Source organism: Perca flavescens, chromosome 22 (genome assembly GCF_004354835.1).
Source record: "Perca flavescens isolate YP-PL-M2 chromosome 22, PFLA_1.0, whole genome shotgun sequence".
Classification (NCBI taxonomy): Eukaryota; Metazoa; Chordata; class Actinopteri; order Perciformes; family Percidae; genus Perca; species Perca flavescens.
In genome coordinates, this window is record NC_041352.1 from 23570700 (window position 1) to 23631647 (window position 60948).

Below are 60948 nucleotides of genomic sequence, written 5' to 3' on the forward strand. Positions count from 1 at the left end.
CGCAGATCTTTATTTATACATTTACACATTGCATGTTGAGACCCTCTTCACACTTCTACCCTAGTCATTAACTGCAAGACCTGGAAAATGATAGATGGCTGGCGGGAGAGAGGTAAAAGACTGTTAAGTGAGCAAGCGTATATACACCCGTTGAGCGCGATGCAAAGTAAACCAGCGAGAGAGCGCCATTAGCGCTGCTCAGTGCCTCCACACCGACAGAGAAACCATTAACACACCCAAACCAGCCCAGACTGCGTCCGTCAGGGTCAAGTAGGCCGTGATTACTCCATCGCGCCACGCTCCATGTCTCCTCGGGAGAAAAAAAAAAAAAAAAAAAAAAAAGACAGCGTGAGATTGAGAAACCGGCTCGGACCGAGGGAGGGAGAGGAGGAGGAGAAGGGGTGTAGCCTCTGCAAATGAGTTAGCATCAGATTTCTTGTCAGGCAGGTGTGAAATATGCGCTGGGAAAATTAGTTGTCTGTGAAGATCACAATGGCCTGAAGGTAGATGTGGAGAGATCAGAGAAGCGTGTGATTTGTGAGTGTGTGCACACATTCTTTGTGCGAGCCAAAAAATGCGTGCCGGTAAAAAGTGTGTGAGTGAATCTGAGTGGGAGAGTGGATGTTCTTTACAGGCCATACAGGTAGGATATATAAATGCCTGAGAACTGGTGCACCGGTGAAAGTAGAATCCACTTCCCCCGAGGCGCTCCTCTCCCACTAGAGCAAGGTGTGAGGAATGAGAACAATAGCCGTTGAAGGAAGAGTCATGTTTCAGCATAATTGCTGCCCGCTGTAATACAAGGCCGCTACAGCCTCGTCTCCCATGACAACCGAGCCCTACGCTCCAGGGACAGGTTGGTAACAGGAGACAGTTTGTCCTCTACGGTGTCAACCTGACCACAGCGACTAGTGATGTCGTGGAGGAAAAACAACAACAAGCTCCTGTTAACACAAAAAAAGCTACAACACATTAAAGTGACTTTTACTAAAGGCATTCATTTAAGCTTTTTACCTTTAGAAGACTCATGGCTTTCATTAGCCTGACATTGCTTACAATTAGATTTTGGTCGATATGGGTTTTTAAAAGGCCTAATGTTTCTGTAATGTCGATGTCAGATGCAGCTGTGTTATACCAGTATCTTTTGATCCATTTTTAAAAGCTCCCCTAATCAATATTAATGCCATTTCTACTATTTGACATTAACAATGAATCAAATGACTACATGTAATGTCACATGGGTTGCTCGCAGAGCCACGCTGTGCTATTTCATTTTGACATTATTTTCCCATTGGATATTGAAGTTCATAAATAAGGCATGATGTTTTGGCATGACTGGCTGAGTGACACTATATCCATGGTATCGAAAAGGAGGACTTACTTCTTGCATGTTTTATTTTGTTGTGCATGATCAAAAAACACCCCCCCCCTGCTTTCTTCACAAATCACACCCTTGTAATAAGTAGTAAAGTTAGTGACTGACATTAGAGCAGCCTGGTCACACAGAATTCCGTGAAATTATCACGAATCGTTAACAGCGCATTCCGTGGTGGTGGCACGGAATGTGCAAAATATCCGTGTGGCCGCCACGGAAAACAATGCCAATGTAAAGTCAATGAGAAGATGACGTAGCATTAAGAGCAACTACGGTAGCGAGTGCTATGTAAGGCCGAAATTCCACGTAAGGAGGTTGGTTTGGGTGGTGGATGGGTCTAACGCAGGACTTTCACCCAGGAGACCAGGGTTCGTGTTCCGCAGGTCAAGTTTCCTAAAGTCGCTTTCTTCTTTTCCGTCCCGTTCTTCCCGCGTGTCACGGAACCATAAGCCCACCCACGACCTTTTCCTTAACTTAAGGGGCCGTGTCGGAATTTTCGGCGATCCGTGTCCATTTCATGGAATTCTTCCGTGGGCCCATCACGGAATGTTTTGCAATTCCGTGAAACTGCCACAGATTTTGAGTTAAGGGGCCGTGTTCATTTCACGGAATTCTGTGAGATCAGTTTGGTTAGAGCGAAGAAGGTGGAACATAGCGGCTGTAGAGCCAGACATGTTTCAACTAGGTAGAGACCAAACCAGTGTTAAAAAAAATCTGGTGAACACAAACGGGACTTCAAACCGATGATAATTGCGCTCCATGTGTACTGATTTTTTAAATAGGCAACTTTTTTGCTAGCACATTGAGAAAACAAAGTTACAAGACCATAATAGGGCTGCAAGCCCACCTGCTTGTTTTGCCTTTTAATGGCCAAAAAACAATGAAAAGTAGAATGTATTCAGCGTTTCCTCCAGTATAAAACTCTTGCCGGGAGAGGGATCTTATTAAAATTAACTTCTAGTTATGGTTTGCTGCTCTAAAGCTGATGACTCACTCGGTTGGTTCAATAGCATGAATGTCTGGCGTATTGCTTTCATATGAGAACTTATTAGCAAACAAAATGTGTTATTGTACCTAATGCAGATTGATTTTATGTCACAAATAATTAAAAAGTAATATCAGCAAACTCATATATCATTCTAAACTCACTTGACGTAGATTATTTATGACCAGAAAAGTTTGTGGACTTCTTTTTGGTGCAACTGAAATATTATAAACTGCCATTTTCAATGGATTTCCTCTCTACCTGAAGATCACCGCATCGTAGCATAGCCCGCTTGCAGGACAGCACATTATAATTCCATTATAAACAAGTAATTTAGTTTGAATTGAGTCTTATAATGTTCTTTTCCTAAAATCAGGTCAAAAATATCTTGCCAGTGAGGTGATATAATGAATACAATTTGAGTTTCTAAAGCAGTTTTTCCTGTTATGAGAATTTCCAGACAGGTCACAACACACAAAAAAAACAACTGCTGTTTGTTTTAGAAACCATTAAAAAAAATTATAAGATGGATGTTTTCCAAAGACGAAATACAGTTCTTCTTTTGTTCCGTGCACCAGCATGGATTGTTGCCCATCAAGAAAGAACTAAACGGCAAGAAAGAAAGGAAGCATAATAGTTAGACAGACTCGAACAAAGAGACAAAGAGCGCGGGGAAACACAGGGAGGTTTCTGTCTCAATGTGGATAATTACATTTCTACCTTTCTCTGGCAGTTGCATAGCCTTAATGCTCGTAATTAATTTCATTATTTTGGGCCCTGGCTGTTGATTGCAGATTAGTTCTCTCTGAGTTGTGGGGATAAACACACAATAATTGCTTATTACTCTCAGAGCCCGCATTAGATTATACTAAAGCCAACGAATTAGAAAATATCCAATCACCTTTAGCTAAAATTCTAAATCTGCTGTTGTTCTAGTCGTCGCTTGTTTTCATTTGTCCAATATAAGTCTTTCACCGTGTTGGACACTCTGGGTCCACTTAGAACAATGCTCTGCCCCGTACCCTGCTGCATTAGTTCATCTCTCATGTTTTAATGTAGTAACCCTCATTTTGGTTGTATTTTTCTCAAATTAAGACAGACTTTCTAAATACATTTAAACCAATAATGTAATAGAAGTGATCCATTTTGATACTGCATACATGTTCTATGAAACTAGTATTTCCAAAACCCTATTCTTTCTCAGTACAATGAGCATTTTCCATTTCATCAAACTCACCAAAGTCCTCAAGTCTTTTTTTTTTTTTTTTTTACCTGTACTATTTTTGGGAAGGTTACCAGAGCATTGCTGGCCTTTTTTTCCCCCTCTTTCCTTTCATACTATAGCTCTTTCTCCACACTACACAGTTTTATTCCACGGGAGCTTGCCACTGCAAATACAGTCCTCTCCTGCTTATTTATCAGCAGCTTACGACTGAGAATTTACCCTGTGTACTCGAATCGGCAGCCCTCCTGCCACAACACAGGTTCTCCAACATCTATCCAATAATTAGCTGCTATGTAAAGTAGGTTTCCATGACAATTTCTTCAACACGTCCACTAATTCTTTAATAGCTCTCACATGGCAGTTTTTTTTTCTTCTCCATTATACCAATTAATTCTCTCTAAAATCTTCACATCTTAAGAGTAATGAGTTGAAAAGCTATGCTTTGTGTAATTTGATAATTTCTGTTTTCTGATTAATTTTTTATTTTTCATTCTTTTTTTTTTTTAAAGATTATTTTTGGGGCTTTTCCACCTTTAATTTGACAGGACAGCTAGGCGAGAAAGGGGAGAGAGAGAGAGGAGGAAGACATGCAGGAAATCGTCACAGGCCGGATTCAAACCCTAGACCTCTGCGTCGAGGCATAAACCTCTCAGTATATGTGCGCCTGCTCTACCCACTGAGCCAACCAGGCCACTATTTTTCATATTTTTAACAATACTAAAAAATACAACTCACAACATGAACACCCCCCCCTCTGTTATCACCACCCACCAAGACAAAAATCATGAAAAAGATGACACAGTAACTACAATATTCAGAAGCGTTCAACAGAATAGTAACAAAATAGACCAAATAAACATATGTATACACAACAACACCATAAGCCCATCATACACATCTCTCCCAAGCACAAAGCTTCTTAGGAGCCCTCCAGAAAGATCCGGTACTTTCCCCATTTTCTATTGTAGACATCCAATCTGGCAAACAGTTTATCTGACATTTTGCAAACGCAGCAACCCGAACCATCTCACAAGCCCACTCCTGGATTGATGGCACCCCTTTATTCTTCCATCCCCTTAAAATAATCTGTCTGGCTATCATTCAACTAGTCTGGACCCAGCTTCTTATGTGCTTATCCATCCCGCCTAGGACTGATTTGATCATTTCTAAAGTGACCACTAGGCCATTATAAACTATAGGGCTATCATCAATATGTTTTTAACAATAATGTACTTTAATGACACTTGTAATTGTCAGGGGGAAGTTACTGTTTGCAAATTTTGTTTGCAGTTTTGTGCTAATACGTTACCCGAGTTACAGATACCAAAGTTATCAAAAGAACTAGAAGGGCAGGAATTTTCCCAGTCGGGAACCCATTTTTCAGCATATTCCGACACCTCACGAATGCAACACAAACGCCCTAGCTCGCAACGTTGACGAAAGTGAGAAATAATTAGTGTACCTGCCTTGTGATTCGGATCCGCTCCAAATTAGAATATGTTTTTCCATGGCCCATGTTACACCCTTTCACCAAGTGTCATGAAAACAAGGCCGGTGGTTTTTCCGTTATTCTGCTGGCAGACCAACAGACAGACAAACCAAAAACATGACCTCCTCGGCCGAGGTAATAAGTTAGTGCCACTGACATAATTAGTTTTTACCCAAAGACATTATATCCAAACCATAATAATGATAACATGACCGTGTTACATTTATAAGCATTTCTATTGTCCAAACTAATGATTCAGAGCTTTGCTTTAGTCCATCTTCTTTGTGATTGTGCCAACATTTGTCAGAAAATAACAAACCTAATGACATTGCACCATATCGTCCAACCCTAAGCACTGCACGTTGGCAAGAAGCATATACAGTAACATCTTGTCTACGGAGAAAGCCGAGCGTCAGCTGCATTCAGAGGCCTTTTGACAGAGCTCACAGCTGTTACACTACATGTAAAACAGACAGTAGACTTGGAGCCTAAAAGGTTAGAGATAGCCTCAGGTTGCAGTTACAAAAGATGAAGAGCGAGCAGCTACAGGGGCGGTGTAGATAACTGTAGATGTCGGTCAAACCGCAGTTGAAATGGATGTCATGTAGACCATGTGTAAGCTGTAGTGAAGCAACTGACAGCACTAACGTTGAAGTGTAGGACCCACACTTTCGGGCATAATGTAAAGAAAAGAAATATGGACGATATACAATCTAACCAAGAGCTGGACATTAATCCATTACAACCTCCTCCTCTTTTATAAGTACCCTAACAGTGGCGCTGGCAGGATTCTATTGCCTAGAATGGACAAAAAATGCCCGCTGAAGTGGTTTACTGCGCCAGAAATCAGCTGTTCTTATAATATTGAATGTGTATAAGAGTGTGCTCCTGGCATCCTTTCATCATATCATGATTCAAACACCACGCTTTATAGCTCCATCCGTGGGTTTAGCAATACTCAACATCAGCAACCAGTTTATCTACAGATCGAGTCATAAAAATGAACATTCAGATTAATAGTGGATGGGTTGTTGGTGAAATAACGTATAATTAATGAGAAAATTAATACTGTGAACAGAGCAGTGAGCAGAACAGAACTGTCAGCTGCTACTCCTGTGCGCATTTACGCATTGTCGTCATTACATGCGTTGCAGGTCTCACAGAAAAAAAGATGTATATGCACACTGTGTACAGGATTACAGCTGCCAGCGCCACTGTACCCTTATATCTAACTTTACACTTCTATTGTGTGGTTACACTTAAGTATCTCTCCGACTCAGGTCTATATGGGGTTACTTGTGCTCAAAAGGCAGCCGCCCACTCATCTGTCACAACCAGCAGAAAATCTACCAGAGAAGCACATCGGAGTGCAGGCTGTTATGAATAGATCATAACTCCCTGTAACAAGATCTCGACACCGACAGCTCTTGTTCCATCAGGCAGGAGGAGCGTTTGAGAGGGACTTCTGACAACGCTTCTTTGTGTTTAGCCAATTTTCAATGTAGATCGGTGAAAAGGCCAAGTAACGAGATCTAGCAGAAAGGGGACAACAATGGAAAGACAAAGACAGAAAGAGAGATATCACTGTGGCAGTGGAAAAAAAAAAGATACTGCCAAGAATATAGAACATATCACCTCACATGCTCTGCATTTACCCATTTCTGCATCTTCACGCTTTGTTCGGACATTTTGTTTTAGTCGCCTGCAAGCTAGCGGACGTAGCAATCAGCCCACAGTTTGGCTGGTTCACCCAAAGTAGAAACACTTAGCTCTAATGGTAGCCACTCATGCATATACATGCTTTTTTTTTTTCTAAGTATGCCAAGGTTTTTAGATACTCAACTCTGTGATTTCTGCCACCATATCATTACTATGGAGTTGTTTCGTTTGTTGCTCATGGCACTGATGAATGCTCAGGAAATACTTTGTACTGCAGAGATGGAGTAGTTTAAAGTGTTGACTGTGTGTTGCGTGGATTATCCAGAGTAACCGGGACATTTGTTGGTGGCAAGGCTGGATTTGTTGGCCCCCAAGTGGCCAACAAAACAAACAATCAATGCATGTTTAAAGTTTAACATTAACTGGCATGATAAAGAGTTCAAAAGTGGGCCCTGTCCAGCTCTCTGATCTTGAGAGCTGGACCTGAAAGTTGGAAAGAAAGTTGTCCACACAGTAAACCTAGGAACAGCTATTGTTCCAGCCGAGAAAAGCATACACTTTGCCCCTAAGCAGCCTAGCAGGTAAATCCAAAAATCGTTTCTAGATACAATGCTCCCGATTTTCCTTAAATGTCATTTTTTTATCATTCCACCCCATTGTATTGGAATGGTACCAGAAATGTCCGAGTAGAATCTACGTAGAATTGTCTGCATGGCTACTTACAACTAGAGGAAAGTAATCGGTTTCTTTTGTTACATTGGGCAAACCAACCATGTAAATTATGTGGTTTTTTTTCAATATCATCTTAGATTTACTTGTAGTCAATCTGCACCTTCTACATCAATCACGCCTTCCCCCTGGAAAATTCTGTTCCTGGACATTTTGTTCTCATCATTAAGTTAACAAACGTAGCTCCTTTGACAACTAAAATTGGCGGCTGAGGTGCCCAGGGACAACACACATCAGCTTATTAGCGTAAGCCTGACTCACATCACAGATCAAAACCCATACTGTCAATTTCTGGCTGTCAAGTCCACATGTACGTACGGATGCGTGCAGAGTGCAGCGTGCGTCCGCAGAAATTTCTCCTGAAGAACCGGAGGAGCTCCCCTGGGACGCAGCAGCCTGGCCCTGCCACTAAAGTTAATATGGTCAGACAGCTGCATATTAGCCGTGGATCATCTCCTTTGACACATCTGTTGATCTCACTGCCAACAGCAGGGCAAAGCCCCTACCTTTACCTGCCTGGAATATCTGTGCACACTTCAGTTGGGGGTGGGGGGAGGGGGGGGGGGTTAAAGCAGTGGGCAGTGAGTGGAGCGCCTTTTCCCTCCCTCGCTTCCCAGGTACAGTTTACGCCTCACGAACTCTCTCCGTGCCGCTCTTGCCTTCCAAGACATCCTCGCTCGCTGCTTGCGAAGGACAGCAGGTTTGTTTCTTGCACACCCTTATCGTAGGCTACACTCGCTCTAATATTCATATCTCCTCTCCAGCCGGGCAGGTTGTTGGAGAAGAAGAAATCGTTGGTAGATGGGAGGTCGGGCCGTTCATTTCACAGAAACGGGGACAGATCAGACGGAGAGAGCTGCATCTCCCCAAGGCCCCTCATTTGAACGAGACAAACACAGGGTCGGTAATTAAAGATGTAACAAACGCTATGTCCATTCTTCTTGTTGTTTCCGCCGGCGTGTCACCTTGCATTACGGCACAAAGTTTACTCTGGCGTGCTCCACACACACACAAGGCTGCTAGCTCAGGTTTAAACGTCCTCATATCCACTCGGCTAAAAACTCCTTTTCCTCTCGGAGAGACAAAAACAGCCCTGCGGCTTCGCCGTTCTTTTGTTTTAAAAGGAACACGCCGACTTATTGGGAATTTAGCTTATTCACCGTAACCCCCAGAGTTAGACAAGTCCATACATATCCTTCTCATCTCCGTGCGTGCTGTAACGCTGTCTGACGGCTCCAGCGGCATCAGGCCAGCACAGAACATGCAGGTGACTGGTTCCAGTAATCCTACTGCTCCCAATAAGTGACAAAATAACTCCAACATGTTCCTATTTACATGTTGTGATTTATAGAGTCACAGCGTGTACAAAAAACGTAACATGAGACACAGCCGTCTTCTAACTGTAAACAAACCGGGAACTATATTCTCCGGTGGAAGAATATAGTACTTTGGCGGAGTGATATGCTCGCAGCAAGCCGGTCTGAGAATATAGTTCCCGGTTTGTTTACTGTTAGAAGATGGCTGTGTCTCATGTTACGTTGTTTTTTGTACACGCTGTGACTATACAAATCACAACATGTAAATAGGAACATGTTGGAGTTATTTTGTCACTTATTGGGAGCAGTAGGCTAGTTGGAACCAGTTACCTGCAGGATCTGTGCTAGGCTAAGCTAATGCTGGAACCGTCAGACAGCGTTACAGCACGCACGGAGATGAGAAGGGTATGTATCGACTTGTCTTACTCTGGGGGTTACGGTGAATAAGCTAAATTCCCAATAAGTCGGCGTGTTCCTTTAAAGCTTCATAATATCGGCGATAGAAATAAAGGAATCCTTCAAAGCAGGCACGGCGTTATGGGTGGGCCTGATGGGCCTAGGCCCACCCACTTTTCAACAGGCCCACCCAAAACTGTTCTTCAAAAAACATTAATTAATTAATATATTATAATTTAGTGAATAATTATTCAAATCGGCAAATAATCTCATAATTTGTGCTAAAATAGTCTAAATGTTTAGTTTTCAAAAACAATTTTAAAAAAGCTGGTCATGTCTACTTTTATGTTTCTGCAGCAAGTTCAGCAGATGAGGTTCAGGATGGATGTAGCTTGTCGGTATGCTAGGCTAGCTTCCAGTGATCTGAGAGTGTGAAAATCATTTCCAGTAAACGACAATGTTGCAACAGTCGTTTAGGTACCTCAAAGCTGATATCCACAACGCCGAGCACATCTTTGTCTCTGTCAGCCCAGGATGCTAGCGCGGTTAGCGCGACCAGCGCCGGTGCTAGTGCCTCTGTCTCGCGAGTGGATAATATGAGTCCTGTGGATTGGTCTTCCGTGGATGATCCCGCAACTCAACCAGTGCTAAAGTATCCGGTTGCTTCTCCTGCTTTAGGGAGTTTATGTAGGACCGCCAGAGGATAACAGTAAGGTATGTGAAGGCTACTCTGCCTGTATTGTATTATGTTGTTATACGAGATATATGGATTAAAATAATCGATTCATAACTCATTACAGAGCTGCAGGCGCAATTCTATTTCCATAACAGCTTGTTACTGTTAAGTTGTTTTTCCCTCATGTTTTTCTCTTGTTATGGACAATGATGCTTTAGGGCTTGTTAGTGTGATTTATGTATTTTTGTTAAACCTTTTGTAACATGAATCATCACACTAAAGTAAGGAAATAACGGATAGGTCCCTCCTTTGCACCGAAACTTTTTACAATGCAACAACATATAAATAGCATCAAGCTATTACAATCTTTATTATGTAATCACATAATATATATAACAGTATATTAGTCAGTAATTTGTATTAGGTTAAACAGTGATTTGATAACGTTTTTAATTTAAGGCCCACCCACTTTTGGTCTGGCCCATCCAAAACTGGAATCCTGGCGCCTTGCCTGCTTCAAAGCTCGATTCACATTGCATGACTGAGCAGGTAGGGATTTGGAGTCTCGCTCAAGGACACTTTGACAGTGCACATGGCTGTTGATGGACGTATGCTGGCTGTAGAGGGAATTGAACCTGTGAGCAGATTTGAGTTTTTTTGCTACAAACATTTCTCAGAGCCAGGGCTGCTCTGGAGGCGGAAATAATCTCATTGATTAAGTTAAACCTCAGTGGGCAAAGCCAAAAAACTGCAGTCTTTCAAAAGCGTGTTCAGGTAACTCACAAAAGACTGATGAAAATGTTAATTTAGTAGTTCCATCTTCACTTAGTTACTTTCTAATGAGTCCACACGGGAAATACGGGCATTTGGGATTTGTCTAATTGACGGCTGTTGCTGCACTGTTAATCCATCCTTCACATACATGTCATAATATAACAAAGGATATGTTTTTGGACATCTTAAATGCTCATGCGTACAGATTTTATTCCATGCACTTTGCTCTGTCAAGCCATATTGTCCTGGCATAGGTGCAAGAAAAAAAAAACCATAAAACAATAACTTAATTCTTGGCTGAAAAGCAGTATTTTACCGTTTCAAGTCTGTTGCATTTATGGTTAACAATTACAATTTAGATCTTATTTTTGTAGGTTAAGATTAACAAGTTGATTGCTGAGATCTGGGGACAGCTTGCAGTCAGGCGATCAAACATTCAGGTTAGTCAGACTTCTTTGGACAGGGCGAATGGAAAAATTACAATATTTACAGTTTTCCTGTGAAATGAGGGACTATTACAACATTTCTGGTGCACTCACTTTCAGTTTCACCTCCAAATAAACTGGTTTAGAATAATCTGGCTAAACCGTTTACAACCTGTCTGACTGTCTGAACTCATGTTCCGTACTCCATCGGACTTCGTTGGGAGTTTGTTCACTCCCTACCTGCTGGCAACGTTATCATAACCGATCAAAATGTTAAACAAAACCAGGAAAATCAGCCAAAAGTTGTCATTGAACTGGACTTGTCCTTTAACACTGATGTGATGGTGTACTGACCACACCCTGGGGTAACACTTCTACATCACTGCAAAATGGTGCGAAGGTCAGCATAAAAATATTTAACTGCTGTTTATTAGCTTTTTAAGGAAAAATACTATAGCGCCCAGGAATAAAAGTGTAAAACTGTAATTTTAAGTCATGTTCTTTTCATCAGTGCACCATAGTTTTTATATATATATATATATATATATATATATATATATATATATATATATATATATATATATATATATATAACTATGGTACACACACACATTCTGAGGTAAGAGCATGATGCACTGTAAAGGTTGCTTTCACACCTGCCTCGTTTGGTCTCTCTAAAACGAACCCTGCAGCGTTTGGTCCAATAGTCCGGTTGGTTTGGGCTGCTGTGAAAGCTCATCCGAACTCTGGTGCCGATCAAACAAACTCACTCAACTCTGGTCCGCTTGAAAACAGGGGGTCTCGGTTCGCTTCTAAGTGAACTACAGTTGGGTTCACTTCAGGTGAGACCACGATCCGACCCGAATACAGGAAGTGAACCAAAAACAGAGCATTTACTAGCCTGCAATTTCAACCTTGCACATAATTTATGGACTTATATATGATTTAGGGATTCTCTCTCTCTCTCTCTCTCTCTCTCTCTCATATAGAGCAAAATACATTAAAAAAAAAAAAAAAAAAACTGAGTCGCACTGGGTCGGATAGTACATTATGTGCACTTGGACAAACAACCCAACGGAACGGGCAGAGATGTCATTTCCCGACATGTTTTGTTAACGTTAGCTACCTGATTGAGTCTCCAGGCAGGAGACAGCTAACGTTAACCGTAAGCTTATTTTAGATGATTCAATCTGACTGTATTATCAGTAACGTTACCCCAGGGTCATCAAACAGTCTATTGTTATCCCACGTTCATTGAAGTTATGATATTAAAGACTACTATGTCCAAGCCTGTCAAATGAATAAATTCCTTGTAACTGTTCCAGCTTGGACTGTAGCAGCGACGTTGGTGGCATTAACACCGGCTCCGTATGTCTATTCGGCAGCATATAAAACTTAAGATCAAGATTTTTTATTTTTTTTTACTTATTAGAGGCGCAGAACGCCACACAGCAACTTTTCGGCATATTGTACCAAGCAAAAAAAACTAAAACATTCATCAATCCAACAAAGATTAAAGATGAACCGCTAACAAGGTCCACGCTCCTTAATTAGAATAGTTTGCTTTTTTCTTAAATATTAGAAACACTAAAGCAAAACCAGAAAATCAAAGACGTTATAAATGTGGTGTTGCTCCATTATTTTTGAGACCAAGTGTCGGTATTCTGTCCAATAAACAAGCCAGAACCGAATGAAAAGTGCAACGATGTTGCAACTTCACCCCTGAATCGCACCGAGTCCATCATACTATAAGATCTGAAAGCGCCCCAAATTACACTGGGTCACTTTTTCCAGCCAAGAATGTTCAAAGATTCTCTGACACTAACTGGTATTCTGCTCCTAATATTTCATGTCACTCCGATTTCCTGGCTACAGCATCTTCAACTACATTTGTCGATTCGGTGAATGTGGAGGTGTCACATTAGTCCATTTTGTGCATGGGGAATGAATTCTGATTTAATTTTCCTGCAGATAATGCCCAGATCAGTCCCAGAAGTGTCACATCTTCAAATGCTCATTCACAGCAGCAGCAGCAGGAGCGATGGTAATTCATTCTGACTTCAGGAGCATCGGCCTCCTTTCTTCTACTTTCGTCAATACCAAATGTTTCCACATTCTAGGGATAGCTTTTGTCAGCTCCGCAAATGAGGTATTAAAATCCTTCTTTGCTTTCTGCGGCTGTCTATCCAGCACGCAAATGGCTCTTTTAGAGATAACGGATGGCGACGTTTCTCAGACGCCTCCGGATTCCAGCAGCCCAGAACGCTGCTTCACCATGGGGCTGAGCACAGCAGTGGAGTCATTAGAGAAGTCGGAGACAGATGATTTCAGATCAGTCTGTCACCAAACCCTGGGTTGCAACCCCAGCATATAGCGTTAATGGGAACATTATTAAATCAACTAGAAGAACAGGTGCCAGATTTTACTTTGAACCAAGCAGCCACTTAAATCTATTGTTCCGTTTAATCCTGCTCTCATGCTATAAGCTCTCAATCTCCTTTTCTCGTCATATCGCTCTCATCCAGCGGTGTAACAATACAATGACTCGATGAGATGCAAGATAAGGAGTTCATAGTTCAATACACTTGTGATATTTGGGATAAAGCTGGACGGAAAACGAACTGTGGCTGTATGAAATTATTTTAGGTGGAAGAAACGGGATTCATCATTGAAACTTTTAAAAGGTTTGATTTTTAATTGATGAATTACAGATGCACCTTGCTGTAGTGTCCGAGCTGTAATTTAGTTGTGGTAAAGACGAGGGGTAGGACCTGGTTCTACCTATCCCTTTTCGAATGGGTCTAGTGTTATGTTGAAATTTAGTTATTTTTTTGCTATATGTTCAAACGTCTTTATATATGTTGTTACATTTTTGGAATTCTTCAAAGTAAAGAGGTCATTCATTAATTTATTCATTACCAATCAGTTTTAGTTAATGTTGCATTCCAAAAAACTAATGCTACTGTCTGCCTATCATAACCTCTCTCTGCCTCATCCCTCCTCCATCATGTGTTCATACGATGATTAATGCTTATGCTCTCTTCTTCATCTGGGGCTCACGAGGGTGCACAGAGACTGGATACTGCTCACACACACACACACACACACACACACACACACACACACACACACACACACACACACACACACACACACACACACACACACACACCTTTTTATCCTGCGGCACCTTGCCAAGTCACCAACATGGGAGTCGTCAACATAATCGCCAATAAAGTGCACAGAGGATGAAGTCTAGTTCCTTGGTAAAAAAGGGTTCACGGTCAACAGTCCAAGATTCTTTGACCCCCCCAGTGGGTTTGTTTGAGTAAAACGCCTGGCAAAGCAAAAGGTTTTTTGGATGTAAGACCTTCTGTGATGAACAGGTTCTTTGAAGCTTTTAGTTGCCAGGTGACAGAGAAAAAAGTGCATTTTCCACCACACAATTTCTCCAAAACATGCTGTTACAGCAAGACTCCAGGTGAACGGAGGACTTCATAACTACCCTAATAGATTTGCCATTCTTCCACCAGTAGTAGTAGTTTACGAGTAACGAAGCGCGGTCACAGAAGGCTTGTATCGCGTGGCCGCACAGACAGAATTGTTGTCATTATGTAGAATTCCTCATGGGGGTGACAGAAACTACGCACTAATAGCTTTAAGCATTCACTGTTCCACATTTTAACATTAATATGTTAATTAGTATAAATATATGAATATGTCAACAAATATTTGAATAGCTTAGTATTGAATGGGCCATAAAAAAGGTATAGCTAAAAGCTCTAGGCCACCCTACATGTTATTGTAAGCCCAGTTTAACATGCAACTAAAATTGTATACATTACTAGTGCAGTGCCCATTGAAAATGTGCCTGTTTGGAACGGACCGATTGCTCGGCCTGTGGTATTGCTGCTTGTAGAATTCATCAAAACCAAATTGTACCCCAAACTTACTTACAGAAGGACCCCGAACCACTTAATATGCAACTCCCCTGTATAGCCTACTACTAACTTACTGATTTACCTGGCAGAGAACGTCGCAGATTCAGAATGTAATCACAAAATATCACAATGACAATGTGGAGTAATCAGACATTAGCGTCATGGACTCAGGGCGCAGCGTGCTACCGTTATGAGAGCTAGCCTAATCAGCACATATCTGCGTTCATCAACCACCAGAACTGGACTGTGTGTGTGTGTACAAACAGAGAGAGAGAGAGAGAGAGAGAGAGAGAGAGAGAGAGAGAGAGAGAGAGAGAGAGAGAGACTGTTGTCTTGTGTCGTGTGATCGTTAACAAATTTAACATTTTAGCACAGGCGTTAATTTCCTTACAGGTTTAGTGGCTTGACAGTGAACGGTGAAGTAGGGGATTTGATTCGTGGGGGTATTTTGGTGACGGTAATGTTATTAGGTAGCAGTAAACCTAATTAACCCGGGGTGAGTCTGATGAAAAGTGCTGTGTCTGCCCGGTTCAACTCTGAGATTTTCTCGCATTGCACAGCGCTCTGAAGGAATAATCTCTGAGATCACTTTATATTCTGCCTCTGGTTAGAAGTGGTGAATGTAGGCTACAGCTCACAGCAACTTAATACTATATAGTGTTTGCCGATTGTTTGATATTTAATGTTTCCTCTTAGCGAAAAAATAGACAATGAAAAATGTAGCGCCTTTTTTTTCCGCCTGCAATGTTCCTTTCAGCTATCCGCTCGTGCTCCAGGAAAGTGAAGAAAAGTTAGTTTGGTATATCCAGCAATCATGTAGCTAACATTGGAAGCAGGAAAAGAATCAAAGGCGGTAACACCCTCTCCCCCTGTTGTAAAGCGTTCTGCACGTCTGCGTGTGGCGTGCGTGTTACCTTCCCACCAAACACGCCCCCAAACACGGACAACGATGGGACTCAAAAACAGTGTCTGGTAGCCTGCCTATAAGTAGCATCCCACTCTGTCTGCCACTTGTTGTCTGGCTGTGCTTTGCATGTGTGGCATTCTGAAACGTCCTTAAATTCGCAAATTGTCGTTTGTTTATTCAAAGTCAAAGACAGACCAAAGTAGTGCTACTTTGCACATTTTTTTGTGGGTCTGAGGTGTATGTCACATTTTAGCTGCCAAAGTGCTCACTCAGTGTGCAGGCTGAGAGGGGGAGTGACCAGCAGCTAGATGTCACTCAAACAATGTCAAACTTGGCACTGCACTTACGCGTGCCTGTAGCCGGTTAAGTTTGAAATCCATCGGACTAACGGTTTGAGAGATATGCGCATAACACACAGAAAGACAGACAGACGTTCCTGCAATTTATAGATAGGAGATAGATATATAGTAAGGGGTCTCTGCTCCGTCTCTTTTTCAGCTGATGGGTCCTTGGCCCAAAAAGGTTGAAGTCCCCTGATCTACAATGTAGCACAAGTAAGGAGATGGCTACAATGGAATAAATACAGTGTCCTCTCCTCCTGCTATCAATCCTGTTCCTTTCCTCTGTTTAGATTGATCCTGTTTATGTAGTTGGAAAAGAAAATGGAAACTTCACACACGTAGCTTTGAAAAGGAACCACTGGCTTTTCCATTGTGATAAGCCAGATTTGTTTGGAAGTGTGGAAGGCGAGTGGTGGACTGTGTTGTTTAAACCCCCCCGCTGAACTAGTTTTTCCTCTGATCACTGGATCATGGGGAACTAGAAACACACGGAAACCAACAAAGGAGACAGTTATCCTGTGTGTGTTTGTTTCTGGTTAAGACGTGGCTGCCGGTGCATGCATCCCCCAGCATACCAAACATGTAATGGAGCGCACACACTCCCCCCCCCCCTACTTGTTATTCTATTGACTCTGGGAAGTGAGGTTACTTAGACTCAGCCGAACCTGCTGATATGAGACACATGCGCTCGCTATCGGGGCATGAGCACTTTTAAACCTCGTAGTTTGTTTAATTAAGCGCAGACAAAAAAAAAAAAAAAGCATCTTTTATCCTCCGAAAAAACTTCCCAAATGCTGCCACTATGCAAGTTCAAATATTGTGGAGTGGGATGTTATTTTTCATTTGTAGAAACATGCCTTCCTTGCTTTTTTTTCCTGCATTATTTTGTTTGTCTACATGTAAATAATTAAGCAGGAATAACGTAGCAGACAGCATGCATTCATAATTCAGACATTTCATGTTCGGTGTGCATGTGTAGCACGACGTATGTGCCCCCTTAATTGCTACTTCAAAAGTCACTTTAGTCTTTCATTTCACATTCAGCAGCACAGACATGCAGGGTCACAGGGACAGAGCAGAGAGTAGGGGTTATGGAGAATGACAGAACAGGGGAGGGGTAAATATCAGAGCGATGCACACTGCGCCTGAGGTTTGTGGTCCTGCTGCTCCGAGGCCCCACGTCTCCTCGGCTCCTGTCAGCTCATCAAGGCCAAGTCCCTGCCTATCCCCGCTGGAATACCGCATCAAACAGCCCGGGGAGCCTTTTATCCCAAACAGAATGCCGCCTCTTGTCACAGCGGAGGCTCTGCACCGAGCCCCGCACGGACGGACGGCAAAGTTTAACACGGCGGAGTGAAAGTCAATACCCTGCCGAGGTGCCGTAGCTCAGACACGAGAGGTGGGGGGGAGAACAGTGAAAAGGTCACCAGGAAAATGGGATCTTGAAAGACATAGCTTGTTCGAGACAAGAGCACGCAAAAGCAAGAAGCCAAATGATGCCAGCCAGCCAGTTAATGTCACGGTTCTCTCTCTGACCCTGCGCCAATTCTGATGTCTCACAATTAAGGCCAAACATCTTATATTTGTCTTTTCCACCAATTACTGTAAAGGTTACCGCTTCGGTTGTGAAACTTGGCTCGTGTGTACAAATCCTTTCACGTGGGTATCGCCCTCAACAAAAGAAGAAACATTGACTTCCTCCATCCTAATTTCCCTTTGTTTGGACCTGTAGCCAAAATCAGACATGAAAAGGCTTGACTGCGCACCCCAAAGACACAGAAGAGCTCTTTGTACTCAGGCTTGTTCTGCTCCATGCCATTTTTAATCTCGGGCAGGAGGCAAGAGAGCTGCTCCTCTTATCTTAGATGACATGGAGGCTTTGCTCCCTCTCTCTGGCGCGCTCTCATCTTGTTCTTCTGAAACCTAACCCTCTTTCATGCTTTCCCCTAGTGGTGGTTGTGGTGGCTAAGTGGCACACTCGATGAGACTGGCTGAATTTTGTTTAGGTTATTCCATCTGAAGGCCGTTACATGATAAGTGAGGGGTAAAGAAGGGCAGACGGCAAGTCGGGTGTCACCTTCCTGGGCTGGATTTTTAATCAAGTCCGGGGCACCTAACTGATGTCATTATTTTTAATTGCCTATTGGAGGCACACCACTTTTAAGAGCTTATTGAACTTTCAATCTTGGGAGAGAGGGTCAGGAGTGTTCATTTAGTGGAAGGATGCTGTGCTTTCACAGACCTCTGAAATGTTGCCCAGAACTCTGTTCAGTGACACATCAGACCCAATCGGAGGCTTTTTTGGTGGTACTGAAGTTGGTGTTGTTATGAAGTTGTTCAGATTGTTTGGGCCATCTGAAATATAGGGTTAGTCATAGCTTAGGGAGCGTGTTTTCAGTATGGGGTGCTGTCAAAGCCTTTAGGAAAGGTTTGTGCTTCTCCTGATAATTAAAAATATATATATTGTGACGAGGAGCGAAGGACAATCCGTCAATGAACAATATCGCCAACTGGACACCGCTATAACTTTAGTTATCATCTTAATCATAGTTCTAAGTCGTACCAATAAAATCATCTTATAGTATCTAACATCTTGAGTTAAATGTCTTTTTCTCCTAAGAAAATTGTTGAAACATGAAAACGCTGACTTAGAGTGGGATTCACGGTAATGTAGCTAAAATGATACGTTAGCTTATCTTAACTAGCTAGTTTGCAAATGGTAGCCAGCCAGCCGACTCCTCCCAAACTGGACGAACATTTAACCCTTATTGATTTAAACCTGAGCTTTTGTGCATTACGGTAAAGCTGAATTGGTCGATTAATCGCTGAATTGATTGACAGAATGTAACAGGTTGCAGGCAAGCAAGCGATATGCTGATTGACAGAAAACTTAGACAGACTATTAATCCCAAACTGAGAAATTACTGATTTATTATACTTCTTAACTTTTTCCTTGTTAACTTCTTAACCTAGTACAAATATTTTGATCATCATTTAATCCTTCTCTCGTTCCAGCTTCTCAGTTGTAATGATTTGCTGCATTTCTGTGTCAAATGGGTTATTGGAATGGGACATTTTATAAACTACATGGTTAATTGAATAAATGGCAATCAAGCCGTGATACTGTACAAAACGCTGCCAGCGTGTGGACTTACATAGAGAACAATAGGTGATGCTGTTTTAAAGCGTTGTACAAACTTTGACTCTACATTGTGTATTATTTTCCTATATCAGGAGACCAGAATTGACATTCTCTTTTATACTTGCAACATGTGTTCACTGAAAATGATATCCCAGCAGGCAGATACTAAAGTCACAAATGATGGCTTAAAAGGGGGAAATCTGCTAATAGGACAATAATGTAAGATTGATTAATAGAGTGTTAACCAAATGCTAACTTAGAGGATAGTTGTCCAGAGAGGAAATGTAACTCTAACAGCCATGAAATCCGTTTTCCAAATTGAAAGACCTGAACAAGTTTGTAAGTGTTGATAAAAAGTACCCTGGAGGTGACAGGACAAGTCACGGCCTTTATAAATCTACAGCCCTCAACCTTAAGAGTAGGCGTACTTGATCCGCTGCGTGAAAGCACCGTGTCCTTATAACATCCTGCACATTATCACAAAACCAAAGTCCAGCAACATGCAGAACATAACTGTATCCAATCTATTTCTACGGCCAATCTGGGCCTTTGTGAAGGGACCCAGAGGGACTTGTTTTCCAGACGTCTACCACCGTTAACAGACCTTAAGAACAGACAGAGGCCCTTCTAAAAGCCCTATAGGTTCAATTTGTTCTGCCAATTATTATCCCCAGCTCTGCCACAGTGATGGAAGGTGCTGTTCAATGGGCTTGAATGCCACCCTCTCAGCGGCCCGCCCCGACAAAGAGTGAGCCCCTGACTTTCTTTTTTTTTTGGGGTTCCAGTCAAGCATTCGATGACAGATTGGTTGGGGCGCTAACCAGTCAGGTCTTCAAAGAGACAAAGACGATGGAGAGGGCAGCGGGGAAGGGAGGGGGAAGCCAGTGGTGAAGAAGAATGACCTGCCAAATGAGAAAGAAGACATATTGAAAGGAACAGAGTGGGAGAAAGAAAACATATTGAACCAATGGAGAAGTACAACCTTTTGACCATCTGGCTCGGTAGGTGACAACAGCCTTCATCTGTATTTTTAGAGCTGGACAACGCACCAAATTACTCTGTCAGGAAGATTAAATAGAGTCAAAAGGGCTGTCGAGTGGGGCGGGAAGAGCAAAGTCGTCCCAATAAAAAGTGGGGAAGCTTAAAAGTTTGCTTGCCGATATCTGGAACTCCATCGCTTTATTTTGTTTATCCATATACTATGAAAACAGCTCAGACTATGTCATGAAAAAAATACTAAGCAAGAACCCGCGCAGCAGCCTAGAACACTGCTTGTTTCTGTGTAATGTATTCTCATTTCTGTTTAAACACGGTTGAGTACATCTCCAATATGATTTCGCTTCCCGAGTCCTCCCCATGAGAAGAAATATGCAAGAAACTGAACTCTGAAAACCTCTTTTTGCTGCATTAATTCCGTGATTGCTTAAATGAAACACTGCTATTTCCTCCGCTCTGTGCTAACCAGGGATCAGATCTCCGTGACCATGACTAATCTTGCGCTGCACTTTTTGTGTGCGTCGGCTCGCGCCTAATTTTTCAGGATCTTTTTGCCAATTTGGAAAACTAATTGCTTTGACGCCGACTGGGCAAGCGGCGGAATATAATGCAGTTTAAAGCTTCATCTTTTATGCCCATAAAAGCCCTCTACAGATCCAGCCGTGTACAACACTGCCTCATTAAAATGCATTAGGGCAGGTTTGCTGCCGTGAGAGAGAAGGTGATTTTTCTTATATTTTTCTTTTCCACCCTTCATCCTTTGCGTTTTCTACTTCGCTTGTCAGTGATCCAAGGACCATGCACTCGCGGCAATCTCCACACACACACTCCTGAGTTCCCCCCACCCCCTTGCTGGTCACTTTTTTCCCCCCTTGCAAATACCCTGAGATGAAATGCTTTTTGGAGGTGCGTGCAGTAGCACATCCCTCCACTGCCACCACATGTCTCCCCTCTTCTCAGTCCTCAATCCCTTTTGCTACCCACTTTCACTCCACCTCTTTGATTTCCACCCCCCCCCCCCACTCGCTGCAATTTCACCCCTATCCTGCTGTCAATCTACCCCCCTACGACTCTCCCCTCCTCTTTGCCTTCTTTCTCCACCTTTTTTTTTTGTCCTTTGCTCCTTCCCATGCTTGAGCTTGTAGATGGCTGGATTCCACTGGAGCCAGGGGGAGGCCGTCCCACTGATTGTAAATAGAGGGGTAATTGGTGCTTTAAAGTGATTGGGTCTCCAGATAGGCAACACCAGGGATGAGAGCGTGCAGACAGCTATGAGAGGCAGAAAGCAGCGGTGACAAGAGGAGAGGCAGAACAGAGAAGACCTATATATTTATACTGTACTTTTACATAGACGGAGAGAAACTTTACAAAAGAGGACAGCGAGAGAGAGCATGGACTCAAGGTGACTTTATGGAAACTGTTGCACTGCAGGCAGTAGCTTTCACAACTTTTAAAAAAGGGAAATTTAGGGAGCGTGCAGGGAAAAGAACAACGAGATTAGGGGAGAAGAAAAAAACATTTTCCACGGAAGAAGGATTGAGAAAGAGGAATAAAGTTGAAAAGGAAAAAGAAAAAAAGGTAAGGCATGGAATTTTTGCTTGCATAAAATAAGAGTATTTTAATAATCCTCGACTTTCACCGGTCATGTTTTGAAACGAGAAATGCCAATAGGACTGTTCAAGCTGTAAACGGTGAACGGTGAGGATGATTTAGGGGTGACTGGGGATTTTGTCAGCTGTAACTGAGCGTTGAAAACTCTGAGTGCAGATGGAGAGTGCTGAGACGAATAAGACACGAGGTGGGAGCACCGTGTCATTACTGCGCAAAATCGATAGTTCTTTTTTGTGTCTGTGTGTGTGTGTGTGTGTGTGTGTGCTAATTGACAAACAAGGTTTTCTGGAACAAATGTATTGCGTTGTCAAAAGTAGGTCGCGGGGAATATTTGGAGAGCCTCGCCTCAGCCGGGAGGGGGTGGGGGGGGGGGCTTTGGTGGCACAAAAACTTGTGAACACAAGCTCAGACTCAAAAGCGTGGCTCCAATTCCCAGCACGTCTGCACTGTCGCTACTTCAAACAAGTCATGCTGAAGGAGAGGAATGCCTATCTGCTTTTTACGCACCTCTGTTTGCCATTCAGACCTCATTCCTCAGCCATGGTACAGATTCATTTTTTCGCCTGTCTTGTAAGCTCCAGCCTACAAATAAGACACTCGATTGACAGGTGTGTGCTAAGATCTCTTATCTTGACACTGATAATGGCAAGACTTGTCTTGCCATTATCAGTGTCAGCAAGAGGATCCTTTGAAAGATGCACAGGAAATGGTCACATAAGAGGAGAGGAGTCTCCAGCTGCAACCACGTGGTGGATGAAAACTGAGCATCCAATTCTCCTTCTAGACAAAATTCAAAAAGAGATAGTTCGATATTAATTTGAAAGGATCTGTCCCCAGGACACCGCTGTTTAACTTGCGGCGGAGTGAAACTGATTGCAAACTTTTTCCAGATGGACGCTGATGCACGGTGACATCATTCCCATGCACCAGTGGCTGGGATGAATGCCAGTTTGTGTGATTTAATTTCTCCATAAATGACAAGGACCCTTTTATGGCCTCCACCGAGCGATGAATGAACTAAATGTGCATCGGGGAAGGGAAGGGGGAAGGAGAAGGAGTCCAAGACGGGAGGAAAAAAAAAAGGATTAGAAGCCTAAAAATAAGTGCAGGAGTTGGAATGATACAATAACGCAGATGTTGAAAAAGACAGGAGGAGGGATATATAAAAATAAAATGTAGGGTACGGAAGTATCAAGAGGGTTGAACCAACGCACCCAGCACACAAAAGGCATACAGAGAGCGGAGGGAGGGACGAGTGATTAAAAACACCTTACAGTCAAAGAGGCCGCAGGGAGCGCGGCGCTCGTCATGGCACAGCGGTGGCGCCGCGCACACAGCTGCACATGCCGAGGCCCGGGGAGCATCCCCACAATTAGAGAGCGCGACAGAAGCAGGTTCAAAGCCTGCCCCATGCCAGCATCTCGGTCCTGAGGGGGGACAGGGTTAGAAAAATGAGGATGAGTAGAGGGTAGCACTGACATATATACACACACACACACTTTTTGTTTTACTATCTTTGTGGGGACCCATCATTGACATAATGCATTCCCTAGCCCCTTACCCTAACCATCACAACTGAATGACTAACCTTAACCCTTACCCTCACCCTAACCATAACCTAATTCTAACCCTAATCCTAAAACCAAGTCTTAACCCTCAAACAGCCCTTTAACCTTGTGGGGACCAGCATTTTGATCCCCACAAGGCTGTGCAGACCCCACAAGTATACTGTATTCTCCGGTTTTTGGACCCCACAAATATAGTAAAACAGGTACACACACACGCTGTGCATCCACAGAGAACTCATATTCATACCTGCACACAAACAACTGTGTGAACCTGAGTTTGGCCAGAATACACACACTGCCCTGAGCAGCCATCTCTCCTTGAGAGCCAGCTGAGGAAACTGGGTCCCTGCTGCAGTATATACGATTTGCTTTAGAAACCAGAAGACCTGGTCATTTTATTCCTCACACACACACACACACACACACACACACACACACACACACACACACACACACACACACACACACACACACACAGAGTCCATAAAGCGGGAAAGGCCCGAGTATTAAAACTAAGTGCACCAGCAGAACTTAATTACATGTAAATGAGTAAACAAACATTCAGAAATGATAAAACTACGCTTGGTCGAGGAATGCGGCTCACCACGCTCAGCACTCGGCACGGGAAATGAAATTCAGTTCTGCATTTAAGAAAACGCTTCAACATTTTTTTTGCAACAGCACCCTCTCGGCTTATTGTACTCAGCTTATTGAAAAGACATTTTCACATTCCGGCGCTTCTGCATCTTTAAAAAAAAAATAGATAGTAAATAGTCAAAGTGCATTGATGCCGCCTCTCGCCTGGGTCTGAGATATACATAGCCTTCTCGGTGGCATCCACCGTGCAAAATCAATTGTGGTTAACAAATTGGCCGTGACGTTTTGGCCTGCCGGGGCCCTTTATCATGGGTCCACCCAGTTTTAAAAAGGACCTTCTACTCATACTGGGAGGCCTCTTTTTACAGCCGAGGTGAGTGAAGCACAGACATGGCCACTGTGAAATTAACACTTACTAATGCTCCACATAGCACTTAAACCGGGGCGAACCCATGCTAATGTACCACACACTGAGTCAGCCCTTGGTAACCTCACTATGTCTGGGTGAGGTTTTTGATAACATTAGGACTGGAACTGACGATTATTCTCCCTAATCAATTAATCAGTGGGTTCCAAAAAGTATTTGACATCTTTTATTTTTGTCCAACCATCAGTCCAAAACTCAAATTTCTAAAATAAGACAAAGAAAAGCTGCAAATCTTTACCTTTGGAGGAGCTGAAACTAGGTAATGTGGGGCATTTCTGCGTGGATAATTGACCAATTGTTTCAGCCCTAGGTAACCGTTTACATCACTTTTTTTTTTGCAAGCTTCTCAAAACACATTAAATGTGCAATATGTAATATTTTATGTAATACTGGCAGCTAGCGGTTAAAATAGTTACTGCACTACCAATTCAAAATACTGGAGAGTGGTTTCCCCCGCCCCCTCCTGCCCAGACTTGAAGTTCACAGAGGTTGTCAGGCTGAGACCGCAGCATTCACAACAATGTTGCTAGACGCTTTTCTCACATAGCCAGACATTACTCCACAGCACAGCGGAGTAGCTAACGTTAGATGCTAGTCTCACATAGCCAGACATTACTCCACAGCACAGCGGAGTAGCTAACGTTAGATGCTAGTCTCACATAGCCAGACATTACTCCACAGCACAGCGGAGTAGCTAACGTTAGATGCTAGTCTCACATAGCCAGACATTACTCCACAGCACAGCTGAGTAGCTAACGTTAGATGCTAGTCTCACATAGCCAGACATTACTCCACAGCACAGCGGAGTAGCTAACGTTAGATGCTAGTCTCACATAGCCAGACATTACTCCACAGCACAGCGGAGTAGCTAACGTTAGATGCTAGTCTCACATAGCCAGACATTACTCCACAGCACAGCGGAGTAGCTAACGTTAGATGCTAGTCTCACATAGCCAGACATTACTCCACAGCACAGCTGAGTAGCTAACGTTAGATGCTAGTCTCACATAGCCAGACATTACTCCACAGCACAGCAGAGTAGCTAACGTTAGATGCTAGTCTCACATAGCCAGACATTACATTTTGTGCGTTTTTGGCTTGGAAACGTAACCCTTATCTGGCAAGACTGCTTTTAGCACTAATCCTACATTTCCCATGAACATTACGTTGTGACGTGTCGTACACCCGTCGGCTACATGCTTAGCTACAAGCTACGCTGAAGACAAACGGAACGGTGCGTAACAAACCAGAGGAGCTGAAACTAAAGTAGGAAAGTTAGTTAGGGGAAAACAAAAACTAACATTTGGCTGCTGGAAAATGTGATTGGCTGGCAGCTTTAAGAATCTACTAGCCATGTTGGCTGGGGATAAAAAAAAAGTTAATTTAAAGCCCTGGTAATTATACAGGAACAGAATGTTTTTTGGGTAAATTTGGGCATTACCGACTCATTCATCTGAACAGGTGGAGTTAGTGAGATTATGCTTGCCGTTTCAGCCCAGTGGCGGTCGGTCGGCCGTACTGGAGCAGTTGTTTCCGGGTTGGTTTTCCTCCATTGGAAGAAAACGCCTCTCTCGCCGCTGTAGGAGCAGTTTGATGTAGTCTGCAGTAAATGGAGCAGCAGGAGGACTTGGATTAAGATAATACAACAATATGGCCCATCATTTTGTCACACCAGCTGCTCCCCCTGACAATCCTCGTCTCTTCTGCCGTCACTCAATCCCTTCTTCCCTCTCGAGCAAACACCTTTCCTTTCAGAGGGTCTCTTGCTTTTTTCAGAACGTAAAATGAATCGGATGTTCCTTTTTCTTCTTTCGACTTAATTTTTCTTTTACCGTTGTCACACTAACAACTCGACAATGTGTGATTTTCTTTTGCATACCAAGACAGATTTCATACCGGAGAAGAAAGTTTCAGCCCAGTGGGAAAATACCTGAAGTCTTGGCCTTGAGCTTAGTCACATGATTGCTCCTTCACCGCCACCTTCCACATCCCTCCATCTCCCCCCCCGTCCCATCCACTCACACAGCTTGTGTGGCAAACACCAGCTGCCGTCTCTTTAAACAAGTGAGGTGCCATAAGAAAAGATGTGTGAAATGTTTTGCCAACACAATCGCGTAACATGTCACCTCATTAGGGACGACAAAATGGAGCAAAATGCTTGGGTGCAAGCTGTGACCTTTGGGAGGGGGCGGAGCTGAGAGGGGAGATCAGGAGAACAGGGAGCTAATTTTACTTCATAATGGCAACCAGGCAGCTTGAATGGACAGAAAAGAGGGGGAGCAGCGAGGTCAAGTGTCACCCGTCCTGCCAAGCAGCAGAGGTGGCCCAGAAACACACACACACACGCACGCAAACACACACACACACACACACCGCCCAGCCTTCCACTGATAATGCAGCCACGCCTCCCACCCTTCGCTGCCTTTTGTGCCTCTTCAACAATGATTAACTGAGTTTGGCAATTCAGAGAGAGTCTACAGCGGTACAATGCACTCTCCCTCTCTCTCTTACAAAGCATAATGGAGTCAGCCCATGAGTCTCTTTCTTCCGCCGTTTTTTTTTTTTTTATTTCCAGCCCCAAACTTCCCTCCTCCCCCTGCTAACAGCCTCTCTGCTTTTCTTTCACTTCCCCCCCACAGTCTTTTTTTGCATTTTCGCTGCCTTTTCACCATTAAGCCGCCTATTTTGCCCCACCCCCGAGCTCGTTAATGAAGGAGCGGGCAGATGCAGCCGTCTTCCGAATACATAAAAAAAAAAAAAAAAAGATGCAGATGGAAAGAGGGAGCGTAGGTGCCGTGCGCTGCATGTGAAAAGATCGATGAGTAACCTCAAAAAGCATCTCCTGTAAGACGTTCTCGGACTTGACCTCGCTGAACTTAAAGATTCCTATGATGTTCGTATTAAAAAACGAGCGATGCAGCGGGAGATAGTATTTAGAGGCATGAAATCCAACCTCTAGGAAAACCCATTGAGGCCTTCAAAGACCTGAAATACAGAGAAAAAAGAAAAAACTGATGTAATGAGCGGTGTGCAGAGCTGAAGGGAACTTGTAGAACATGGTGTGAGTGAGGGTGTTAACAGAAACACTACAATCTCAGAACATCGCACCCCTGGGCCTTTTACAGGAGGTGTGAAGGAGCTTGCCTCTCATGACAGGAAGAGATGGAAGGAAGGAAGGAAGGGAAAGACTGTGATTTCACTTGTTCCTTTTTTCTTTTTGTGAAATGCCTGATTGTCTCGAGCTGGAGGGGAAAGAGTCTGAAGTTTCTGGAATTTCAGTAACAGGAAATGGGAATTGATGCATGATTTTGTCACGTATCTATACCTAGGAAATAATCAACATTTTTGGAATTATACTTATTTGTTTTCTTGCGAAAGGTTTGATAAGAAGATTGCTACGACTCCTATGTCTGTGATAAATATGGAGGTTGTGGGTTATTAGCCTAGCTTAGCATAAAGACTGGAAGCAGGGGGGAAACCTCGGATGTCGCTAAAGTTTAAAAATACGCCCATTAACACTTTTAAAGCTAACTAATGGTGGCAACAAGATTCCCAGGTCGTCGTGGCTGTGCGTAACTCCCAGTAAAACCACAAATTATTCCAACCGAAGCCAATTGCCTCACTGGGGGACTTTACAGTGACATACCACCGATTACATCCCCAGTCTTCTTCTTTATTGTGCAGTGCCTGTTAGGGACGAGCCTATTTCTTGGCCTCCGGTATGGATGCTTGCAGCTTTCTCGAACAAAAGAAACAACTTCACACCTCGACACCACGCAATGCACCTGCCCTGACACAGTTGTGTCCCCTAGCAATGCTAGAGCATATGAGTCATTTGGTAACAGCTAGCTATTTGGGACCAGGCTATTTCTGGTAACAAAAGTGTTCATTTTATATATCATTACATCAGTGATGTTAAAAGGTTTGCTACAATGTCACATCTCCGGTCTCTCTTTCTTCATCTGTTTTTGAATGAATTATAGCAGGGGACGGAAAGTAAGAGGTACCCAGCATGCCATTTGGTGGTGTAACAGTTAGGGGTCCCCTCTAAATACACTTAACATAACATAGATCTCAAGAGCTCGCACTCAACAGTGCCCTAGGCCCCTGAGCAATCCACGCGCCTGGTGTGAAGTCGATGAGACAGACAGACTCGTTCGATTTTAGTTAGATAATTGGTGGTCCCCCCTACCACCAATTATCTAACTAAAATAGAACGAGTCCGTCTGTCTGTCCGTCTCATCTACAAGTAAGAAGCAGCATGACATGAATGTTTTGTGGCATACCTATTGATTCCGCTGTTGTCTTCTCTGATATAACCTCCTCCATATGGCCTCAGTGGCAACATAGGAAGAGCCCGCTCATTCAGCTGTGATAAGACTCATAACTGAACAAAAACTCAGCAGTAGAGGGCTAATATGAAGACAGGAGAAAAGACTGGGGATGTGTGTCGTGTGCAGGTATCCCACAGTGCAACACAGACTGGGGCTCACTATGCGAAATAGGATGACCGTGTCCAAAAGGACAAATCTGAGACTAATCTGTCTTCTTCTTTTCTCTTCCAGGACGCCAACAGTAGCACCTGGAAAAACAACTGCACTCGTGAAGAAAGAAGGGAACAGTCTTTATAAATACTACTCTGTGCTTGACAATGGGAGACCAATTGCATTTTCCAGCAGTTACCAGCGCCTTGCTCCCTGTGGCCCTCTGCATTTTGGCCCTTCTGCCCCACGGCCTTCTGGGAAAACGCGCAGAGGAGGAATCTGCAGGCAGCTCAGCACTGCTGCAGAGGGTGAAGAGAGGCTGGGTGTGGAACCAGTTCTTTGTCCTGGAGGAGTACACTGGACTGGAACCACTTTATATCGGAAAGGTCAGTGTTGCCTACATGCGGTACTGTATGAACACACATATGCACACACAGAAAATGTGTAGCATATTCTCACTCCCAGAGCGTCAAAAAGCGACGCTTGGTCAGGTGCCTTTGGGGTTGGTTACCGACGCAAAAAAAAAGTCTCTGTTACGGTCTAGCCCTTTGGCTTCATTTTGGTTTTTAAGCAGAGTTTTGAGCCAAAACCGATCTCCGTGCACACAAGTGTTTTTAGCTCCAGTAGTAGAAGAACTAACCTCCAATTAAACTATCACGCCCAAACCGCATATCTCACGAACATTCTCGTATACTGGGCATAAACAGGAGGCAGCATATATATATGTATATGTATACTCCGCCCGTAGCTGGTAGTTGCCGAGACGTCATGACCCAATCGGGCAGCGAAACATTGGCGTCTGCGTTGGTGTTGCCAATGGTCTCCATTTGCGACCATTGAGAATGCAACACAACCCCGCAGATTTGAAACCAAAAAAACGGGGTCAGAAGGGTTTTAAAATTTTTGCGGTTTAGGGTCTCTGAAACGCCAGAGCAGTGTGAATGCAAGGTGTAAACATAGCAAAAGATATTCGTTTTTTTTTTTTTAAACAAAACGTAGTAATGTAAATATCGCTTTAGACGTGCTTGGTCGGAACGCTTGGCGTCACTTTTTGACGCTTTGGGTCAAAACGTACGTTCCGGTGACACAGGGGACAAGAAGGGGACACAAACCTCGGTCTCCAACCAACCTCCTTAAGTGGATTTTCGGTCTTTCACAATACTCGCTACCGTTGTCGCTCTTCATACGTGGTCATCTCACAGCGCTACGGTGGAGCTGCTGCTCTGCTCGGTGTGTTCCATACAGACGCTAAAGGGTGATTTTTGGGTTGTATCCGACGCTGAGAGCCACCGACCAAGCGTCGGTATTGGGAGAGTTGGGAGTGAGAACGGGTTGATAGCATAGAGGTTCCTGCGCTGGTAGGGGATCAACTTTTAATGCACTTTCCACTTGGTGTACATAAGGGTGCCTCAGTGTAGGCGTTTCAAAGAGATTCCAACCAGTAACTTTCAAACAGGGCAAACTAACAGATCTATAGGGGAGCTAAGCAGCCTGGAGGTCGTCTGCTACCCGGCTGGAGCAGAGCGCATGAACGCAAAGAAGAAGATCACGGGTGGGCAGAGGCAAACTTCAACCACTGCAAAAAAAAAAAAAAAAAAAAAAAAAAAAAATAATTCATAAAAATAAATAAATAAGATTTCCAATTTAATCCCTGGATGCACTTTGAACCAGAGCCAGACAGCAGTGATTGAGTTAATTGACTCGAACCGAGGCTTCACTCAGTCGCCCCCCCCCGTTCCACAGAACTGGACAGCACGTCTGCAACGCAACTGACATGCTCTGAAAAGAGCAGACGCTGGATACGCACAAAGGAGCACTTTGATCGCTCAGTCGCTAAAGCGAATTGCACATTTGATCAATAGTTGTAAGGCCAGTCATCATCAGCAAGGAGACACAACAATCTCGCAACCTGCAATGAAAATATCCATTAGGTCGCTGAAAGAAAAAGCGGCTTTTGTTGAAGCTTTATAAGCCTGCAAAAATGAAAGAAAATATTCTTTCATCCTATTGTGCTCAGAAGTATAATGACATAATGCGTTTCTTTTTTAATCTTATTACTTTTTCATTATCACCATAAGTGGAAAACTGTCACTTTTGAAGAATGATTATTTTTAGAAAATTATTCATTTTAAGTATTCCAGTACTGTTTTTGTCACTAAATGAGTTACATTCATTTGCTCTGGTTTTCTAGCCACACAATAGATGAACATTAAAGTGAGTAAAATGCAGATGAAATATTGTCAGTGGCACATTTCAGCATTGATGAAACAATGAGGTATTGCACTTCATATGCTATATTGTCGGATTTCTTAGATTAGATTCAACTTTATTGTCATTGTGCAGAGTACAAGTACAAAGACAACCAAATGCAGTTTGCGTCTAACCAGAAGTGCAAAAAAAGCAGAAAAGTACAATGTGATAAACAACATATAGACAGGTGGTGCATAGACAGGACAATACATATATTGCAGTGTTATAAGAGCAGAATAAATATGGCTATGTAATATGAACAATGCTTGCGACCTATTATGAATCCCACGTGGTTTCTTGGCAGGACCCGCCCTGCGTAGCATTCAAGCGCTAGAATTGGCCAGGCATACATGCTTGCGCAAGGTATTGGAACCCAATTTTTCCAGGTCCAATCCCCTGACCAATGGTCCTGACGTTAACCACTCGAGGTCAAGGCCTAACCTCAACCAACCAATCGGGCTCATAATAACGCGTAATTACCTCCGCCAAGTAGGTTATGTTTTTTGATTCAGATAGCAAATTGAAAATGGAACTTAAGTAAATAAATTCCTGCAGAGCATTCTGTCAGAACTTGGATGGGAGATCTCCCTGTTGCCCTCTCCAAAAAAATTTGCTGCCCTGATCTTAAAAACAGATTCCAGACCTTTGATTGCATTTGCCGTTGCCTCAGTAGTAGCCCCACTCATGCTTCAAAAACGTCCCTTTGGAAATTATGCAAACCTGGCTAATTAGTGTTCTGGAATAACTTCCCCTCCACCGCTCGGGAATACCGGGGAAAAATCCAGATTCCAAAAAAAAATCATGTTCGCCGCAGCCGACAAGATAGAAGAGTAACAAGTCCTGAGAGGGTACCCCAAGTGCTGTAGCATAAAGAACTGTATCTGCTAACAGGCGCTGTAGCATTCACTTCCATCTTCTTCTTTTCCATTTACATTTTCTTCACCGATTCTTTTCAAGCCGCCCACCCTCATTTTTTTCAAGCTGAATGAAATAAGTGATTCTAACAAGCCGGTCTGCTTCCCAGTGAGCTGCTCATGGCAGAAAGGCATTGTAGCATGTGACAAAGCAGGAGAAGAAAGTGCTGTAGGTGTTAGTTTTTTTTCCCCTCAGCTCTGCCTACCTTGCCACTCCTCTGTTGAGCAGCTTAGTATTCAGAGGCGTGGGGATGTCGGATGTTTTGGGCTTCGGGCCGGGGCTGAGGCGGAGCAGGTAATTGATAGCCCGAGTGTCAAATTCTTTTCATAGGTTTGAGTGGAGAGGAAAGATCAGTGCAGGAGAAGGTGGATGAGGCGGAGAGGGAAGGCACTGGCCAGAGATATATCACCACGAGACACGCGGCTGAAGCCAACAATGGGGTGTTGATTAAAAAATATATTCTGGGCCGAGCTCTGCCGGGCGGCACTTTTTCAAGAGACAGTGCAGGTGGGCACGTTGTCCGAAGAGATAGGAAAAGACGTATTGCCTGGCTGCTCGGAGAGCGAAGGGTATTGTAAAAGATTGCTGCTGAACTGTCAACCGGCATAACAACAACAACAACAACGAGTGCTGTAGCTGCAAACTTTTAGCAGTTCGACGACCTCAGCTTGGTCATTTCAGGCCAAAGCTAGGGTCTTCAAAAAAGTGTTTTTAAAGTCAGCCGGGGGGGAGGTATCAGTGCTGTACGCACCCCTGTTGATTATATACCAGACAGATGTCAAGAGGGGCGTTTAATTTCACGCTTCCAGTGTGATGGTAGTAGTACTCATCATACGCAGAGACCCTTTAAGTACAGAGTAAGGAGTGATTGCACATCAACAGGCTGCCGTTGGCACTTACAGGCCACAAAAGGCTTCTGATTGCACTGCAGGGCCCATGGCAACAAACAAGACTGTATGCTGTGATTAGATGTCTACTTACAGCTCCGGCGCTAAGGCCTCCATATAACCACACACCACCCGTGGAGGTCTAGAGTTATTCATTTACTGGTACAATGATTGAATAAGGAATCATGTTTCAATAATGAATCCTATGTTGACAATATGTTGACAGCCCCCCTCCCTCTGGAACTCCATCACCACACACATCCGTGACTGTACTGATCTGGACCCATTCAAAACACTAATCAAAACACACCTCTTCAGATTAGATTTAGATTTCCACAGACAATTCATAATCATCAAATAATAGTTACAACAGGAAGTTATATCAATGTTCATTTTGCCAAAAGGAAATAGTAATCAGTATAATATTATTCTATGCAAACAGTTTAATAAATAAGAGAAAAAGTATGGATTGTAATTTTTCTAACAGCTTTTAATATGCTTGTTTTATGTGCTGGTTTTATTGCTTGTCTGTTATTAATGTGAGGTTGCCGTGTGCTGGTTTTACTGTAAAGTGTCTTTAAGTACCATGAAAAGCGCTACATTATTATTAATATTGTCATGTGTTTGTACTTTTGTGCAATTTAGCAGACTGAATAAAAAAATAAGTAGACATTACATTGAAAAGGAATTTAAAGCAACACTATGTAACTTTTCCCGCTTCGGTCCCCCTACAGGTTGAAAACGAAATTGTCCATTACATTACATTGTCCAGTTTATTCGAACTACAGACCCGAGGTGACCCGATGTGGCAAACTTGCACAATGTAATGTAATTGACAATTCCGTTTCAACCTGTAGGGGGACCGAAGCAGGAAAAGTTATACTGTTGCTTCAATTTTGAAACAGGAGTTCCGGATTGTAGCACGTTGATTGAATAGAGAGTATAAGGTCTGAGACACATTGTGTTTGTTCGGTACTCCAGCACAGTTGATTGAAACAGTTGCTATATGGAGGCTAGTGGTGACTCTCAGCTTTCATTTTAGGTTATTTATATCCACATCAGATGGTCAGGAAGTAGGAATTGTAGCCTGTTTTATACCCCCAGTATTGGGGTACAGAAAGTCATTAGAGAATTATTTCCTTAATGATTAACCCGTCACGTAGCTTTCCGAGGTCTTCAAATTTCTTATTTTTCCTAACCAACTGTCCAAAGATATTCAATTGACAATGATATAAATCAGAGAAAGGCAGCAGCCTCACACTGAAGACACTGCAAACAAATATTGCTTTGCATTTCTGTTGTCAAATACAATTGTAGATTCATTTTTTGTTGACTGACTACAGAAATCAGCCGACACTTGCAGCCTGCGCGGCGCAAGTGTCTTCGCTATTTTAAGACCGTCCAGCGCCCACGTCGTTTAAAATAGCAAATTAGCATGCGCCCATGGGCGTGCTGGTCTTACAGCGAGGTGTGTTCAGGTGAATTCTTGGTGTATTGCTATCTTGAGGCAGCGGGAAGTGATCAAAAACCTGGTCTAAAGTCAACACGCCATGCACTTCATGCCGTGCGCTTAGATCGTTAAAATAGGGCTCTAAATGCCTACAATTCCAAGACAACTCCAAATACAGAGGGCCCTTGGTGTTATGCTCTACCGGGCCCGAATTACACAACACATGTTCACTTGGACCTGATCTGATGCGATAGACTTTGAACTTTCCACTGGTTGTTTTGTCTGTATGTTTCCGATCACTGTGCTGCTGCATTGTTCTAAAATTAGGGGATGTGACCTAATAAAATGTCCTCAAAAAAAAAAATCAAGCTGTCCTAATACTTCTGGACTGCACCATGCATGTTATATTCCTGTTGGTTCAACTTGTGATCACTGTTACACCTACCGGACGCTTTGTTGACACATTTGTGATGTTTGAGACCACTTTTGAATTATTGTTATGAAGGCACCAGCAGTTTGGGAAAGGATTTGAGCACTTTGAGCTGTCCCATTTTACTTCCAAAATAGGGCTGCACGATAGGAGGAAAATATCTAACTGCGAATATTTTGATTGAAATTGCAATTGCAATATGATTCACCATATTGGAGGGAATGAAAAGTTTTTTTCTTTAGTCTGTAGGATAGGACTTGCCTTTAACAATTATTACATGCCCCCTGCCATTTGGATACTCCACTAGTCCATATTGCAATTTTGATAAACTGCGATTCATTATGCAGCCCTATTCCAAAAGCCTTGAGGTGTCTCTAAAAATAACAAAAAGAAAAGGTAGGCAAGGTATTGAGGGATAAAACGTTTTTGTGTGTGAACATCTCCGCAGCTCCACTCAGACATGGATAAAGGCGACGGCTCCATTAAGTACATCCTGACGGGCGAGGGCGCGGGCACCACCTTCACCATCGACGACAGCACGGGGGACATCCACGCCATTCAGAGGCTGGACCGGGAGGTGAAGGCCCAGTACGCTCTCCGTGCCCAGGCCCTCAACCGCCTGACGGACAGGCCTCTGGAGCCCGAGTCCGAGTTCATCGTCAAGATTCAGGACATCAACGACAACGAGCCAAGGTTTCTGGATGGGCCCTACCAGGCGTCTGTACCCGAAATGTCCAACATAGGTAATAGGGGTGGGGGCGTTATTATTTTGACATATGCAAGGTGATTTTTTTTGTGACGATTTAAAAAAACAATTCTTTTATCTAGAATCAATCTTTATTTTTTTAAGAATTACTTTTTGGGGCTTTTATTGCCTTTATTTGATAGGACAGATTTAGGCAGGAAAGTGGATGAGAGAGGGGGATGGCATGCAGCAAAGGGCCACGGGTTCGATTCGGACCTGTGGCAGCTCCGGCAAGGACTGAGCCTTTCTACATGGGGCATACAGTCTACCGGGTGAGCTACGAGGGTGCCCCAGAATCGAAATTTTCTATTATTTTTTTTAATGGTTCACCTAAATATTTTCCATTTATACGGTATACGCCAACAGCGACATCATATCTGTTTCCAGCAAAACAGACTGAAAGCAGAAAATGCTGAAAATACATGTAATGAAATGCTTTACAAATTAATTAAATTTGTGACTGACTGAATTGATGTGCATTCATTTTAGAAAACAATTTCTAGAACTGTCTCATGACATATTGTCCCTAGAAGTGTGTAATTCAACTTTAGTTTTTGTTAAAGAAAGAAAAGCGCAATACTCAATACTTCTAGCATTGTAATGAATGAAAATTGCAATACAAACCGTATCGGCACCCATGAATCATGAAAGAATCGAATCGGTACAAAAACATATATCGTCCCAGCCCTAATAGGTAAGGTGGAGATGGAAGTTAGACACATGGATGGAGACTGAAACTAAACTGTTGCGTGCATGTCTGCGGTGTTTGCCGTTAAGGGAGCAGCTGCAAAAGTACATAACAGCCCCGCAGAGTCATTGTTTGTTCTTACAGGCCCACCTCCATCTAGCTTCATTCACTACTCATGAACCCACGTTTTGTGGTTACTTTGAAGTAAATAAGCATAGTTAATTCCTGGAGCTGCTCCAGCCACAGATGGAAAAACTCCACCCAGAATTATTTCTTTTGATTGATATGTTGATATTGGCATCTCCTCCTCACCTTTGCTTCCGTATTCACTCAGGAACATCTGTGATCCAGCTGACCGCCACAGATGCCGATGACCCCACGTATGGCAACAGCGCTCGTGTGGTCTACAGCATCCTGGAGGGCCAGCCTTACTTCTCAGTGGACGCCAAGACTGGTACGACTTCACACACGCTGCCTTCTAAAGAAAAAAAAAAAAAACACTCCGTAACCACGGAAACTGGCGTTTTGATCCATTACATGTAGCGCCTGATGGATTTCAAATTTCAGCAGCCACTGTAACTATTTTATGAGCTCCACATGAATTTGTAATAAGTATGAATGATGTTAGATGACCTGATAAATTCGACAAAACTACCACCGACAAGTCAGGATTTACTAAACAATCTCCTGACAACTACTGCTAATTCCCCACCTCGTTTCTAACACTGTATCACGCCGTAAGCTCCAGAGACGGATGTTAGCAGCCCACACTCTAAGCCCCTGTGTATACCAACCGGCTCTGAATGTGGGAAGCTCAGCATGGCTCCCGTTGTTGCTACGAGACTGCCGAAAACTTGTCTGAAACACGTCACTTTTGTTGCAACTTGCGATAACTCAAATGCCTGGCACCAGACATAAAAAGAAGTGCTAAACTCAAAGTGTGACTTCTCTGATTGGGAATTAGGAGAGAGTGAGACGGGCAGGCTGTCGTAGACAACTGATCGAGTGGTTCAAGGAAGGCGTTCGCATATAACCTGATCCCCATGCGTTTCATATCAAAATGTTCACAACAAACTCAGCTTTCTGGATAGTGTCACCCAAAATTGTTCCAGGGCAACGTATAAAAAGAGATAATTCGCCCCTAAAGCGGAAATATTTCTCAAATCTGTTGTGAAAACATACCTAGACTAAATTTTTTTGGTGCTTCAAATGAGTTTACAAAAGTCTTGGGTTCACAAAAGTGGCGTAATATATGAATAAAATAGTAAATTTTGAACATGAGTGTTGTCAAACATCGCTTGGACTCGCTGATGTGTCTTTAGTCCTCAGAGGGTTAAACCCTTAAAAATACTATGACTATGATTTTGAATGTTTTAGTCCGTTGCTGCCATTTATTTAGCAAACAATGCTATGGTGATTCACATCATATTAACATATCATTCAGCTTATTTGCTTTCTTGTCAAGAGTTAGATAAGAAGATTAATACTACTCTCATTTCTCTATGCTAAGCCGGAACCAGCAGGCAATTAAGCCTAGCTTAGCATAAAGACAGGAAGTCAAGTCAACTTTATTGTTAATTCTGCAATATGTGCCAGACATAAAGCAATTGAAAATCCATTTCACATGTACAAGTATAATATATAAAAAAAAAAGAAATGTATACAAATGAGATAAAGAAAGATACGTTATATATACTATTAAAAAGATATGTACAATGCAGTAATAAATTCTAAAATCAAACAGTATGGAAAACTAAAGATATTGAAATGTGCAATATAAAAAGGAAGAGTTCCTGAATGTCTTTATTATAAAGTAGCTGGTGCTGATCCTGATTGGGAGGGGGGGTTTAGAGTTCTCGGGGGCGGAGGGGAGGGAGAGAGGGGAGGGTGTTGAGCTTCCTGACAGCCCGGGGAATGAAGCGGTTCGCCAGTATGGTGGAACAGGCTCGGATGCTCCGGTACCTTCTCCCAGATGGCAGAAAGGCTGTTTGAGGGGTGGCTGTTGTCACCCACAACGCTGGCTGCTTTGCGGGTGAGGCGGGTTTGGTAAAATGTCCAGGAGTGAGGGGAGTGGGACACCAATGGTCTAAGTATGGAGCTAGAGACAGGAAGTGATTAGCTTAGCTTAGCTCAAATACTGGAAGCAGGGGGAACAGAGCTTAATAGTTTACAAGGTGTATCTTGTTTGTTTAACCTGTTTTTTTAATCATGAAAAAAGCCAAGCTCAGAGTTTCCCCCTGCTTCCAGTCTTTGTGCTAAGCTATGCTAATCACTTCCTGTCTCTGGCTCCATACTTAACGCACATACATGCGAGTGGTGTCAATCTTCTCATCTAACTCTCAACAGGAAAGTGAAGTGTATTTCCTGAACTGAACTCTTTCTTATAATAATTATTAATTATTATTATTAATTATAGTATTAATATAAAATACTCAACCGGTCACATATGGGTGTAATATAATCACAAGCAAGTTGGCAGCGATGAAAATAAAGTATACAAAACTTGTAAATACGGAGCCAAAACTCCTCAAGTTGTAATATGTAACTACAGCACATTACAGCATTCATAACTCAAACTAGCACTTCAATAAATCCATTAGATTCCTAAAAGCAGAGAGGCAGTGGCCATTCTTTACCACAGCTGCCTCATTTCCTTGTTTGTCAGCACAGAAAATCTGTTGCCAAACCTCTCAGGCTCCGCTGCCCATCAGCAGCCGGCCGGCCAGACTGCTGCTGCTGCTGCTGCTGTAGGGCCATCCGTCAGTGGAACACAAGTAGCTCTACAGCTATCAATCAGCCTCCCTGACTGGGCTTTAAGCACCGCACAGAGGCTTTTATTGGTGCAAACACAATGTAAAACCTTTAACACATATAGCTCAAACCCACACAGGCACTCACTGTTCTTACTCCTCAGCACAAACCTTGGTGGGAGTCTGTTGCATCGGGGAAAACTGTCTATTATTACCAAACGCATCCATATATAGACTGTTGATAATAAGTGTACAGATGGGATCTGGACAACAGGGCAAAGTGAAATCACACAGCCTTGAAAGTTAAGCAGCAGGTTAATGCAGGTTACATGAGTGTTCAGTTTTCACTGAAACTGCCTGAATTTCACACATCAACTGTCCAAACCACGAATACCAACTTATTGTAGTCTTTTACAAGCTGTAGCCTTCAGTTTATTGTCACTGTCAGTTTCAGTCAAAGTTTGGATTTACTTATTTTGGATGCCAAGCATGTACCTTTGTCATGCACACATGCACAGGTTAAACCATGTTAACTTGATTACTGATATATAATCGAGGTTTTACCTGCAAAAATGCTGCTATTTTGACCCTGGAATATCACATATTATCCCGAAAAATTTTAAAAAGTGTCCTGGAGCAAGATAATTGCCCTAATAACCTAACTTGATGTGCAGCCCGTCTTGTAAAAAAGGACATTCCCATGCAACAAAACTGCATTCTCAATCACGTTTGTGGGAAACTTATTTTGTCCTGGTTACTTTTGTTGTAGACTATATCGACGATGTTTACTTTCCGCGATTGTTCAGGTGCCCCTGGAAATTGCGCCGGATGGCCCTCATTTCGACTGGATGTCTGCTATCTTCTTCTTTCTTTCCGTTGTAATTTTAAACTCCGTTGGATTTCTGAGGACTATGGTTAACTGCTCCTCAGAACTCTGCAGGGTAAATCCAGACAGCTAGACTATCTGTCCAATCGGAGTTTTCTGTTGCACAACTAAAACAACCTTTGAACGTACACCAAAACAAGTTCCTTCCCGAGGTGATTTTGCAGCCTCACCGTGGCTCCGTCCGGTGCTTAGTGCCGCCCAAGACGCTTGTGATTGGTTTAAAGAAATGCCAATAACCCAGAGCACGTTTTTCTCCCAACCCGGAAAGCTGTGTGGACTAGCCAGACCCTACCTAAACACCGAGACAGAGACATCAGACACCGCTGTTTGTGTGTTCGTTGTATGGGAACGACAGGGGTGGTATGTTGGGCAAAAAAAAAAGTAGCTTAAGGTGTGATAAAACACATGACATTCAGGAAATCTTAGAGATGCAAAACATAACAGTAGTTAATGCAGCTGACGTCCCATAACACTCATTCAAGAGTAAAACACAAGTATATTTTACCTCTTAAGTCTCCATTTATCACTTCTTGTGGGGGAAAAGAATCCCATTGCATTAGCGGTTTATCTATTGCAGCCTGTTAAGTTGGGTTTAAACCATATTGTCTGGTTCAGTTGTATGTGATTAAAATCATTACTAATGGAATAGAATGACACGTTTAATTATAAATCACTTGTGCAGCCTCTTTTCCGCTCCATTGAGAGCACTGACATTCCAGGACAGCATCGTGTGGACACATGACCCTAATCTGTGTCACCAGCTCTCTGGAGCTGAACTTTAATTCACCTCTTGGCCTTTCGTACCCCCCACCCCACCCCCCCTCTCTCTCTCTCTCCCTCTCTCCCTCCTCAGGCATGGTCCGTGTGTCCCTGGCAGACATGGACCGGGAGACCAGAGAAAACTACACTGTGGTCATCCAGGCAAAGGACATGGGCGGACAGCTGGGGGGGCTCGCTGGTACCACCACTGTCAACATCACGCTCGGCGACGTCAATGACAACCCGCCCATGTTTGACCAGAGTAAGAGACTGAGACAACGGTTCCTTACACCTCTCTCTCTCTCTCTCTCTCTCTCTCTCTCTCTCTCTCTCTCTCTCTCTCTCTCTCTCTCTCTCTCTCTCTCTCTCTCTCTCTCTCTCTCTCTCCTCGAACCCACATCACCCTTCTCTAATCCCTCCTGACACTCTTACAGCTGAAATTCTAACATTTTAGATACTTTCTCTCAACAGTGTAGCGGAGATGGTCCGATACCACTTTTTGCTTCCCGATACCAACTCCGATACCTGATCCGATTCCGATCCAATTCCAAAACCTGATCCGATATCTGTCCAATCCGAGTTTTCTGTTGCACGACTAAAACAACTTTTGAACGTACACCAAAACAAGTTCCTTCCCGAGGCTATTCTGCAGAGGGGCCGTTGTTGCGCCCAAGACGATTGGGATTGGTTTCAAGAAATGACAATAAACCAGAGCACGTTTTTTTCTCCCGTTCAGGAATGCTGTGTGGACTAGCCAGACCCTCCTCCGCGGTGCTGTGGAGGAAGGTCTGGCAATGCGAAACTAGTTTTGTATGACCTGGAAGTAAACTTATATTTACGCCGTTTTGTTTCGGGGCTGATGCTTGACTTGTCGTTTGACTTGTGGCGTGAACGCCAATATCCAAAATGAGAGTTTAACGTTCTGTAAGGATGAGAATCAGCCCCTGTGACCACACATCTCTACATCTATCAGCCTCATTTCTTTCCAGCATCCAAGCAGTTAGCCCCTCTGCCCTTCTCCCTCTGTCCACTGGCCACCAGTCACTGGCCATTTACCCCGTGGCTGCCTCCCACCCTCCCTCCCCCTCCCCTCCCAGCCACCAGTCGCCCCATGCTGTCTCTTTGATTATCCCCATTCCTGCTCCTGTCATTACCGTCTTCCTGAGGTCAGGGGTTGTCTTAGCTGTCTGTGGTCATCTCTTCCGAGCCCGAAGGGTGGCTTCGCTCCGAGACAAAGAAAACACCCGCCCACTTTCACTTCCATCACTGGTTCCTCCACCAATTAGCGCCATCACTTCGATGGAACTTTGATCGGTTGTGAAGAGCTTCAGGGATCCCCCTCTGTCATGCACAATGTGCAGGCATTTCACCGTGGACTGCGGGGAGCGCCACAAATTGGGCAGCTGTCACCTCTTCTTTGAGGTTGAACGGTAGATGAAATTGAATACGACCCACGAGACCGTATATAACCCAATTGTGAGGCGTTTATGGAGCCATGTATTCTAAGCCTTCTCTGATTTTGAGAGGAGAGAGCGGCCATAAAGGTGATGGAAGATGTTTGGCTCCCTCTAGTGGATATGTAAAAAAAAAAGAAAAAAAGAAAAAAAAGAAATGATCACCCTGTTCATTGATTTCCTCAGGGCTGTATCAGATGAGCATCCCAGAGTCGGCTCCGGTGGGTTCAGTGGTGGGTCGTATCTGGGCGAAAGACAGGGACATCGGGGTCAACGCTGAGATGAAGTACAGCATCATCGATGGAGATGGGAGGGACACCTTTGAAATCAGCACCGACCCCACCAACCTTTTCGGCATCATCACAGTGAAAAGGGTACACAGAATATAGAAATCTAAAATAGCAAATAATTGCCGGTGCAACACCGATGTCTTCTTACTTGATGGTTTTATTTCTTAAGGTGCGTAACAGTGACTAACGTTTCGATGTAAGGTTACATCTCTGATGAAGATGTAACCTTACATCGAAACGTTAGTCACTGTTATGCATCTTAAGAAATAAAACCAAGTAAGAAGACGTCTGTGTTGCACCGGTTGTTTGCTATTTTATACTGTTGTGTCCTGCCTTGGTTGCACCGGATTGTTGTGGTCTGCAGAAGTGCAGAGAACTCTCCTTTTTACCTGAATATAGAAATCTATTTCCCGCTGTGTAACAAGTCATAGGAAGTTGATATAACTATCTCCATTATTCCTTTTATCATAAATCAGAAAACAAGTCTTATTTTACCAAAATGCTTTCACAGATTCTATATTATGTGTTCATGCATTTATTTTACTTTGAGGCTGCAAATATGTATGTTTGACTAATAAAACTCATGATTTATGATAGATTTCATTAAAGAAGGAGTAACAGCCTGGGTTTGTAAAGCTAAAAGGCTACTTGGTCATACAGCAATAAAGTTACTAAACTCCCTTAAAAAAAAGCTGGCAATTTAATTTTGGGACAAACATTGCATAACTTTTAAAGTGTTGTCTACAACTAATTCTCAATTCTTAGTGTCTTTTGGTAAATTTGGCAATAGAAATCGATACTTTAAAGTTTCTCTTCCTTTGGCAAAAAACACCAGTCTTCCCTTCCATAACGTCCATCATCAGTGGGTGGCAGTAGCTCAGTCTGAGTTGGGTTGGGACCAACTCCCCATCGGACCAAAGTATGGTGGTGGACTGGTAGCTGGAGAGGTGCCAGTTCACCTTCTGGGCACTGCCTTGAGCAAGGCACTGAACCCCCCAATTGCTCGGAGCGCCTTTCCATGGGCAGCTCTCTCACTCTGACATCTCTCCATTAGTGTATGTATAGGTTCTAATGTTGTTCTGAGCATGTGTGTGTAATTCAGACCTGTGTGTAATAACAAGTGAAAACCCAGAGCGCAGACGGAAACAATGTTTCTTTAACCCTCTAAAAAGGCACATGTGTCAAACTCAAGGCCCGCGGCCCAAATCCGGCCCCTCGTAGATTTTGATCCGGCCCGCATATCAATTTGGCTTCACAAAACATTTCAACCCAGCTACTTTTTTTTTCCCGCTTTTTCAAAGTTTTTGTCACTTTTTTCGAGTTTTTTGTACCTTTATCGGACGATTTTGGCGCAGTTTTTGCTACGTTTTCCGTTGTTTTTTTTGGGTGCTTTTTCTATGATGGCTACCAAACTTCTTTGCTGACTTTATTTTTTCTTTATTTTGACTGTCAACTGTAAGTGAGAAGATTATATGAGACATGCAATCATAAGGTCAAAGACTTTTTTGATTAAATAAAAGCATACATGTCTGGCCCTGGCGGCGATTCTCATTTCCAATGTGGCCCTTAGTGAATTTGAGTTTGACACCCCTGCTCTAAGGGCATTTTCACACATCTTCTTAAAGTCACCTTTTTAGGTTATTTGCATATAACTGATCTCCACATGTTCCATATCACAATGTTCAGAACAAAAACTCAGCTTTCATTATAGAGATGCCCACATTTTTTTCTAGAGCACTGTAAAGACATAATTTGGCGCTAAAGCTGAAAAGTTGACGTTGGCTTATTTCAAATTTCCTCAAATCTCTTGAAAACAAACCTTAACTTAAAGTGTTGACTAAATTGTTTCGGTGCTCGAAATGAGTTTACCAAAGTCTTTGGGTTCACAAAATAGTGTTAAATATAGGATTGAAAGAGCAAATACCCACAAAAAACAAATCACACTTAATGACAGAAGCGTTAGGTCATAAACGTTTACGTGACAGTGTCGCGTCAGTCTTATGTAGATACCTTCAAGTAAAGTGTAACCAAATTCGGTCAACCTGAGTTTGAAACTGCTACACTTGACTTGAAGGGATCTACATTAGAGTGACATGACACTGTCATGAACGTATCATAAACATTATAAACAAGTCATAAACGTTTAGGGTTCATGTGTTCATGACAGTGTCATGTGACTCTTATGTAGATACCTTCAAGTAAAATGTTACCAAAAGTTTTAGTAACCATGAAAAGGTTTCCTCTGTATAATGCTTATCTGCGTCTCCCCCTCCCCCCTCCAGCCACTGAACTTTGAGAGCAAGCCCAGTTATACTCTGAAGGTGGAGGGCGCCAACACCAAACTGGACCCGGCCTTCCGCCACCGCGGGCCCTTCCAGGACGTCACCATTGTGCACGTGAGCGTGGAGGACGTGGACGAGCCCCCGCTGTTTGACTCGACGGCGTATTTCATCGAGCTGTCAGAGGACGCCGAGATCGGGACGGTGGTGAAGACGGTGTCGGCGAGGGACCCGGACGCTGCCAACAACACTGTGAGGTGAGGAAGAGGAGGAAACAACACCGTCCCAGCTGCTAATTTAAATTTATTTGTATAGCTTTCCTCCTTTTTCAACCTACTGTCCCGTTCCTTACCCTAGGCCTATAGCCAATAGATTTAAAACTAAATTTCCCATTTGGCTTCACTAAAAAACATATTTGCAAATTGTGAGAGTCTACACTTTAAAAGTCCAAAAAAGTCCTTTACCCAGTTACTATATCAGAAATTTGGTAATTTCCCTAAAACATCTATGGTTCCATACAACGCTCTTCGCAAGTAAAAGGAAGGATCATCACTACTTTCATTGAGTTTTATTCAATGTCATAGCGTTTAAAATAAACACTGTTATCCATCAACAAAGTTCCTCTGATGTTAATTAGTCAAAATAATTCACAATTTTAGCTTCTTAACTCAAAAGTTAGACTAGTGGTAATAAGTTGGTGTTAGTGGCCCAAAAAAAGTGTTCAGTATTATTTGTATTTAGGCTTTACAGGAAAATGTAATTTATTTCCAAACTGGTGTTTTTGCACATTAAGCCCCAAAAATCTCATATTCTTTACATCACTATAGATCATTATTCTATTTCTTTTGATATGGCATAAAAACTGATAATGGAAACCTCCCTTATCTAGGTAAACTATCACAATAAATAGTCTATGTTAAGTTAGTTTCTAAATGCTAAATGCAGTTTAAAAAAAAAACAAGAAAAAAAAACATTTCAAGCGTCTTTTACTGACTCATGGTGGGTTCAAGTTGCAGCTGTGAGGCTCTGAAATCTCAAACATAAGTGTTGGCTGCCCGAAAATGTTTCATTCATGAGCACAGTATATCTAAGTTGTCAAGACAAGGAAATATGGACCTCATGAAAACAATCATATTGATCTGGAAACTGCCAATAACAAAACAATGTGGCTGCTGTCTAGCTGTATTTAAATTAAAGTTAATGCGAGTCCATTTCAGAATATGCATCATCAATATCGTACTAAAATGAGAGCCGATAACAAATCACACGAAAGCCAGGTGGATTGGAGAGTGTTACGTAACAAACTTCATGTCCTGAGTGTTTCCCTGCAGTTCTCCCAATGCATGCTGGGACAGGTTGTAATGCAAGTAAAGCATACGTTAATCAGAACACTACAATTGGTTGAATTCAAGATCCCCATTGACATCAGGACAGCTGAAAGGCTACACATCTTCCACCACAGAATAAAATTACCTCTTCCCCCTGCACCATTAAAGAGGATATATTATAATAATTTAATAATAACAATTTGCACTTACATGTGGCACTTTGTAGTTTGGCTTATTTGAAGCTAATGTACTTCTATGTGATTCTTGCTGTTCGGAGTTTGAACCATCGTGGATGAAAGCACTTATTGCAAGTTGCATAAAAGTGTCTGCTAAATTAAACGATATGCAATGTAAGGTTTATTGATGCAACGCAATTAAATGAGTTGGCTGACTGGGTTTTCCTGGCTCGGTAGCTGTAATGTAACCTGATCACCGGCAGAGGGCGGCATCCCAACATGACTTAACTGCAGACATGACTGAGAAACCGTGTGTGTGTGTGTGTGTGTGTGTGTGTGTGTGTGTGTGTGTGTGTGTGTGTGTGTGTGTGTGCTGACAGGTAAAGTGTCGCCTTAACTGTAATTTGCACATCTAAAAGTGAAGCTCCTCAGTTTGGACAGCTGATACTGAGGTCATCATCATAATAACAATCATAATGTTGATAAGTTTAAACATCCGGCAACTGGTCACCAACGCGCACAGAGACAATGAGCTGGGGACTTTTACTTCTCTCAGTTATTGGAGAGATTGTTTTGTGCTCTAATGGAACAGATGTTGCGTGGTGGGTTGACTGTCCAGACTGCACCTCTCATAAACTAATTAGACATAATGCCTTTGATTAGGCTATTAATCATCGGAAGGAATCAACGACTGTGGCAGTAAACGAGTGTTTCACATGGCACAGGCTGTACCGCGTCGCAGCTGTCCCAGCACGGGAAATGTGTGTGTGTGTGTGTGTGTGTGTGTGTGTGTGTGTGTGTGTGTGTGTGTGTCATAACTGTAATTTGCACATCTAAAAGTGAAGCATTTTCATTGTCGATAACTATTATTTTCTTGATTAATCAATTAGTTGTTTGGTCTATAAAATGTAAGAAAATGGTAAAACATGTTTGTGTTTCCCAAAAAGCCCAAGATGGCGTCCGCAAATGTCTTGTTTTGTCCACAACTCAAAAGATACAGTTTACTGTCACAGGAGGGATGAAACTAGAACATATACACATTTAATGAGCTGGAATCAGAGAATTTTGACTCAAAATCAATTAAATGACTCTTAAGACAACTCATCGATTAAATCAATTAATCGTTGCAGCTCTATCGGGAACCGCTGCTCTTAAACTCTTTGATGCTCGAGGAGCTCCGCTGATGACAATTAACCGACAATTCTCTCATTCCTGGAGAGAGAGTGGGAATCAGAGCAGTCAGCCACTGGTGCAGTTAAATCCCCAGAGCTGGCACTGTATTCTGGCGGTGAAAAGCGATTTTTATTTTTTTATTTTTTAAATTCTGGTTTGGAGCATGAGAAGAGTTACAGCACAGGTAGCAGATAGCTGAGGAAATCAGATGAGGATGACAGTGAAGGGCTGAGATACAGCAGCATGAGAGGACATCTTTCTGTCCTTTACAAACAGCAGCATGACTGGGAGATATAAAACGAACCCACACAAGCACGTCTCACACACACACACTCACACACACACACACACAAGCACGTCACACACACACAAGCACGTCACACACACACACACACACACACACACACACACACACACACACACACACACACACACACACACACACACAAGCACGTCACACACACACACAGCTGTGGAGGAGTGATATTAATAGAGATCCTTCAGGGAGATCCTTGCCAGCCGTGAATATGCCAGTCATGACTGATCCCTGTCGGCACACAGTCCGACACACACGCACACACACAGCAAACAACCCTGCAGACAGTCTCTCTCTCTCTCTCACTCACACTCACAGTATTGTATTGAACAATTTATGGTACATTTTGTTATTTAAAAAAGGCAGTTCACTTTCCCTTTAAGTCCCTAAAATGATGCCTTAATTTAAAGATTTTTTATTTATTTTTTTAATTGCTCAGCTGGTTAAGCGTGCACCTCATGTGTAAAGGCTCAGTCATTATTTATATATATATATATATATATATATATATATATATATATATATATATATATAATGAATGGATTTCAAAATATTCAAGCCTTGCAAGCACAAAAGACTAAAATGTCAATCAGTTAAAAATTTAAAAAAAGGGAATGATATAATATAATGCGATAGAACTATTGAATAAAGAACATTTAGGCTACAAAATACAGTTTATTAACATGTCAACATGTAGGCCTACACATAGCACCGCAGAGCCCTGATGTCCACACCAAGAAATTAATTCCATGTCTATAGATGGCATTTTGCAGCCTGTGCATACAACTGATCATCAAATACACATGACCAAACTTCCTTACAAGAATTAACCAGAAATAAATTAGATGAAAATAGCCGACAACAAACAATTGGACACCACGGCGGGTGCAACAAGCATTATTATGCTGAGCTAAATAACCTGTCCCTTCTTATAGAATCAACAGCAGAATAAAACTTCACCAACAAGCAACAACACAGAGATGAAGAAACAGTTCGAACTCCACAGCAGCTGCAGCCACAAACACACATGCTGCATTACAGGCAAAAGAGAGCAGCACGCTCTTTACCAAGCATCACAGGGAGTGTGTTGTTGTACTCACGTGTCTGCACCTCAGTCTGCTCCAGGGTCAGCTTCTCTGCTCTGCATTCCCAATGCAAAAGTCCACTCAGACTCTCCTCTGGTACCAGTATAACCAGTCCACTCAGCCTCTCACTGGTCCCAGTATAACCAGTCCACTCAGAGTCTCTGGTCCCAGTATAACCAGTCCACTCAGCCTCTCCTCTGGTCCCAGTATAACCAGTCCACTATTTTGGCACTCAATTATTGTTCTTGTTGATTAATCAAGCAAAAATGGCAAATATCAGCTACTTCCAGCTTCTCTAATGTCAACATTTGCTGATTCTCTCCGTTTTATACACTCCTTGGCCACTTTGTTCAGTACACTTTTCTAATCCTGGTTAGGTATTAGACTCCCCTCTGGTCCCAGTATAACCAGTCCACTCAGCCTCTCTGGTGCCAGTATAACAAGTCCACTCAGCCTCTCTGCAGTCACAGCAGGGATATTTTGTCACAAACAGCAGGAAATCCTCAATGAAAGTAATCACCTGGAAGATCCACCATGAGCATTTTAGTATTCAGCATGTTAGGCACACCCAGCATGCACCTGCTGTTGGCATCATCGCAACGGACGGATTAAAGATTGTAGAAAGCAAAGGCACAAGGCACGAAAAACTTTGACAAGCAAAGGAGCGTTTGGAAAATGGTGACTGCAAAATGGCTGACTGCAGGCCTGATGAGGGGAAGTGGGAACAGGTGTGTAGGTGGGAGGGGACCGGCAGGAGAATCTAAGGGCATCTGGTGGACAGTTTGAGGATGGCAGGTGTGGGGAGAGAGGAGAGTACATGGTCCTGGGAGAAGTCAGCAGGGGCTAGAGACATGAGGGGCCCTATAAACAAAAAACTGGTCTAACCTGGTCATTAGCATAGCATTTTATTGTTAGTTTAACAGTTAATTAACAGTTTAATTAGTAAAATGTGCCTAGGCTTATGCACAGTGCATCCACACTATGCTTAACACACACACACACAAAGAAGCACAGCAGCACATAAACATGCAAATTATTACATATAAAAATATTACGGTGCAAATCCGCCATCATAATGCGCCAAGGTACAAACGCGCCTGGTTTTTAAAGGGAATGGGAGATGACACTCTGATTGGTTGAATTAATGAAGACACTAAGTAAAACCCCTTTGAACAATGTGCCCAGCAGAAGTGGATTTGGACACGCCCTAAACGCACCCGAGCGATGCGCTTCACGCCGTGCGCTTAGATCGTTAAAATAGGGCCCGAGGTGCTTCTCGTGTCGCTCAAATTGCCTTGTCGACTCCTCCACTTGCGTCCCACGTGGTCCCTCCCACGGTGGAGGCACGGGAGAGACACGAGGAAATCATGCAAGGAGAGAGGCAACGAGCAAATGTGTTTTTAGAGGGATGAGACGTTCTTTTCCTCTGAAGCGCTACGTGAACGTGTCAGTTGTTTGGGCGGTGTCAGCAACTCCTTCAGCTGCACGGCTATAGCTCCTTGATGAGCCCTCCTTGATGCTCGCTCCTCGGGGCAGAAATAAGAGCTTTGAGACGGCCTTCACCGAGGAAGGACACAACAACTTCCGGTTCATCCGAGGACCGAGGAGTCGAGAAGATATCAAATAAGCGACATGAAAAGCACCCAGGGACAGAGAGCCAGGCCAAACAACCAACCAACTAGTGTGTCCTCTGCCAGAGAATGACTTGATTAGCTGAGCTCTCGGTCAAAATTTTAGTTGGCAATGTTTTTTTTTTTTCACCACTATAATAAATGTTTAGAAGACGAAGGATGCTGCTCTGCAGACAACATCTTCACGTCAGCACGGTCAGTCTGTGCGATGGACCTACGTCCGACTGCACTATAATTGTGTGTATTTTTACGTGGGTGCCTTCATGTCCAAATCCAATTTCTTTTGGGACTAATAAAGTAATCTTGAATCTTGAAATTCCCACTGCATCAAGTCTCAGATGACAAATGGTATTTCTGTTTTGCTAATTCTGTCTAAATTCACGAAAGAAATATGCCATTTTTTTTCTTTCCATTTTTGGCATTTCTTTCTTTGGTCAATGACTTAATACAATAAATAGATTTTTAAAGATGATTATTATTCTCTGATCAGTTAAAGGTGCAGTAGGTGAGACTTCTAAAACTAACTTTCTGTCATATTTGCTGAAACTGACCCTATGTTCCAGTAGAACTACATGAAGCAGGTCATTTAAAAAAAAAAATCCAGCTCCTCTGGCTCCACCTACAGCCTGTAGTGCGATTTGCAAAAATCCACCGCACCGTGTTCAGATGCACCAATCAAGGCCGGGGGGTGTCTAACTGCGTGTCAATCATTGCTCATGCATTCATTCTCCCTTGTGGGGGTAGGGGCTTAGGAGACCGTTTTGGGCTTTAGCGGGAAAGTGGGGAGGGACTGAGAAGTTGTCGATGTTCAAATTCTTTGGCTAAGTCCTGGAGCTTCCCAATCCTACCTATGGTACCTTTAATGGACTAATCATAGACCTCTTCCAGGTGAGAGAAGAGCGAAGCTGCTACAGGTGTACACTGTCCATGTGTGAACACGCAGGAACACCCCATTTTGGAAAAGGGCCTGCTGTGGCAGGAGATGATCCAAGGCGGCCTGCTACAGGTCTGTGTGTGCCTGGCTTACATCAGTTTGGCAGAGAGGAGGCACACACTCTGATTAAGTCTTATCTGGAGCCTATTCTTCTTCCTGCGCCTTCAGAAGCCGCCAGCCTGACGCCTTATCACACAGATGCACACAGGCTGGATTGTGCGTGCGCTTGCTTCCCCCTCAGATAGGATTACAAGCTCCCCAAAAACACACACACTTTATTCAACACTGATACTTCACGTGGCGCGTGTCATTTTGTGTCACCAGGTATTCCATAGAGAGGTCCAGCGACCCCGACAAGTTCTTCTACATCGAAATCACTTCCGGGTCGCTGATAACGGTGCGTTCGCTGGACCGAGAGGAGATCGGCTGGCACAATATCACCGTCCTCGCCATGGAGATGAGTACGTAATACACACACACACACACACACACACACACAAACACAAACAAATACAAATGTTTTCTTAAAAGCATAGATTTAAAGGAAGAAGGATTTAAAGTAGAACTGGAATTTGAGCTCTACTCATTTTTTGTGTACAAACATAATGTAAAATAAAATACTACTGCAGCTAATGCACATATTTACATATTATACATTTGAAAAAAATACGTTTTTTGGACATATTTGTTCATCATCGCACTGAAAATCTTGTAAAGGTGTTTTTTTCCACAAGATTGCATAGTGTTGGTTATGCAATATGCACCCTTTAAATCAGATTAAAGACAACATTTTGGAGGGCCCTGTTGTGTTGTTGAGTTTGAATTCCGCTCAGAAAGTAGAAGCTGGCTTTCGGATGTTAACACAGATTCCCTGAACTTTTCATTAAACTTAGTCTGGCTTGACAGATTTACAATGCTGGGATAAAACATGACATCCGGTGCATGAGATGTCCCTCCCCTTCAGCTAGACCGCCAACCCTGGACGGTTGTGATTGGTTTAAAGAAATACAAACAAGACCAAGACTGTTTTGCCCCATATACTGTAACAGAATAAATAAGCGGTGTAGAAAGACCATGCATGTGGTAGATCTGGCAATGTGAGACTAGATTGAACTAAACTTAAATTACTTGTTATTGGTGATTAGTCCTAGCCTACGTACTTCCGCTCAATTTTCATTTTCCTTCAGTACTACTTCTGGGTTTGCGTTATATTTTTGGGGTTTTCTCCAGACAAATCTTGACCGGTCCAATCAGCGAACAGAGGGAGTGGCTGAGAACGATGACGTTGAGGTTGTGCGCTAGTTTGAGTTGTAGCTCCGTAATGGGGGCGGAGAAAGATGCGAGCGAAGCCATTTGGTCCATTGTGGCAACGCTGCCGAATATCCCAAAGTTAAAGCCCAAGAAAGTCATCGTCGTGGCCCTCCTCCCCACGGGGTTCGGGAAAAGTTAGATTTTCCAGCTCGCTCCGTTAGTGGTAAAGGAGTTGGCTAAGGCGAACGCTAGTGATGCTAAGCTGACATAACGACCAAACGTTAGCGATTGGTTCTGGCAGATCCAGAGTGGCTCTGGGCAGATCCAATAGTTTTAAACTTCAACAGAGTACCCGCCTTCAAGGAAGTTAACACTTGTCACTGGAGAGCGGCCAGAGTCTCTGTACTAATGAAATGTACCAGAGTCTGGTAGGACCAGGCTAGTGGACCAGAGTCTGGTAGGACCAGGCTAATGTACCAGAGTCTGGTAGGACCAGGCTAGTGGTGCAGAGTCTGGTAGGACCAGGCTAATGTACCAGAGTCTGGTAGGACCAGGCTAATGGACCAGAGTCTGGTAGGACCAGGCTAGTGGTGCAGAGTCTGGTAGGACCAGGCTAATGTACCAGAGTCTGGTAGGACCAGGCTAGTGGACCAGAGTCTGGTAGGACCAGGCTAGTGGACCAGAGTCTGGTAGGTACAGGCTAGTGGACCAGAGTCTGGTAGGACCAGGCTAATGGACCAGAGTCTGGTAGGACCAGGCTAGTGGACCAGAGTCTGGTAGGAACAGGCTAATGGACCAGAGTCTGATAGGACCAGGCTAGTGGACCAGAGTCTGGTAGGACCAGGCTAATGTACCAGAGTCTGGTACACTAACTTGGCTAGATTAGTCCAAGGATTGAATTTGACACTGAATTTTAGTTTGGCTTGAAGGACTAAAGTTACAGAAAGAAGCAACTTGAGAAGGAGATTCATGGGTAGAAAAAAAAAGCCCAGAATAAACAGATGTGTGCATATACTCGCACAAACAGAGAACCAGTGAACCCGTGCAGAGTTATGTCACGCGGAGCGGGAGATGCCCTGCAGATGTGAAAGTCACGACATAGTCATCATTTTACAATAAAAGTCATTATTTTATAATATTTCAAAAGCATGCTGCATTTGCCAAAGAAAAGAAAATACATTATCTTGTTATTATGATTTACTATCTCATAATTACGAGAACAAATCTCATTATGAGGAAGCTATCTAGATAGATATTTGTTATACTGAATAATACTAAAGTTTTGATTTTATGTTTGAAAAAAAGTCAGGAAATTATAAAAGAACAAAGGCATTATAAAAGACATTACATCATGATGCAAATGTTTAATTTCTTGCAGTATTCTGAGGATTTAGTCTTACATTAAATAATACCAGTAAAAGCTCTCTTCTCTCATCCTTTTCACATTCTTGGTGGAAGCTCATTCAGGACAAAACTCTTATTTGTTAAAGCAATTCAATCAATATTCCCATTTTAATTGAACTGTGTCGCACTTTAACTCAAACAGCTGGTTTCCCTTTACTCCGGTAAAACGTCAGCATATTTACAGCACATGTAACACACACACACATACATACACACATACACACATACAGCATAAACACCCACGCTGCGACCTGCAGCGAACAAAGTCACGCCACTGATTGATCGATCATGTGATGAAACCTGAGAAAGTACTTACTGCCCTCTAATTGCCTTTCTACTGCCTATTACACAGCTGGTTAAGATATGCAAATTCGGATTGGTAATGGGGAACGATACAATTGTAATGTAAACGTGAGGAGGCCTAATGCGCCGCAGGCCTGCTGTAAATGAGCGCAAGATTAAGGGAAGCACAAACTGAACTCAGCAGGATCCTCAAAGAGTCATTTATCTGAGTCCATCAATGCAGCACGCAGCTTCTGACCAGCGTGTGCATCTTCTGTGTGTGTGTGTGTGTGTGTATCTGCAGATAACCCCACTCAGATCTCAAGCGTGTCGGTGGCTGTGAGGGTCCTCGATGTCAACGACAACCCCCCCTCGCTGACGCACTACTTGGAGGGTTATGTGTGCGAAAACGCCAAAGCAGGACAGGTACGAAACATCCGAAAATGACAACATGAAACATCACAGCATGAAGAACAATACAGCTGATAAGTGGTGGAAGTAAACAAAGTATATTTACTCCAAAATAGAACGTTTGAGGTACATTTTATTCTTCAACTCCACCAAAACTGCCAAGGAAAACACATAACTTTAACTCCACTACATGTTATGTGACTGCTAAAGCTACTAGCTACTTTGGGGATAAAGATTTTACCCACAAATCAATTACTATTTTTAAAGGATATTATGCATTAGGCTCCCAACAGTGTATAAAGCAATTTAAATTAGCTCCACACAAACCCTGCTGTCTAAACTGAGTGATTTTGCGTGGAAAAAAGATAACTCTTAAAATAATTTCAGTTTCTCTACATGTATTTCTCTTCGTTACATTTTTTATGAATTTTTTTGCCCACTAACATTTAAAATGTAGTTCTGATTTCGTTTGTGGATGTTCTTCGGTTGGGGTTTTTAAATCTGCCATTACAGGTTTTTACTTAAATGTAATTAGTTTTTATGTTCTGTAAAAAAACAACAACAAAAAAATGGTAATAATCCATTCTGAAAAGACTTGTGATACTTATGTACATTTTGCTAATACTTTCATGTAGACTAGAAACAATATGTTTATTGGACTAAGAAGATGGATGTTAATATTTTGTTTCCTAATTATATATTGCATGCATGAACACTAGGGCTGGATATCGTTCAAAAATATTCGATACCGGTACAGATAGCAATACCGTGACTTTGATACTGGTTCCTAAATGATTTTTTTTTTCTATACCAATTTAATAAAACAAAAAGAAATTACAACATTACACATTACGGCACACATTTATTTATTTTTCAGCTCCTACTACAACGTCTCTATGACGTTTAACGTTAGACAGCCAATCACAAACAGTATTAGGTCTTGGTGGAAGCATGCTGCATGCTGATTGGCTCACTGACGCTGATGAGATTGACTCCTTAGGTGTTGTAATTGAGTATTGAATGAAGAGGCATTTTTCGATACTCGATACTTTAGAGGCAATTCGGTCGATGCCTAAAAAGTACTGAATTCAGTACCCAGCCCTAATGATCACAGCCAAACATGAGTCCTCCACTGGGATCTAACTGTGTGTCTGTGTGATGAAATCCAGCTGATCCAGACGGTGACGGCGGTGGATCCGGATGAGCCGCTGGGTGGACAACACTTCTACTACAGCTTGGCTCCGGAGGCCGCCAACAACCCCAACTTCACCCTGAGAGACAACCAAGGTATTATTTGTTCTGTATAATGTTTAATAAATATCAAACGTGTTGTCCAGCTGCTCTGTAAGGATCAGGATGGTTGTGTTTGACTGGCCTGGACAGCAGTGCATACCCATTTAGGTGAAAGGGAGTTTATATCATAGACAGTAACATAGAATGGACCAACAGAGCCCGTTGCTCTGGACGGAGACCAGTGAAGGATATTAGAAGCACTTTTCCGGTGAGCGCTGAACCTTACTGCGCAGCCTCCAACTGAGAGAGACAACATAAATGTGACGTGAGCAACGTGTCTGAAAGTTGTAAGTCTTCTGGTAGCTGTGCCAAGAGAAATCTCAATCATTCCCAATCTTACAGAGATGGAGAGCGTAGGTATATGTAAGGAGATAGCATAGACACAGGCTAATTATTGCTAACTAAAAACTTAAACAGCTAATGTAAGTCAAAACTGCCTGCGAGCTTCTCCTATGCGACAGTAAGTCGTTAGCCTATTTTTACAAAAACGTCTGCTACGGATCCATAACGTGGAAATTAGAAATAAACAATGGACAAATAGAGTCTTTAAACGCTTCAGATGTAAAGTTATTCGCTGTCAAAGTGACATCAAAATGAATGGCAGGCAATGGAATGCTAACGGCGGGTGAGAGCTTGTTAGCATCAAAATGCCGCCACAGGAGCTACGCGTTGTGGAGAGAGGCTTACCCCCTTGGTTTTTATCCACGACGTTCAACTTCCGGGTTGGCTCCAGTGCCGCAGGAAATTCCAATGCGTGTCTTTTCGCCGATGTACGTTTCCTTCCGCTTTCTTAGTGTAGGAATTTTAAACCACAAGTTTCAGCTTTAGTGCCAAATGATCTCTTTACAAAGTGCTCTAGAAAAAAAACATGGGGGCGTCACCATAGGGAAAGCTGAGTTTGTTCTGAACATCTTGATATGAAACACATGGGGATCAGTTATATGCAAATACCTTTTTTCACCAATTTATGAAGATATGTGAAAATGCCCTTAGACCTCAGAGGGTTAAACATAGAAACCGGGGTTATGTAAAAAAAACAAATTGACAATTGTACACTTTTGTAATAATTGTAACAGGCCTATACACACATGCCCTGAACCGTGTTATCTGTGAAAGTCAGCGGAGCTCACAAACACTCCAGGAACTCAGCCCTTCCCTGACCTCTTTGTCTCTTCCCAGACAACACAGCGTGGATCCTGACGCGGCGAGGAGGCTGGGCGCAGCAGGACCAGACCGTCTTCTACTTGCCCATCTTCGTGTCCGACGGCGAGCAGCCGGTGCAGACCAGCACCAGCACGCTGACCATCCGCGTGTGCAGCTGCGACCACGAGGGCAACGTCATGTCGTGCAACGCCGAGGCGTACAGCCTGCCCGCCAGCCTCAGCAGAAGGGCGCTCATCGCCATCCTGGCCTGCATCTTCGTCCTGCTGGGTGAGTTATGAGCAGTGTTCTGATCCTTTTTACTCTAACCCTTGTGTTGTCTTCTCATTGACCATGCAACATTTTGGTTTTTCTGGTTCAAAATAAGAACTTTTGTCGCTATTCCCAATGTTTTTCTCACTTCTCTCCAATTTTTTTTGTCACTTTTTCCAATGCTTTCGTCGATTTTTTATTTTATTTTTTTAACGTTCTTCAATAGTTTTTTTTAAAATGCTTTCAAATTGAATACAAAACACCCAAATTCAATGAAAGTAGTGAACTGATCATTTATTTTACTTGTGAAGACCGTTGTAGGGAACCAGCCACGTTACTTTTTTTTTTTTTTTGACAATTTGGTTGAAAGAAACCCCAATTTCTGATATAGAAAAAATATTTTGTGAAAGCACCAAATGTCAACCCTTCGATATTGCTGCAACATCGATATTGAGGTATTTCAGCCCTACTTTCAGGAGACACGCTTTTTGACATACTGCGTGTGACTGCCATGAAGCAAATGACAAGGAAACAGACAAATCCCCAAAATTAAATTCATGGCTGTCAACAATAGAGCAAACTTTAGACATGGAAAAAGGAACCTTTACAATCAGAGATCACACACACAAATGGAATAAGATCTACCCCAAATATAAAATATGTAAAATAAAATATGTCAGTCTTGCACAAAACTTGGAATAAGGTAGTTCCCAATTCCCACTCTCCTACCTCCCTTTTAAATATTTTATGTATATTTTTTACATGTATAAAAGTATCCAAATGTGCAATGGACTCAGAAGTGAAGGTTTGTATGGAAGAAGGTGAAAGAACATTGCAATAAAGTATTAAAAGTGTTGAGTTTAAAGACAATCCAAAGTGTTCCATTGTGTTCTTATGTGGTTAAAAATAGTGTGACATATTCGTCTTTAAGGTTGATTATGTGACTCGGGAGAAGGTATCACGAATACTCAAAAGAAGCCGAAAGGTCAGGGTGTAAAACAAAGTGCTGCAGTGATTTTAATCAAGGCCTACTGCTGCCCCAAGGCTCGCCCTCCGTCAGTACATTTACATTCTGCTACAAACGTTTAAAATGCCGTTCGACCAGGAAAATGTTTTCTAGCTGGAGACTCCAGGTAATGGCAACTGCATGACATTTTTCTTTGTTCATTTGCCTTCATGCTCTGCATGTAATGAGGCAAAGTAAGAGAAGGCATTAAAGTTCATTTGTACAAGCAAGCCCACTTTCCTGACTTCATAGCAGTTTTAAGTGTGTAATGATGGAGGAAAAAAAACATTATTTTTATTTTTTTTTTATTTAATTAACTTCTTAATCTAGAACATTTGCAAAAACATTCTCAAAAGTCCAAAGTGACATCTCACTGCTGGTGGTCTCCGACCAACAGTCCAAAACCCAAAGATATTCAATTTGCAAATGATTTAAAACAGAATTTTTTGTCACATGAAAGAAGCTGAAGTCAGTAAATGTTTATTTTTGCTTGATAAATTACTTAATAGGTTCAACAACTAGCAGAATAGTATTAAAGTAGTCTCATGACTAGTCAAGACTTCATCTATATCTAAAGATCAAATATCACGATATTTTTGACCAAATACATCGATGTCGATATTGCGTCGATATTGTAGTGTTGACTATTGGTGCTTTCACAAAATATTTACACAATGAGAGTTTTGATAAATATTCACCAATAATGTGGATACAATGACTAAGTGGGTAAAGTCAAATAATAAGACAGCTAGTCTGGACATCACTGTAATGTCGCCTTTAAAACCAGGAAAATAAAACACCTGTGTCATATCACGATATCCAAAATTACGGAATCCAAAAAATATGATATTTAGCCAAATATATCACACATATATAACTACCATTATATATTACCCAGCCCTGTCTGTGTTGCTTCCTGTCGAAATCAGCACTTCATTCAGACATCCATTAAAGTCTCCAGCTGACTGTTTCTCATCTCTTCCTTTGCCCAGTGATGATCCTGCTCATGCTCTCCCTGCGCACCCATCGTAAGAAGCCCTACCTGTGTGACGAGGAGGAGAACGTCCACGAGAACATTGTGCGTTACGACGACGAAGGCGGCGGCGAGGAGGACACCGAGGCCTTCGACATCGCCGCCATGTGGAACCCGCGCGAGTCGCACCAACACCTGGGCAAGATGAGACAGGACATGGTGCCGGAGATCGAGAGCCTGTCGCGCTACGTGCCTCAGGCGTGCGTCATGGGTGGCGGCAGCGGGGACAGTAACGTTCACGGATACGTGCTGGCGAAGCTCCTGGACGCCGACATGGACCCGTGCGCCCCGCCCTACGACTCCCTGCAGACCTACGCCTACGAGGGGGAGGGTTCGGTCGCAGAGTCGCTTAGCTCGCTCCAGTCGGGGGCGTCCAACACGGACCACGAGTACGACTATCTCAACGACTGGGGGCCTCGCTTTAAAAAACTGGCCGAGATGTACGGCGTGCTGGAGTCAAACGCTCCTCCGATGTGGTAGGACACCAGAGCCTTTGCCTTTTTTTTTTTTATCTGAGAACAATTACGCCGACAAAAAGAGAGACACAAACATCAGAGACAAAAAACGTGGCGCACAACGAAAGCCGCGGTGTGCTCGCGTCCACATCCATGACTATTAGCACTTGAATTCCTGCCGAAAGCCTGGATTCTCCACAGCATTGAAGGCCTGGGATGCCAGCAGCAGCAGTGTGAGCTGGTTTTAAATCCCCCCCCCCCACACCCCCACGCCCCCTTCCAGAGACTGAGGCTGGATTGGCAGCCTAAGTGAGGCCGCAAAAGCAACGGCTTCAAAGCACATGTTTAACTCCCCTGCCTGACCCAGCCACAGGCAGAGCCCGCTTTGGTTCAAAGAATGGAGCGATTTATGCCAGAGATGAAAACGACAGAGACCTGACTCACAGCAACACGGGAGACAAACTCCATACTGCCGATCTTCAGTGCTTTTCATATACGACCCGAGCCACAACTCTGAGCATGGGGTTGGGGGGGATGAAAGATAAAAGTCATATAGCCACAATCGGATTTCTTTTTTCTTTCTTTTTTTCCTCCGTGGCAGGTCGTAATTTATTTCTTTGTTTCACGTGCCGTATTTATACTTCTCGCTAACTTATTTGGGTACTTCACACCAACACTGTACTTCAACTGCCATGGCCTTGTGAGGAAATCTTTTAAAGATGACGTATATGCTATGTAACATACATGATGTAAAAGCTCCTGTTTTCATGCATCTCTACAGTAAAGGACATGCACAGGAGAGGGCGATGCTGTAATCCCATGTGGGTTTTCCAGGTTGATATGTTTATCGTGTTATTGATTTTTGTATCATTTTATGAGCTATTTGTATTGTAAATGTGTTTTTTTTTTTT

The 60948-nt window shown here is 42.9% G+C and overlaps 1 protein-coding gene and 1 long non-coding RNA gene across 2 annotated transcripts; one reads left to right on the forward strand and one right to left on the reverse strand.

Annotated features, from left to right (window-relative positions):
- Positions 1 to 26111: 26111 nt before the first annotated feature.
- Positions 26112 to 49616, reverse strand: LOC114549529 (uncharacterized). Its single transcript, XR_003691560.1, has 3 exons — positions 48940 to 49616; positions 36741 to 36906; positions 26112 to 26179 (listed from the first exon to the last, which is right to left on the reverse strand). It is a non-coding gene; the product is annotated as an uncharacterized LOC114549529 (long non-coding RNA).
- LOC114549528 (cadherin-20) lies at positions 29189 to 60209 on the forward strand. Its single transcript, XM_028569870.1, has 11 exons — positions 29189 to 29449; positions 35444 to 35738; positions 36763 to 36882; positions 40918 to 41085; positions 42464 to 42651; positions 44850 to 45103; positions 51814 to 51950; positions 54731 to 54852; positions 56007 to 56124; positions 57310 to 57561; positions 59542 to 60209. Exons 1-11 carry the CDS (start codon positions 29231 to 29233, stop codon positions 60060 to 60062), a joined length of 2394 nt encoding a protein of 797 aa, XP_028425671.1. The 5' UTR covers positions 29189 to 29230; the 3' UTR covers positions 60063 to 60209.
- Positions 60210 to 60948: the final 739 nt, after the last annotated feature.

Bases quoted from the DNA above. Each gene is read 5' to 3' on its own strand.
- LOC114549528 (XM_028569870.1), top strand. From the start codon at position 29,231: ATGGGAGACCAATTGCATTTTCCAGCAGTTACCAGCGCCTTGCTCCCT. The intron at 41,086-42,463 runs GTAAGAGACTGA...TGATTTCCTCAG, and splicing joins CCCGCCCATGTTTGACCAGA to GGCTGTATCAGATGAGCATC. The intron at 57,562-59,541 runs GTGAGTTATGAG...TCCTTTGCCCAG, and splicing joins CTGCATCTTCGTCCTGCTGG to TGATGATCCTGCTCATGCTC.